This window comes from Ptychodera flava, chromosome 8, assembly GCF_041260155.1.
Source record: "Ptychodera flava strain L36383 chromosome 8, AS_Pfla_20210202, whole genome shotgun sequence".
Lineage (NCBI taxonomy): Eukaryota > Metazoa > Hemichordata > Enteropneusta > Ptychoderidae > Ptychodera > Ptychodera flava.
The window spans coordinates 41,680,256-41,752,344 of record NC_091935.1 but is presented as its reverse complement, the minus strand read 5'-3'; the positions used below and the strand labels follow the sequence as shown (position 1 = coordinate 41,752,344).

General features: G+C 37.1%; 2 protein-coding genes across 2 annotated transcripts; one reads left to right on the top strand and one right to left on the bottom strand.

Annotated features, from left to right (window-relative positions):
- The first annotated feature begins 20,113 nt into the window (after positions 1-20,113).
- On the top strand, positions 20,114-59,431 carry LOC139139376 (myosin heavy chain, clone 203-like). The gene is made up of 9 exons (XM_070708278.1): positions 20,114-20,548; positions 28,152-28,224; positions 29,312-29,457; positions 30,580-30,854; positions 38,235-38,379; positions 41,729-41,829; positions 51,113-51,225; positions 53,881-54,021; positions 56,746-59,431. Exons 1-9 carry the CDS (start codon positions 20,477-20,479, stop codon positions 56,847-56,849), a joined length of 1,170 nt encoding a protein of 389 aa, XP_070564379.1. The 5' UTR covers positions 20,114-20,476; the 3' UTR covers positions 56,850-59,431.
- A 1,100-nt stretch (positions 59,432-60,531) lies between these two features.
- LOC139138108 (A-kinase anchor protein 5-like) lies at positions 60,532-61,227 on the bottom strand. Its single transcript, XM_070706331.1, has one exon. The coding sequence runs from the start codon at positions 61,225-61,227 to the stop codon at positions 60,532-60,534; it is 696 nt and encodes a 231-aa protein (XP_070562432.1).
- Positions 61,228-72,089: the final 10,862 nt, after the last annotated feature.

Below are 72,089 nucleotides of genomic sequence, written 5' to 3'. Positions count from 1 at the left end.
GCTACCCCTGTCAAAATTTTAAGAGATACCGGGGCGTCCCAGTCTCTTTGTTGGCAGATACCCTGCCGTTTTCTGAAAAGTCATTTTCAGGTTCTAAAGTTCTTATTAAGGGGGTAGATTGTAATGACTACATTCCTGTTCCTCTCCATAATGTCTATTTGTCTTCGGACTTTGTTTCTGGACCTGTGACTTTAGGTATTAGGCCTTTTTGCCTTTTGAAGGGATTCACCTTCTTCTTGGAAACGACCTTGCCGGGGACAAGGTCATTACTAATCCACTTGTGACTGATAATCCTAGTTTAGATCAAGATCCAGAGCCAATTGAACAAGAGATACCCGATTTATTTCCTTCATGTGCCATTACTCGAGCCATGTCAAAAAACTTCCGAGAATCAAAATACTCTCAAAAATAATGTCACAGATGTTGACTTAAATGACACCTTTCTCAGTCAGGTGTTTGACACGGATCATTCCGTTATCCCTCGTGGATTTGAAACTTCCAGTAAAACTTCTGCTGACCAAAGTCAGACATTTTCTAGATCAAATCTCATTGCAGAACACACAAAGACCCAGATATTTTGTCTTTGTTTGACAGGGTAGATGATGAAGGTAAAACTTCAGATAGCTCTGTTTCCTATTATACAAAATCTGGTATTCTCATGCGTAAATGGAGACCTCCAGATGTTTTGGTTGATGACGATTGGGCTATAAAACATCAAATTGTGAGTTCCAAAGCCCTACCGTGCTGAAATATTGCGCCTGGCCCATGAAACGCCCTGGGCTGGTCACTTAGGAGTCAGGAAAACTTATCATAAAATTCTCAGTCACTTTTATTGGCCTAATCTCAGGCAGGATGTAGCACATTTCTGTAAAACTTGTCACACATGTCAATGGTAGGAAGCCAAATCAGACCATTCCAAAGGCCCCTTTACAGCCAATTCCTGCATTTCAAGAACCATTTAGTAGGATACTAATAGACTGTGTTGGGCCCCTACCAAAAACAAGATCAGGAAATGAGTACATGTTGACAATTATGTGTACATCAACTCGGTTCCCAGAAGCCATACCACTGAGAAACATAAAGACAAAGACTATAGTGAGAGCTTTAGTCAAATTTTCACTTTATTTGGCCTCCCTAAATGTGTCCAGTCCGATCAAGGCTCCAACTTTATGTCTGGAATTTTTCAACAAGTAATGGATCAGCTAGGCATTAAACAGTATAGGTCATCCGCCTATCATCCAGAAAGTCAGGGTGCTCTTGAGCGATTTCATCAAACTTTGAAAAACATGATTAGGACCTACTGTTTTGACACAGAGAAGCAGTGGGATGAAGGAATTCATTTTTGCTCTTTGCTGTTAGAGAGTCAATTCAGAGTCTCTTGGTTTTAGCCCATTTGAGCTTGTATTTGGACATACAGTCCGTGGCCCACTTAAGCTCGTTAAAGAGAAATTCCTATCAGACGATGATGATTGTCTGAATATTTTGCAATATGTGTCAGATTTCGTACGAAACTCTCTAAAGCATGTGAATTAGCCAGAGAAAATCTTGAGTCATCTCAGCAGTCAATGAAAACCAAATATGATAAAAGCACCTCAAAACGGAAGTTTGAACCAGGTCAAAAAGTTCTTGTTCTACTTCCAATTCCTGGCAAACCACTCCATGCTCGTTACTTTGGGCCATACCTAATTGATAAGAAATTGAGTGATTTAAATTACATCATAATAACACCTGACAGGCGAAAACAAAAACAGCTATGTCACATAAATATGCTTAAGCCATATTTGGATAGGGATAATCCTACTATAACTCAGCCTGTCAGTGCAGTCAGTTCAAACCATTATGAAGATAGTGATACTGAAACTGACTTGAGTGAAAATACTCTAAACTCAAAGCTGGGCTCGGTCAAGCTTCAGAACTCAGAAATCCTGGAGAAGCTGGAGTCTACAAAGTTGGCACACCTCCAGCCAGAACAACAACAACAGCTGAAAGAACCAATCCATGAACATTTGTTCCAAGATATTTCAACGAGGACAAACATCATCTACCACACGAAGATGTCTGCGACAGTAATCCAGTGGAACAACATCCAGACGGACTGAATCCTGCGAAAGCGGAATATCTCCAGGAGGAAGCCAAGTATTTGCCGAACAATGACTTTATCGAACTCAATAAAAATAACCGGACTTTGCCATGCATACTTTATGCCAAGTTCAGTGCCATTTCAAGTTTTCCAACAACAAATTGCAAGAAGATAGTCATGGGACATCCTGTTTGCTATTTTTCACGCAAATTTAACAAATCCCAGAGAAACTACTCTACAATTGAAAAAGAGTGTTTATCTTTGATATTAGCTTTACAGCATTTTGAAGTTTATGTTACTTCTTCAAATCAGCCATAGTGGTTTATATTGATCACAACCCTCTTGTTTTTCTGCAGAAATTTAAAGGCAAAATCAGAGATTGCTAAGATGGAGTTTAATGTTACAGGAGTTTAATCTTGACATTAGACATATCAAAGGCAGAGACAATTTAATTGCAGACTGTCTCTCTCGTATTTAGAGTTTATTGTTGTTCACTTTCAAGAAATTTTACTTTAGAGTAAAACAAAATTTGAGTACTTAAATCCTTTTCAAGATTACATTTGTAAAAGAAAGATTTTTCTTTGAAAAATTTTCTTTTTTGAAGAGGGGTGTGTTATGTAGGTCATTTCCCCCCACACTCATCATGACCTGAGTTCAATTAGTCTAGAACATTCTCAAGGTCACTGCCCTTGATGACCTCACAACCTTGAATTCAATTAGTCATGTTTGGAATGTTCTGGAAAGTTGATTAGTTGTGTAAGGGAGATAATTTTAGAACAGTAATTAGCATGTCAATAAAAGTTCTAGATTGTTCTTATATGCCTTTATAAAAGGGACGTGCACAGCTTCCAGTCAGACTTTTGGGATCGTGTCTCTTGTGTGTTACTAAACTCCAGCAGTAGTCATTCTCTAGACTTTTCAAGACCTTCACTGTCAACGCTGGATTTATACTGTGGACTTTGTGCAGCTTCAAGCCTGCAAGGACTGTTCATTCATCCGACTGACTGTTACAACTCTGAGACTGGAGCTTTGCCGTCCCAGCTGAGATAAGTAGTCTGTACACTTTTAAAGCTTGTACTCTATCCCTGACTTAGCAATTAGTTTTATTTTCGTAATAAATTTTGTTTAAACGTTAACTGCTGAGTTCACCCTTTTGTTCGTTTTCTCTGCACGTAACAATATCCACCTTTTGTTTTACCTATGTCGCGCACCGGGGGGGGGGGGGTCACCCTGTTTTCGAAATTTGGAATAGGGGGGGTCACCCTGTTTTCAAAATTTGGAATAGGGGGGGTCAGCCACTTTTTGACGTCGGCAAAAAATAATCCACCGGCCCCCCCCCAGGCCGAAGAAACTGACCAGTCCCTTAGGTCAAATAATGATAGTGTCCTTTTTTGACATCTTATTACTTTTGAAACAACAACAACACAATAGTTATGTTCGTTAAATTTTATTTGTTAAAAATCAAAACACGACTACTGTAAATAAACAACAACACAATCAACAACAACAACCAGATCCCTCGGTCCTCTGTGTTTTATAATAAAATAAACTTGGTGAAAGACTTTACACAACTACCGTTTTGAAGCAGGTTTCACTAGTAGAAACGACAGCTCAGAGACAAATCATTCAGAGACAATTTTATTTTTTTATTTATTTATTTATTAAACTTCACCACTGGCATACAAAGACAAAGAAAACACAAAGACAAACAACGTACTCACCAGGAGTGACACTAGACATTAGAATAAAATGGCCGCCAGTGAAAGGTTGAGACAACAAGGTGACGAGCACCTCAATAACTGCCCCACCACGCATTAAAAATTGAAAAAATAAAAACAACGAGGCACATAACATAATGCACAATAAAAAACAATTTAACATACAGTAAAAAACAAAGTCGGCAGCTGTGGAACAGTAAATAGACCGGAAATAATTAAATTGGACGACAATTATGACAGCGACATGCTGAAACCCATATAGAAGTATCAGTACAATTGAAAATATTTACAAATTTCTGCTGATAAAATAAAGTTACTCTTGATTTAAAAAGAGAGACACTCCCCGACATTCTAATATCTGAGTGTAAATAATTCCATTGCGGTACAATTCTATTAAAGTAAGAACTTGTAAATGATTCTGTGTGGCAAGACTGTGGTTTAAGTTTTAAATAGTCATCAATTGATCTCGTATTGGGATATCTCGAATTGGCTGAGTAAAAGTGAACAAAGTCATTTAAATTTACATCATAATATCCATGAATACACTTAATGAAAAATATCAAATCTGACATTTCTCTTCTGTATGTGAGAGGCAGAATATTAAGTTCTGTAAGCCTGTCTTTGTAATCAGAATCGGGATAATGAAGTATAAACTATGTAGCCCTTCTTTGCACCCCTTCCAAAGCCTTAATGTTTTGTTTGGTAGTACCCGCCCACAAACTACAGCAATATTCCAAGCCACTCCTAACCAAGACAGTGTACAAGGTCGTACTTACATTTTGTGGAGCATCGAAACCTAAAGTCCGCTTTATCAAACCAAGTTTAATATTGGACTTCTTTATAAGTCTTTGTATATGATTGTTCCAAACCAAAGTGGAAGAAATATCCACTCCTAGGTCTGTAATTGAAGGATCGTGCTTGACATGTTGTAATTGTAGATAAGTGGATGTTTACTGCGAGAAATTGTAATAACTTGACATTTAATTGGATGAAAACGGAGATACCATGCTTCACTCCACCTTAGGAAAGAATTGATATCGTTCTGAAGACACTCACAGTCATCAATATTATTGATTATTTTGTAACACTTTGAGTCGTCAGCAAAAGCAACAGTCGAGTGTTGGACAATGCTGGGCATGTCGTTGATGTACAAGAGAAATAGCAGCGGTCCTGATGGAACCTTGTGGAACCCCCGAAATTACCGGGAGCCACTCAGAGTGTAGTACTTCGACAACAACTCTTTGCTCCCTCCCAGTCCGGTAAGCCTCTAACCAAGTTAATAACTGAGAATGGATGCCAAAGGACTTTAGTTTATGAATTAACAAGTTATGGGGAACACTGTCGAAAGCTTTGGAAAAATCCAAATACACCATATCAACCTGTCCAGCTTTGTCCAAAATGGAACCAATGTCATGGAAAATTTGCAAAAGTTGAGTCAACGACAAACGCCCTTTAACAAAGCCGTGTTGCAATTGATGGATGCGGTCTTTTATATTCTGAAAGATAACATTAAATATAGATCTCTCTAATACTTCACTACAAACACATAACAGGGAAACCGGTCTGTAGTTTTCAACTTGTTGTTTATCGGATTTCTTGTGTATCGGAACTATATTTGCCGTCAGCCAATCATCGGGCAATATACCTGTTGAAAGTGATAAGGGAGCGTTCAGTTTTTACGGCCTGGGGGGCCGGGGAGCCGGCAAAATCTTGTCGCCGGTGTTCAAAAAAATATAGAACCCCCCCTGCATTTTTTGTGAAAAAAAGATGACCCCCCCTTTGTCAGACGAAAAAATTTGATGACCCCCGCCCCCCCCCCCCCTGAAAAATAACCAAAACCCATATGTCAAATTTACCCGCATGGTTTGGATTTGAACTACGGTACGCGGCGCACTTTATTCGTGTAGCAGAGATGCCAGTGCACAAACTTCTCAGCCACATCCATTGAAACGTCTGTTAATTAGGACGACTGTAAGGCAATTTTTAACTTCATTTCCAATAAAGTAAACATTTTTGGAGTGGTTCGCCAAAGGCAGCCATCCGGTTAAGAGGGTCATGGGCCATTACGTAAAGTCAACTTTATTCTAGTGGGCCACCAAAGGTGGCCCGCCGGTAAAGAGGGTCGATCATTACAGTTGCGTAAAGTAAACTTTACTGGACAGGGCTGCTGAAGGCGTGCGGCCATTAAGATTGCCATGGGGTATTACATTAAGTCAATTTATCGTAGTGGGCCGCCACAGGCGGCCCGCCGGTAAAGAGGGTCGATCATGGCCATCGCATGAAGTAAACCTAATTGGAGTGGGCCGCCAAAGGCGTCTGCCTGTTAAGAGGGTCATGGGTAATACATAATGTATATTTATTGTAGTGGGCCGCCGAAGGCGGCCCGCCGGTAAAGAGGGTCGATCATGGCAATGGCATAAAGTGAACTTTATTGTTGGTATTATGTTTTTGAAAATGTGGTGACCCCCCCTTTCCTACCAGTGAAAAAGCGATGACCCCCCCTTTGCGGATTCCAAAATTATGATGACCCCCCCCCCCCTGGATTTTGCCGGTGCCCCCCCGGCCGTAAAAACTGAACGGTCCCTAAGTTAAAAGTATGACACAATGGTTCAACTAGTTGCCTGGCACATTGTTTAAGAAAATGTGGGGAAATACCATCCGGGCCAATTGCTTTAGAAGCGTCGAGATCAATGAGAATATTCAAAATTTCGTCCTGAGTGACCGAAATATTTCCTAAAGAGTAATTATTGAAAAGAGTAGCTTTATCTTTAGCGGTAGTAACTGAACCCTTCTGACCGAAAAGCACCTTGGGAACGTGTCTTTTGCCTAATAATGGACCAAAAACGCTTCGGATTTTCTATGATAGTATTACCAAGTCCATCAATATACTGGCGAAATTTCAAGGTAAGCAGTTTTTTAAGTTTATTACGGAGTTTGCGAAATTTTGCCCAGTGACTCGAAGAGTTAGATTTCTTAGGCCAAAATAAAAAATATGTGCTGTTCCGATTACCCGACCTACCCCAATTTTAACCACCCGACCCTAGACTTTTTAGAGCCTCGTAAACCCGGAAGTAAAAATAACGATACGAAAAAACGTGAAACGCATGAAATCATGCGAGAACTATGACAAATCGCGCGAATCACGCGAGAACTAATAGTCGCGCCAGCGGCTTACTGACTACGCATGCGCGTATTCATAATATACTATGCGAGTAACCGGAAGTGTACCCTTCTTTTGTGGGCGCCGCCATGTTTTTTTGAGCGCTCGTAAATAAACAAATTCGAAACGTGCTCTCTATTATTTTATAACATGCCATTAATAAAATATATCTTTTTTATAAGCGAGTAATTATTATTATCCACACTGTCGCTGATACAAAATTTCTTATCACGCCTAAAAATTAAAAGAAGAGAGAAAACTGTCGTGCATATGAACGAGAACATTCGCAAAGAATGCTAGGATGGAATCTTAGAAAGGCGCCCTCTGTGTCAATAATTATGTGCAAAATTTACCCGTTTTTAGAAGTAACGCTGGTTTTCAGCTTACAATATCGGAAGTTGGGCGGTACAGTTACTATTGCAAAGTTAATGATGGTACAATATGTCTCTTGTTACACACAATAGATAGTAATCATGGTAAAAATTGCAAATTTATGTAAAACTTTTTTACACATAACAGAAAATCTATACCTACAGGGTTTGACATCGTGTACGTGAACTGTCATCAGAGGGTAAACCGGTAATACTTGTACAAACGTATAAAGAAAGTAACAATTAATTCTATTTTATCCTTTATGATTACTAATCATGAATCGATACAAATAACATGTTTAATCTCAACGCCTGGCGCGACACCAAGGGCTGAGCCCTATATAATATTACGTCATTCTTAAAGAAGTGATGCCAGACGCTCATATCACGAAAACTTGCGACATGACACATGGGCTTCATCATGGCACAATAAAGTGAATTTAGCAGTACGCCCTCAGCGACCAAATTTGCGTTATACATTCGTTTTATCCCGTGAACCCTGACTTCCGTCGAGAAGGAAGATTCCGGAACGCAGACGTCTTTCCTAAAGAAACCCAAAATAAAGTTAGCATAATAATCTCTTCTTTAGTCAGTACGTAAACACGATCCTTGCTTGAGTACATCCGCACAAGCATGCATTTGCCCACGTACGTCTCTGCCGGGGTCGATCGATTACATCCGAGCTGAAATGACGTAATTTAAACCACAAAACTGAACGCACACCGCCGCCGCCGCACGCGACGGGCACGCGACGGATCGGACCAGCAGACGATCTCTGGTTACTAGGGCCAAGACGCGTTTGTACACTGTATGTATTAGGATGGGTATGCAACCGCTCATATGAGTTCCCAGGACGTGCGTTACCAAAAAGGGGGGACAGGGGGGACACTTTTTTCCACGGCAGTCACCGTCACCAAAAGGTTAGTAAAACTCCATTTTTTAATTTAACAAATGTTTTGAACACTGTAAGCTAAAACAAGGAAAAAAAATTGAAAAAGATTAAAAATTCGATGGCACACTCATTTGCATATACATTTACGTCATCACAAGAGCAAGACTACTAAACATGATTCACCTTTAGTTTTTTATTGTCTTGTTTATGTACAGTTAGGATATACCTTGTGCATTTTTAGGCTTAAAAAAATCATAGTGTAACACTTGCAGTTCATGCATAAAGTCTTCTTATGTACAGTCATTTTTAATTATCAAGGAAAAAAAATTGTAACTGATCCTGATTTTTTTTGGCAGTGAAACCAAGGACTGATTTTTTTTCCTTCCAACATACTTGGAATACCAAATAATTTTATTATAAAGGACTCAAAACTCTTAGAACAGGCTATAGGCAAGCACAATATTTTGAGGCTTTTATAAATTTGGTAATGCAAAACCACTGAACCACTATTGAAGCAAAGTAATAGTTTAAACATTTAGTTTGAAGGAAAACCTAAAGAACAGTTTTAACAATATCTAGTTTAAAGGGACAAAGTCACTCATTTTTGACATTATTTTAGTTTAGTTTCTCTTGAAACATCATTTATTCCATTCTTTGACTGAAATATGCCCAATCACCAGATGATACAAGTAAACTCTCACCCTGTACATGGTTACAACACATGAATTCTTCTATGATACATTTTTTTATTACAAACCAAAAATTAAATGATGGAAGAAATCATGCATTATGTCAATGTACAGGGTTGAGCTGTGACAACCAGTGATTGAGCCCATTTCACTGTTCTGAACAAGAAAAGCAATATTTAAAAATCAACTAAAACTTGGAAATGAGCAACTTTGTCTCTTTAATTTCAAGAAAATGTACTGTAAAATTCTATATCAGATAAGGGAGGGAGAAGGGGTGGATCTGAGGAACAGGTTATTTTTTCCTAATGGAAATTTTTAATACAGCTTCCATATGTTGGTGTGAGTGTTTGTGGAGACAAAAAATATTGCTATGACAAATTACATGTATTGACTTTATTTTCATCTCAGATTTCATCAAACATTTGCAGTAGTGTCAGGTAAAATGGTCACAGTATCAGAGGCATACAACGTCTACTGCTGCAGCCATAATCATGACATCACAAAAGATCAGTTTGGCAGGTGCATAATGTCTACCTTCCCACAAGTGCAAAGGATACAAAGAAGATTTGATGGTTCACGACGGTATCCTGTTTTGTTCATAAAACAATTTTGAGCGAGTCCTTGTCACATGGCATAATGACAATTTGATGAACATACACAGGACATATTAAGGATGTACAAGCGATAAAACTGATAGTATTGTCATTTCCCTAAATTGTCGATTTTTGGATTCTTTACTGTATCAAATGTGTAATTTTAAAATCTGGGGGTCACTGTGCTCTGTTGTGAGAGACAAGACCATGAATTTTTCACCAATGCCTTTTCTATGGGTGAAATCTTCCAATGCCATTTATCTCCACATTAACCATTGTGACCATTTAATATCATTATATCACTATTATGTTTCTTTTGACTTAGCAATGTGCAAATTTTCATGAAAATGGCAATAGGAACTGCTTTTCAAGCAATTCTCAATGTAAACCTATGGGAAAGGATAAATTCCACCCGTATAATGCTTGTACATGCTTAACTGATCTTTTTTTCTGTTTTTGTTGCAAACATACTGAATTAATGGTGTCCAACGCAAATACGAATGACTGAATTCTGTAGCTACCAGTCTATACATTACACTAGGTCACAAGAAGACAATCAGTTTGATTACATTCATAACAATTTTTGTCAGGCTATATGCAATTGAAAATTATTTATCAAACAGAGAAAATCAATTATTTAAATACTCATTTTTGTGAAGCTTCACAGGCAGTAAAATCTCCAGACAATTGCATAGAGCGAATATTATGCCACTTGTGTTGACAGGATGAAAGAGAATGTAAAATTAAACAATTATGACATGAGATGAATATTTCAGGAAATCAAAGAAACAGTTATATAAGTAAAAACTTGTACATTGTGTTCATTGTCAGTTCCAGAACCAGACATAGAAATCTGACATTCACAGAGGCCATGTTATGAATAACAGGAACAGAAAAATCCTATTTCCTTACATGTTATATCAGTGTTAAAATATATCAATAAATGATGTAGCAAGGAATTGTCTGTATAACCAGTACCTCCCCCATTATTTGCAGTTATCTTGATAACGTGAACTCTCTAATGGCATAAAGGTATAACACACACATGTGCAGTATTCGAGTTGTAGATAATCTGTGAAACATGTTTAACATTAAGAGTATTGAAAAAATTCAAACAAAAAAGTCATAAAAGCAAGAGTCAAACCCTAGTAACAATCAATTTGTTCAACTTAACCCAGTCTTGGGTTGTTCTTTTGAAAATACAGGCTTATTAAAGGTACAAAAGTTCTACATTTTTTGTTTTTCATGGTATTGTGATGATTTTCATTTGAATCAAAATACATTTTCATGGTGATTAGCTCACCAAAGGTCCACAAGGTGTAATTTTGGCAAAGTCTAGATTCTAACGTGTTTTTGAATCTGAATTAAGTTTTGGTCCCAAAAAATACCCTTTACAATACCTTAAAATATGTACAGTGAAGTATTCCCGTCTAATGCTAAATTTTGCAAGGTGAGTTGAGCTGACCCAGCTAATGACTGCACATCTCACTAAACTTGCAACATGAACTCCTTCTCAAGTAAAGCAATTAAAAGATTTTCCCCAAGATTGTCTTTATTTAAAATGAAGGATTTATGTTTATAAAAGTGTCAGTGCAGTGCAGTGCAGTGCAGTGCAGGTGAAGGACTTTCATAGAGCATGAATTCTCCTATAGCACCATTTTTGTTGTGAACCAAAAGCTGGATGGAACCAATCATGAATTTTCTCTATGTACATGGTGCAAGGTTCAGCTGTGTCGGAGATTTTGCCCATATTAGTGTGCAGAAGTTATGCTAAATTTTGCTTGGTGTCAATTATCTGTTCTAGCTAATGACTGCAAATTTCAATATCAACTCTGTATACTACTTTTTAAGTAGAGCATAACATCTTTCAAGATTTTCTTCATCAAAAATGAAACAATAATTTATGTTTACATTATCTCTCAGGTCACTGTGCAGGAATTGTGTAAACAAAGTTCACAGCTGGCCACCTGGTTAAATATTACCGGTAGCGGTAACTATTGTTTTAACAGCATGTACATGTAAATAGTAATTTTAAATTTTACTTGGTAAAATGAGAATACCCGAAGGACCTCCCCCTAAAATGAAAGTTATTAGATTAACTCTTAGATTAACATATTTTGTAAAGCAAAATTTAACCAACAATGGAAAAATTTCTACAAAATACATGATGAATTTCAAGGTGGCCTAGTCATTTTAAAGGTGGCCTAGTCATAGCCGCACTATGACATTGACAATACTATTTGATGATCTAATTATCGTAAAATGTGTGTAAATAAATCACATAGCTTGTGCCTTTCAATGGACACTATACATGTATATAGCTGCTTCACTTACCTACAGATTGCTGAATACAGATCAATTTTACTACATGTCTACAACAGACTTTGATAATGTTTGTAACAGTGTGCCTTCTATGTTAATAAAACCTGGTGATCCATATATAACACACAATAGTATTACTGTTGAATAGAAAATTCTCTACTTCTTAAATTGATACAAAAACTCACAATTCATACACGTTAAAGGGTAAAACTGGTATACATCAGAAAGTTGTACAGTTACCTTACTTATATCACATACTGTTACCTCAATCTGTCACTTAGAGAAAGTGATGAAATCACATCGAATGGTGAGGAAGACTCAGAGACCTTGATTCACAACCCTGTAAAGGGATATTTGGAGAATCGTGTACTGCTATACAATTGAGAAATGATGCAATATGCAAGGCTGAAAAACACGACATAGACGACTGTCACATACACTCAAAAAGTTGTTGCAGTATGGTCCAAAATTTCTCGAACAGATGCGAGGCTTGCAGAACACTGTACAGCTGTCTGAAGTCTGCACGGAATAGGAGACGTTTCAACTGCGAGACAGATGCATCTGGCCACACAACAACATCCAGTGTCCGGTGGACCTACATGACCAGAAAACAGTTGATGCAGGCATTGAAGGAGAAAAACCAGCTGATAGAAAATGGACAGACCAAATACTATGCAACGTGTGTTGACAGGATGAAAGAAAATATAAAAATCCAGAAGCTTAGATACAATGGAAACCCTAACGAATAAGGTTACCCGGCATTAAAAAAAGTGCGCGGCTACAATACCAAAGGGAAAATGACACATCGACACTGTACAGCAGTCAGCAGAACCATGCCATCGCATGAGACTGTTCATCACCAAACTAATCGAAGTTGAAAAATGCGATAAAAATGACTGAAAAACCTAATCCACCTACCAGAAACTTGATAAATAACAACGGTACATTATCTAATAGACTAACAATAAATCTACTTAGCTGTATATTCCGAGTACCGGACGAAAACGGTAGACGATCCGACACCCCTGTGCTGTGTGTCACGCTGCAACCATGCCACATACTGATGAAGTCGCGCGAAATTGAACGACGCCGTTCTTCGCCTTCGGGGCAAAATTTGATGACGTTTTGCGGTTAATTTTGCGACAGTCCGATTTACCGTAAAACGAAGTTTGGTAACGCACGTACCGAGAAAAAGTGACACACATTATTTCACCATTCTCTCGAATGTTCGCCTAACTAGTGAAAAATAAACAGCTGCACGTTAGTTTTCTTTGTGTTATAAAACGTAAACTGTGATTGGGGTGGCGTATTTCGAGGTCTATATAGTCTATATGGGGGAAGGCTGAAAATGTGTTTCATACCCTGGTATATCTAAAGCCTTCTCACTCGCCTACGTGAGACAAGTCGAACGAACGCGCGCGCGCGCGACCATAGTTACACCTAAAGACGAAACGTACACTTCAGTCTCAGATCTTCGTTGAACGAACGCGCGCGCGTCCATAGTTACACCTAAAGACGAAACGTACACTTCAGATGGTCGTTGAGGGCGTCGCATATGCCATCTTTTGCTTTTATTGTTCCAGGACGCCCGTGCATGACACTGACAGTTGTTGCACACTGAACGATTTCCGGTTTTCAAACTGCTGTATCTCAAAAAGTATTAGGTCTAATTCAATAGAATTTTCGATGAAAAAAATTCCAATTCAACTGCTCGTTCTACCATGGGATTTTTTTTGAAAATAAAGAAAAAAATATCGTGTCATTTTAGCGCTCAAAATCAAGCATTATTTTTCGCCATACAGCGTGCCGTACTGCGGCACGCACATTTCTCAGGCCACTACTTCCTATGTTAGAATGGAATGGCTCGTTACAGTATGTTGTTCAGCGCCTTAACGGCGTTTTGTAGGTAGGTTTTCGCTAAAATGCAGGGACAATTTTCAGTGATCGGAGTTAGTATACCAAACAGCAACTGTTATATTAAATTTGTGGAAAGTTTGAAGCATTTTCATGGCCGTTTTTTATGTAATCTTTCATTTACATTCTTGTTGTCATTTCCGAACCGCGCCATGCACAGCGCGGCCATATTATGCAGGCCAAGTGAAAACCCAGAAGTGTTTTGTGATAGTGAATCGACTTTTCGAGCAAAATTTTGGTCAATTTTACTTTTTATAGTCATTCTATCACTAAAATATAAACCCGTACACCAAAAAATGTGTGTTAAGGTCAGTTCTGAGTAGTTTCAAAATCTGTGCGTTCGGAATTTACCGTGAATTTTGCCGTACGTACGTACTTCGTTGAACAGCCCATAATAACTGCCAACGCTACAATCAGCTATTTTCAAACGTTAACCCTGGTAGTTTTGCGAACATTAAACTGTGTTCATTTTTCATCTGTTGATGTTACACAACATTTACAAAATGATATTTGACAACAGAAATGAATACTCTTTCAATGATGTATGGGAATAAAGTCAGCTTATCACATGCACAAGCCAAGTTTGTCGTCTCCGAACAAAAAATACGGGATTTATTCTCTGGTCGTTCTACGTCACGACAACCCGCGTCTATATGTCATCAATTTTGGTGCGTCGGACTGCAAACAGGCGCGACCTTTACAGTGTTCGCGCCGTCGAGATTCAGTCGATATTTGTTCCCGAAAAATAGCGTATCTTCGTCTGTGATAAATTTCTAGGACTATGCTATCTTTGAAATAGATTATAACTGTGCGGAAGATAGCCTACGTGTAGACCGAGAGCTGTCATTTGCTCCACACACGAACGAACGTGAGCGCTCACGCACACGACGGACGACTGGAAATTAGAGAGGTTTAGTTACACGTAATTACCTGTACGTCTGACGGCGCGCAGTGGCGTACGCGTATCCGTGCTCACGTGTGAATAGAGAGGTTTAGTTGTGCGTTCCCGATTATTTTGCTGCATATTTTTCTCAGAAACATGCAAAATTCGTGTAATTTTTAAGAAACATGAATTTCGATAAGTGAGGACCGCTCTTATAGTAGCTCGTTGTACCCTCGAACTACCTTAAATCATCCGATTTTCTTTGATACAGTTATTTATGTGGTTTAGAGAATTCTTTTAGAAGGCGTCAGACAAAAAGTGGAATGCGACTGCAACATTTCGTTCATGTAAGGAAATTATGGCAAGTACTCCTTGTACAGTTGCAAACTCTACGAAATATTCTGATATCAAAGATGTTTGCTAATTTACAATGATACCTTTTGAGTTTGCTTGTCTAAATTCGTCGAAATCATTGAGAAAATCTCAAAAATACTACACGTAATTATGACTACGTGTAGAAGTGTTGTTTCACGTTCGGAACGTCTGTGCTACACGTACGCGACGTATGGTTATCACGTGACAAAGACGCTACGCGTACTGATCGAACGTAATTACGTGTAACTAAACCTCTCTATTATTGACAACTTGTGCACGGCGTACTGATATTTATTCCTAAAGTAGTTCAAAGTTTAAACGCGGAATCGTCATGGAAAACTTATTTTATTTTGCAAAAAACAACGAATTCTTGGCTTGTGCATGTGATAAGTATATTATTCCCAAATATTTTCTTCGTTCAGCGAAGGAAAATACGAGTGACGTAATGACCGTGTCACCACGAGTCGAAGACGAGTGGTGACACGGTCATTACGTCACTAGTATTTTCCTTCGCTGAACGAAGAAAAATATTAGGGAATAATATCTAAATGCCATGGTTATTATTATAATAAATGTATGTAAACAACCTTTATTTTTAACCAGCATTAACGTAACTGGCGAAAATGACAGACATGGGGTAGTGCAGGAATTGGGAATTGATAAACAAGACAAGTTGAAAGACGGGCAAATGAAGAGAGGGCAAATGAAGAGAGAATGAAAAATCTAAGGAAAGGAAGGGGAAAAATCATAACCCTTACTCTAGATTTCAATGCTAAAGGAAAATTGAGTACAACAAGATGACAGCTTTTTAGGGGAGTAATATTCTTGTGTAAAAAAGGACAGCTTCAGGGGGATTATTCTGTACTGTAAGTTAGTCAGTTGAACAATGACTTATTTTATTCATATTCCTATGATTTTTGGTTTTTTGAATATCAGAATTTCTCAAATGTAACATTCAAGAAATTTTACAGATCTAAAATATATTTATTCTTTTTTGTTATTACTCAAGTTTAACTGTCCAAAATTTGACAGAGCTAGCTTAAAAACTCTGAAAGTTACAGTAGTTTGAAAATGGCGAAAAATAGCTTTCTGACTGGTATAGTATACACGGTGCCGTCCAATTTTCAACTCTGCCTCACAAAATTTTTGGCATTTTCAAGTCTGTGTAAAGAAAACAAAAGCTCCTTAGGCCTATACCGTACTCTTACAATATATTGCACAAAAAGTGTTTAAAAGCAGATTAGTTAGAGAATTAATGTTATTATACAACTATATTTTTTCATAGGGATACCCACAAAATGACTCTTAGCCATATGTTGAAATTTTTTGACCATTTGTCCAAAAAATCGAGCATATTTTAATTCTAAAAAAAATCATAACCCTGGAAGTAGACAAGATAGAACCATCATTCAAACAGTTTTTTGAATCCTGAGAAATCTTCAAGAAAACATACAATTCAAGTAAGTTTAACCAAGAACAAAAAAGGGCCTGGTATCCCTACTTATAGCAGGCCTCGTCTCAAACAAAATGGTGACTCGCGATGGACGTACTCAATTTTGTTTTGCAAATGTGATCATGGTGAAGAAAGGTCGATTTTGTCTTCTGTTAAACAGAACCGAACATTCGAAGAAATTTTGGAGGAACATCATCCAGGTTTTTCTTAATGTAAAATGTACTCTATTCGAGTCGAATGTGCCAGTGATGCTGCTGGGCCGTGGTTGGAAGTACAGCAGACAAATATACAGGTTGGCGAGGCTACAAACAACTTCAACGTAAAGTATGTGCGTTTTTCTAGCGAGTGACTGCAAAAAGCTTGGGATTTACCTTTGGATAAACAGTTCACTTTCCTGTCAAAGAATTGTTATTCAGCCATATCAATTTCCGTGGCAGTCTAATAAACCACACAATTCAATTCTACTGATGAATATTTTATTTAATATATTGGTATTCAATTTGAGTGCGTTTCATGAGGAAATTGTTCACTTGTAGTTTGTTTGAACGCGTACAAAATGCTCATTGAGAAATTAAAAAAAATGAAAAAAAAAAAATTTCCCTACCTACCTACCCTATTTTTGAAAACCATGTAATCGGAACAGCACATATTTTTTTTTTTTGGCCTTAGCTTGTCTCCAGGCAGATGTTTTTTTGTTTTGCATATGCCTAACATCAGCATCAATCCAAGCAGGTGCAGACATAGCTCAGGTCAGTAGCTCGAGGTTTTGCCTGGGTATTTGGGTCGGACGGCAAAACCAGAATTTGCCGTCCGACCTGAATACCCAGGCAAAACCTCGAGCTACTGTACTGCAGCTAGTGCAGACATATCCTTGATCTTTACTTTCGGAATATGTGCATCCATAACTTTAGAAATATGTTTCTTAAACAATGAACAGGCTGAATTGACATCATTTGCAGATGAAATATCATCAAAATTTGTATTCGACAAAATAGATCTAATAAGATCGAAATTCGCCTTTTTGTAATTGTACATAAAACAGGGTTTGCGTTTGACATAATCAAACTTGGTAAGTACGTGGAATTCCAATAGCCTGTGATCAGTTTGAAAAAATTCAGGAGAGACGGTTACCGCATCTCCGAATTTGTCGGGCATCGAAGTAAAAATGAGATCAAGAATGTTTAAGCAATTTTCGCGTGATGGAATATTATTCATTTGCATCAAGAAAAATTTGTGAATAACATTGCAGAAAGCTTGTTCACGTTTCGAAACACCGCGTAGTACTGGTTCCTGACAACCTTTGATGTTAGGGAAATTGAAGTCACCAATAACTTGAAAATGATTATAATAATTGACAACTTTCTGCAGTGTATCATTGAGCTCGGAAACAAAAATCTCCGCATTACTCTGAGGTGAACGGTAACACAAAACAATTGCCATTTTATGGCTTTTAGCTGGCGAAATTTCGATTACCATAATTTCACTGTCAGGTTCAAGGTCTGTTCTACGCAATGAAGTAATACATGATTTTACCAAACACATAATGCCCCCCCCCCCCTTTTCCTTGTGAACATGCTTTCTATCCTTACGGAATAAATTATAACCTGACCCCTGTAATTCTGAATCCTTGACTGATTCATTTAAGGGGAGAACCATTTGATTTCTGGGGGGGAAGGAGAATCTTGGGGGAAAAAAATTGTCGGCAGGTGGACAGAAAAAAAAATTTGATCCAACAATGGCTTGAGAAAAAAAAATTGTTCCAACAGACAGGAGAGAAAAAAAAATTTGTCGCCATGTGCTAAAATCACCAAAGTTTGGGACTGATTTAAAAAAAACGCTGGAGGGCGGCCGCCTACAGCGGCACTAATATTTTCAATATTTTCTAGTAGAGTGAATCCTGATGTAAAAAATCTGGCATATAAATTGTGATGACAGTGTTTTAAATATGTTGCAATAAAGCATTGACACAGTCAGTATTAAAAGGGGAACCATTGGACTTGCTGTGATCTGTATCTACTGAAAATTTAAAACAAACGACACGATTCAATGAACTACTTTTAAAAGCAATATATTATTCTCAAAATATATGTCTTTCCTTGCAATGAAAATACAATAACAAATAATGAAATACAAACACAACTTTTGTAAAACATGACTTCTTTCCTGAGAAGTTGACAGTACTGATTTTATATAAAACACAGCTATAGTACTGACTTTCACAACTGTATGATCACTACACTTCTATACTAGTCACTATCAGCCTGGTTTAACCAGACGGCTGATCTGTTCAGTGGATGGAACAGATCAGCCGTCTGGTTTAACCAGGCTACTATTACTCTACTGGAGACTATGGCAGTGGCTTCATGGATGACAGTAGGCAGATCCCATATCTTTTTGGTTCGGTACATGCAGGTACCTGCTGAGCACCTGTAAGAAAGGAAAATTGAAAGAATGGAAAATTGTTATTTTTATTAAAAATTGTCTGCAGTAGTTTTGTGTTTGATTAAAAGGTTTCTCACTTTGGAAAGGGACAAAAGCGTTAATATTGGTGATTTTTATATGCATTTTTATATTACTCCGACATAAACAAAGTCATCACTCAAAATAATCTGCTGATATGACTACCTTTGTCTCCCCTTTCTTGTCTGTTGAATAAAGTGACAATGTCAGTTGAGTGGATGTCCTTTGCCATCTCTCTTCGGCTCTTTGCCTTGACATGTGGATTGGTATTGAGTGATGCTGATATCGCAGCTCTTTTCTTCCTCTTTCTTTTTTTTGTTAGCAGCTCTCCTGTTATTGGCTGCTGCCTGCTGGCTAGCTCCGTACAGTTCTTTGTATTTCTCATGCACAGCTGATATGGTGGCCATTTTCTCATTTACCATTTGCACAACTGCCTTGACCTTGGCTTGTAGAGAGTGGTAGAAAACCATACTTTCTTGGTATGACGCAGATTTCTTGTTGAGTTTTTCCACGTCTGCTACACAGCTTGAGTACAGCTGGTCAAGTTTGTCAGTCTGGTTTTTTACTAGTTATTTGTTGTACATAAAATTTTAATAGCAGAACCATGAACACAACAAGTTATTAAAACATCCGGTTGTGAACCAATAACGTGTATGTATAGCATATTGTATTAAAAATTGGCAAGCGAGAAAAAAAAAATTTTGCTTTGCCACTGCATACAGAAAAAATAATTTGATGCAGGACTGACAATAGAAAAAAAAATTTGCTGTCACAGTCATGGGAAAAAAAAATTTGTTGCCCCACCCATTTCCTCCATCCCCCCCAGAAATCAAATGGTTCACCCCTAACCATGTTTCTGTGACACAGATACAATCGTGCCGATCACCGATTCATTCAGAAAGCGACAACGTGACACCAACAACATTCAGGTACTCGACCTGCTCGACTCAATACAAGCGAAACCGTCACTGATGCAACTAGTAATAACTGGTTGCATCAGTCACAGGTGTCCGGAGTTGCCGGTGTACATGCATAGAGAGAATGGGCCCATTCTCTCTATGCATGTACACCGGCAACTCCGGACACCTGTGGCATCAGTGACGGTTTCGCTTGCCTGTGAGAATATCGAATAATCATACCAGGCATTTGGATGATATATGAGAAGTTTGTGGTGAAGTCACGTATTATCTCGCGTTACGGTACGAGAATTGGCTTGATTTCAAAATAACACAGGCATGAGACAATGTGAGACAAGGTGAGAGAGACTACCTGACAAGTTCAGACCGGCAGCTTGTATGTAAATTGGACCTGGGTTTTATGTCCGAAACTATATGTAGCGTCTGCCAAGTTGAAAACGAGTGACAACAAAGTTCGAAAGCGACACCGTGACACCAACTACGGACTCTGCTGGTGACAGTTCAGTCATTACCTGCTCGAGAATCGGTTGGAAATCTACTCTGCCTCTGTACTTCTTCAGCCTACCTAACCTGTACTATACAGTGGCACAGTGTCGAGCGCGTCGCTGACTACGGTAGATCGCACAATCACTCACCGTCCATAGTTACGATGTCGCTTAACTGGGAAAGTAAATTTTCATCCATAGTGAGAGAGACTGAAGCTAATCTTGCAAAAGTGCGGGTAAGTGTCAGCTTCCAATATTATATAATAGGATAAACAAGGGAATCATTGCTTTCATTTGGGTTATGACAGTGTACACAGAACTCTGTGAGTTAGCCCTGCGTACCGTCCTGTGTGTGGGAGGCCGTACAACGCCGGGAACACACAGCAAAATACGCAGGGCTATGATCTGCGAGTGTGCCCATTGGCAGCTCGGTTGTGAGATCGTATACGGCATGCAACGATATGCAGTGTTAGAGAAACCTGCGAGAGTGCATGGAAAGTCTTCCAACACGGCACAAGTAAACTGACAGTTGAGTCGCCAATAAACAGAACAATAAATGAAGAAACATAACCACCGTCGTAAACCCCGTATAGGCCTCTTTGCAGCCTACACTCGCACCGAGGGGTTGAGAGGTACCACTTGATTTTTGCGGAAGTCCGTGGAGCAAGAAACCTCTGACTCGCGAGGATACCTGCCTCACTGCACTACAAATTGCTATGGCCGTGCCGATGAAGTGAATGCAGATGGACACCGGGATACAATTGCATTTTGTTTGGGAAGTTTATCGGCATACCTTATCTGCATAGGTGTAGCAGTCCAGCACAACTGCTTGGCATGGAAGCCTGCTTTGTTAAAGGGAACGAGCGAAACCGGGGAAGGATATATGGGTGTCCTTGTTATACGTAATAATGAAACAAAAAAGTTATTTCAATTATGTTCTCTCTATATATATGTATGATTTTCGATAACTTTTGGGGACTTGGAAAAGTTGGAATGGTGCAATGTTATCAAATGCCAGTTCCTTATAAACACAGCTGCACAGCATCCCCCACTGTGGTATTATGGTTACCTAGCAACTTAAATGACGCCATGATTAAATGCATGCGTTGTGGAATGGGTTGCTATAGCGACTGATTCCACACTATCAGCGTTTCCTGCATGACATAAGGATGCATTCACAAGTAATCCGGAGATTACATCTTAGTGGGTATTGAGATAGTTGGTGGGGAGAGGGGAGAAATAGCTACATCATTTTAGGGGGAACACAATATAATATTGTTACTGGCAATGTGAAGATGGCTTTACATATGGAACATCAGGGTCTGGTAAGATTTTTGCTTTGCTGTTTGACAACTTTATTAATTAAGTGCTATTGAGTAAAAATAACCGACAAGAGAAAGTTACAGAACTTATGTTTGTACAATATTTTGCTATGCTGTTCTATTTGAGTCATGAGATAGCCATTTCAATGTTTTTCTTCATATAACCCAACCATGCATATATATCTGTAAATATCAAAAAAACAATTCTTATACTTCTATTCTTCTATTCTTCTTTGTTGAAATAGTTTGCTTCCCTACAGCTCAATTTGAAGATATTATCTGGTATCACAGGCTTCTCCTTGTCTGTGCTGGTACCTAGCAACATAACAGTGTACTTTATAAAATAATAACACTATCCTATGGTAGTCCTAATCCATGTCAGCTCTGTAACAGTTCAAAACAATGCCGGGCTTCTTTCTGAATGATTCACATACACTCACCAGTCGACCACAGTAGTAGTTGTTACATTCATGGATGATCATGACCATGATGTACTGTAAAGGAAAATATTTGGTAAAAAATGGTATTTAGTGCTGTGCTTTATGCTCTGCAAAATTGCTTCATCTGGTACCACAAAGAACTAAGCAGCGTACAATTTCAGTCATGTATATACCGTTTTCTTGAGACTGAGTATGTTTTAGGACCATGCTGTTGTAGGCAAATGTACCCACTGGAACTGACCTATATTTGTTGGATAAGGCCAAGTTTACAGCAAAAACAGAGTCAGCGCGGACTCTCTTTTGTGCGGCGCAATGAAATAAATGCAGCCACAGACTTTTTTTCAGACAGTACACCCAAACTAAATGTCATTAAAGGCACACTGCCTATTCAATTCCACAAAGCAAACGAAAGATTTCATTTGTATTCTTATTGTTACAAAAAGTTCCTCATGACAAGTTGAGAATAAAACCAAAAATACGGTAAATTATGCACATGGCGTGTAATCCATGCCAAAATTAACACCTTACATTTTGAGCCAACCTCCATCCAACTCTCATGGACTTCCATCCAACTCTCACGCACCTTCCTTCAACTCTCGCCGACTTCCATCCAACTCTCACGCACCTTCATTCAACTCTCGCCGACTTCCATTCAACTCTTGCCGACTTCCATCCAACTCTCAGGGACTCCACCCAACTCTCAATTGTCGTTTTCGTCCATGGTAATCGAGTGACACGATACATCGTACAAACGAGGCAATGCGACAGGCAACTCAAGTCGATCGTTGCACTGCATATACTATATGTCGGGTCATTTTTTCAGATCCCTGGCTCACTGACAGAAAACACCTGAATACATCATATGATGTTGGTATGACGCGTTGTGACGTCTCATAAGCTTCCATGTTGTCGGGGCAAAGTTAGTCACTTTGATGATGGGTGGGTTTATTGTAAACCACATTGTGGCACAATCTACTTGAAGTAAAATGATAGTCAAATAAAATACGATAGAATCCCATTCACACACATTAACCAATTGCAGTGAACTCCAATTCACGTATGGTTTTCTCAACCCAGAAGTGCCTTTATTTAAATCGAAAGCAGCATGCAGTGGACCCAATTCAAAAATGGTTTACCACAACCAAGTCCCCCTTCACACGGACTGTCCACCGACACGAATGCGTTCAGCTCAAAAATGAGCTTCAAGCAGTATAGTTAAAATGAGTTGAGCTTCAAAGGTAATCTAGGGAGTCTGATTCAAACGAGTCGCGGCGCAAAGCGAATGCATTTCACGAGTTGCATTGAGTTTCGTGAGAGTTGGATGGAAAACCGTGAGAGTTGGGTGGAGTCCCTGAAGTTGGATGGAAGTCGGTGAGAGTTGAATGAAGGTGCGTGAGAGTTGGATGGAAGTCCGTGAGAGTTAGATGGAGGTTGGCGCAAAATGTAAGGTGTTAATTTTGGCATGGATTACGCACCATAATGTACAGAAAGAGCTTGAACTGCACGGTATCATGTTTCCTGCGTCTGCATCTACGCAAACTTCCTTGGTCAATCTGGGTGGTAGCTTCAGCGGAACTGGGACAGCATCAACCGAACAAACACCACATTAAGCAGCTCAATATAGATTGTTGCCATCGAAATGCCAGTATTATACACCTTATCAGACTATATTATTTGATGCCACCTTCATCACCGTACATGTATTATAAACATCCAGTGAGCACACTGTCAACTGTTTTACCAACACCTCTACCCCCACCCCATAAGCGACTATCAGTACTACTAGGGTCTGTAGTGTGTTTTTCCATAGACGCTATACGTTTATAGCGTCAGTTGTTCTTCCTAAAGACGGAAAACCCTCGCTTCAGTTTGTGAGTTGGATAAAATCATCGATAATATTGAAATTTAGATTTCTTCAATTTTTAGCTACTATAGACTATATTCTATAGAAGCTATTGGGATGGGTATCCGTCCGGCGTCCGTCGTCAGTCTGTATGTATGTATGTGTATGTATGTATGTATATATGTATGTATGTATGTATGTCCGTTTGTGAGGCGTCCGTCCACTCAAATATCTTGAGAACCGCAGTACTTAGGGACGAACCATTAGATCTTGGGAGGGGGGTGGTCAAAAACAGAAAAAAAAATTTTCAGAGCAGAAAGTTAGGGAAAAAAAAATCTTCAGACTAGTTTGCAAAATAAAAAAAAAATAAATAAGAAGACAAAGGCGTAAAAAAAAAATCTGCAAAAGTCTTTGAAATTTTGAATTTTTTTAGATTTTACCGACAGAAAGCAACTTTCAGTATTTTTTAGTACATCCTCCAGGCACATATTTAATTTTAATTTATACATTTAGAGTGACTGTATCCCTTATACTGGAAGTTGTGATTATCTTATCTTTTCAGGACTTTTGTATTCTGATCACTTGAAAATTATGAAATTATAGAGCCTGTTTTCTACTTGTTTCCTGCGTACAAACCAAGCAGGTACACTAGGTAAAACATTGAAACTATGGTATGGTTGTCAAGACAGGAAGTTGTATTTGCCTTTTAAGATCAAGGTAAACAGATGTAGGCCACATCAGTTTCATTTTTTCACGGCATTTTATTGCAATGATGAATGCAAGAATGGGTGAACAAGTAGAAACACGTCAATGATAAAACAACATATCAAGTCATTATGTATTATTTTGCTTTTAAAAAGGCATTTTCAATTCTTTTTTCTCAAAAAAACAGCCTCAAAAAACAACAGCAACACATGTTTTAACATTCACAATACGCTACGTAGAATGCCATCTATCCAACAAATCCCAACACAAAAACACACAAAAGGCTTGAACTTTGAAAGTTTCTCGATAGCAAATACTGAATAAATCTGCATGAATAATCGTTTTTGTGTAGCAAATTTCAAAGAAATTGGACAAGCCCTTTCAGAGAATACAGATTTTTTGACCATGAATGGCATAAATTGCCCTAAAAAGACAAATATTGAAATTTAAACACATCTATACACATCCAATCAATTTGGACATGCTGCTACAGAGAAATAGATGTTTTGATCAAAAAAGGGCAACAATTGCTCTAAAAACACAAATATGCAAATTTAACTTTATTATTTAGCTTATTTTAGCTTCTCAGCTTGTCAAAATCAATTGTAAATATGCATGATGTTTGGTGGGGTGAATGTAGGCATTTCACCACGCAGTAGAAAGGGAAGCCAGGAAACCAAATTAGTCAATTTTCAAAACTATTGGAAGCTACTGAGGAGCAAGAAGACCATGTTTCAGAGGAAGATGTGTAATCCGAAAAAATGCTCCCCAAGTGCCACCAAATAACACCATTTTAATCTCTATTTTTCAAAAGCTCCAACAGCAGGAGGGGGGCACCCCCTCCTGACCACCCCCTGCAAAAATACTCCCCAAGTGCCACCAAATAACACCATTTTAATCTCTATTTTTCAAAAGCTCCAACGGCAGGAGGGGACACCCCCTCCTGACCACCCCCTGCAAAAATACTCCCCAAGTGCCACCAAATAACACCATTTTAAACTCTATTTTTCAAAAGCTCCAACGGCAGGAGGGGGACACCCCCTCCTGACCACCCCCCGCAAAAATACTCCCCAAGTGCCACCAAATAACACCATTTTGATCTCTATTTTTCAAAAGCTCCAACAGCAGCAGGGGGACACCCCTCTCCTGACCTCCCCCCCCCCCCCCCCCCCCCCGTGACCGCTTGCGTGGCCGCTTGTGGTGCTTGGCACCACATCTTTGCCCTCTTTATCTTCAGACAGCGACGAACTAAAGAAAAATTATACATCTAAAAATTTACTCTGAAAAAAAAAATTGCACAGCTAATCTCAATTGGAAAAAAAAAATTTCAGAAATTTACAATAGTAAAAAAAAAATTTCACAATTTCATTGTGACCACCCCCCTCCCAAGGTCTAATGGTCCATCCCTTACTGATTTGATATTTGTTGTGTAGATGAAAAATATGATTTTGAGAAACTCTTTTTTAAATTTTTTGATATTGTTGAAAATAGGCAAATTAATGCCAAAAAAGGTGTTTTTGGTAAAAAATCTTCTTCTTCATAACCGCTGGTCAGACAGCTTTGTTATTTGGTATACAGGTCCCTAGGGATAACCCAACTTAGATTTGTTCAAATTGTGATGAAATATGCAAATGTGTATTTTTATGGAATTTTTTTGTCATTTTTGGTCAAAGTTTGACTTACATTGTATGTAATTCTTGTACTGTATAAACCCTATCAATTCACCCAGAAAAAAATAATTAATATGATTTTAAATAATTGAATTAATTAGGAAATCATCAAAGCCAAAATAATTTTAGTGTGGAATTATCAGAAAGTTCAACTTTTTTGGTAGTTCATTGTGAATTGAGGATTAAAACATGTAAAGTCAACTTTCCTGAATCCCAACTTTGATATATTCTGAACCACCATTTATGTTATCTAAAAGAAATTGCTCATAATAGTTTGTCATGATAGGGTGGTCAAATAAATAGAGATAGAGAAAGTTCTAATTTCAATTTATGGTTGACTTGGTAAGGATAAAGTAAGATTACTTTTTGAGGAAAAAATAGAGTGGTCAATTAAAAGAGTGGTCAAAGTGATAGGGTTTTTATGGTAAAGCTGGGCTGTAAGATTCCTCATGTGCTATTTATAGCAATTATGCAATCTGTGTAAACAGTGCAATGAAAGTGTAACATGATTCCTTATAATGCTTTTGATGACCTTGAACTTCTTAAGTTTCAAACATTTGTCTCTTCAGTTTGCTTTCTCTGAGTATGTACAGTCTCAACTTATTCAACAGAACTTACTTACAATGTTAATTTGAAAGTTAAAATGTGCTTGGTTAATAGGATGAAAATACTGATATTAAAAGATAAGCAGCTTAAGATTCTTTATAACCTGACAGATATGCTGTTTTTTTATGACGTAAATCTTGATTTAAGCAAGTCTTGTGTACTTTAATTAGAATGTAATTGACTCTCGTTTATTTGCTGTTATAGACTAATATAGTCTGATGAAATATGCAGATCTGTATTTTTACAGAATTTTTTTCTATTTTTGGTCAGGCCATGCTGAAATGAGCTATCAAAGATATCCACCTTCTCCATCAATACATGTGTCACAAAAGGTTATTCTCTACATAACACAGCAGAGCTCTGTCAACTGTTGAGTCGCTTGTTTTTTCAAAACCGCTGGTCAGACAGCTTTAATATTTGGTTTACATGTCCCTAGGATGACCTTAGTGAGATAATTTCATACAGTCAGGAAATACTTAATTTTGTATCCATGTCTATAGTAGCTTCAGGGACTTTGGCCCTATGTTTTTGTTCAAGACATGGATATATTTGTCTAACACATCCATGATGAAATCAACACGTTCAAAAAAGTAAGTCCTGGTAACGCCAGCACGCTTTTTCAATGGAAAAAGATTTCATGACATCTGATACATTGTCGGTGTTTTTGTCTGTAAAAAACATCAGTGGCTGCGTTTATTTTGTCGCACGGCACAAGAGAGAGTCAATGCTGACTCCGTTTTCGCTGTAATAACATTGGTTAAAAATATGTCTTCACTGATGACACAGTGTGCTTTTTTCTAAGTTTGTGAGAGTTTTATTTCAACAAAGGAAGAGTCCTATCTTTCAGCATCCAGCCTTCACTACAGATTCTTTATGATGATATTTTGTTTATGCCTCCACTCCGGATAAGGATTTGTTACTTGTTATACATACCGGTATATATCAACATCAACAAACACTAAATTTAATAAATTTAATAAGAGGCATTCACTTCTTGCCGAAGCTACTCAGTTAAAGGGGCTTGTGAATCTCCAGTACATTTGCTCACCTCTGCTCAACACATACCAATATGATATATCCATTATTCTTTAGTGTGTAACGTAAACATGACAACCACTCAATCATTTACATCTGATCAACTGACAGACACACAATTTGACTATCTTGGGACTGTATCATCAATGATGACTTGTTAAAATTATATTGTATGACAAATATAACATGAGGAATTTCTTTTCTATTTCTCTATACAGCAACGACTTGGTAATACAAGGTCAAGTTCATATGACAATGGAGCAACTTACACACCAAAGGTCAACTTCTCAGGTAAAGACACATCATTTATTTCATAACATACTGTATGTTATCAGTCACCACTACATTCTTTGATTAGCAAAGCAATATCAATCTATCATGTGACCTGAGAATCAAAACAAATATTATTATAATGGTTTTCTTGTTCATGACATTTTCTCTCACAGGGTCAATAATTGTAAGTAGCATTTTCTTTTTCTCACAAAATTACAAACACAAATACACACACAGCACATTGTGCCCCACAGCAATGTTACTGTTGAAAAATGATTTCTTGTCCAAAACAGGATTCAGTTTGCTATGTGCTTTTTGATCATTGACATCACCTTTACATCAACACGAGGGAAAAGAAGGGAAGATTTTACATATTTTACAAAAAATATACATAAAAACATTCAGTACTTCATGCCACATGCACTGCACTTAGCGGGTTGATGTTTCGTTCCCTGCCTTTAGTGGACGTAATGAACACCTTCCCTGTTTGTGACTTAGTGCACGATGGGCATCCTCAAAGAGCTTTAATTTCGACTTTTTCCGGTATAATTAGAATAAAAAGATGCATAATAAAAAGTTTATTTAAAAAATACGGGGATTTATGTACTTATGTATACATCATACGCTTCAGCATAGTCCTTGACTCTATGATTCTCCGACAAATCTCTGCTATACGTTGTACTCGGACATAAATCCCAGTATTTTATATGATCATACAATTGGAATATATTGATAGTGCAAATACTGCGATCTGATTGGTTCAGATGTGAAAATAACTCTGCTATATTGGTTATACAGCACTGTTGGAACAGGCACCAAGCTCTAAGCTAGAGAAAATTTCCCATTTTACCGTTTTACGACAGAAAAATGATATAAGTAACAATAAACCACCTCAGCAATAGATATACTACTCAATTTGACCAGTTTACTTCATATATTGCTTGTGAATATCTTGTGAACTGGTTAAAATCTTGTGGTACACCATGGCTTGGTGTGGTGTATTGCTCAAACTGAAACATACTCTTAAGTGTATGCTTAACTTATCAAAGAGGAAAAGAAGAATGTTCATTTGTCATGAGTTATGCATATTTGTATTGTATTTCAGGGAGCTACATGACAAGCTACGTTTCACCTACCTCTTTTAACTCACCTCTATCCCAAACAAAGTCTGAGTCTCAGATTGTGTCTTCAAATGAACCAACTCCAGGATTAGTAGTATTGCTCAATGAGAAAATAGACCAACAAACAAATGTGAGTTTATGATTATTTATTTCTTTTTTGTATTTGTTGTTTTTTTGCCTTTTTATAAAGAAAACAGTTCTTACAAAGTCAGTTTTAAGTTGTAAAATATGCTATGAACCCATCCCATAAAAAAAAACTTAATAAGATAATCTTTGGTACATTCAAAAGAAAATGTATTCAACACTTACACAAGTCTGAACACAGGGATATATTCAGGGACAATTAATGCTAATATGATAAAAACCAAATAAGTTTCGTTGTCTACAAGTTTTTTCTGTCTGCCTTTCTCTTACCTATACACTCTGTTCACTTTAGACAAGACGTACTGCACTGTTTGTGTGTGTGTAAGTGCATGTGTAGTAAGATGTGCCCTCCTTTGGTGAACTCTTGCTTCCGCGCGTGACCTGAATATTTTGCATGATTATCGAGTCTGCAGGATTATAGAGTCTGATTCCCCAAGGGGAGACAGTTGGCTGACTCGCCGTATGATGTGTAACTCAAAGTAGTCGGTTATTTGCTATTCATCATGAATATTCAGATGTTTAGGTGGGCATGTTCCTGCATAAATAAGCGTTTGTGTCAATAAGGGTAAGCTGGTCGAGTGGAGAGCTATGTGTCACACCTCTAGCCACAATCTGTAGCAACACGATGATGAATGAGTATGGCGTTGCAGTAACTTGGTCTAGGCAGTACAAAACATGTGTTGGCCAATAATTGTATCATGGATACGACTTTTTGTCGCTTCTCAGCTCAAAACATAAAAAAATTACCGATATGAAAGGGTAAATCAGAACGATTGACCACTGAGGGGTAATTAACGTAAACACCAAATGAATTTTTGACATGTACACTTTGGCTGAATTTCAGCTTGCAGAAGGTTTGTAAAAGTCTCCTATAAAGTTAAGTGAAAATAGCCTGAAAGTGGTATATTTACACATCAATTTAATGATGGTAACTGTTGGTAAAACATGCATTAGTTATATTGGCCATTATTGACAGTGTTTAATTAGACTTGAAAGAAAAACAGTGTTATGATGAGTTGTAGAATTTCTGTTGAAATTATTTCACTTCTCATTTAGCAACTTGTGCAACTTTTAAAGCATCATTCAAGTAAAAACGTGTTTCTTTCAGCTTATTGAAAACCTGACTAAACAAATCCTGTCACTTGAAAAGGATCAAGATCAACTCAGAAACAGAATGCAAAACTATGAAGTCCACATCAGAACACTTGAAAAGAGACTTAACGAAAAAGGTGTTGATTTAGAGACAGAACGCAAAATTGATATTTGGAAGAAAGAGGTGAAGACAGAGCTACGAGATCTGCAGACTCAACTACGATTTAATAAATCAGGTGATAATCGTTACAGTGAACAGGTTGAATTTCTCAGCAGAGAAATGAGAGACAGGTGGGTGGCATAGTGTACATGTCATATTTTTCATCTTGAAAAATGTAGCATGATACAGTCATAAAACGATTGGAAGGTACAAAATGCAAAGACTTCTTAAATTCAATGCAATACCTTATATGACCAGTAAATTACATAAATTATAGAATACAATAAACATAATAATATGGTTTTCTGAATCGTGATCTCCATGGATATCAGTCTTTGTACTCAGGGCACAAAGTTGGTGTATGTATTATAACTCAATATAAAATATACAATATGCACTCACACTATTTGTCAGGCAATGCCTAAGGAAATAGTCAGTATACAGGGATGTAGAAAATAGCCAGCAGCCGGCAAAAACAACTGGCTGTCAGCTGAAATTTGCCGGCTGTGAAAATTTAGTTTTCGGTAAAAAATCAGGACATTTTGCACAACACATACACTACTTGTAACCACCTGTGCTTTTATTTTTGCCACCTGTAACCAAAATTTTCTACATCCCCGAGTATATGTAAGATCACAGTTGCTCAAATCAGTTTTTATGGTCTTACAATTTTCAAGTCACCTCGTCAATTGATGACCCTCCAAATGAATTACGTCATTTGACTGACTCTTTGAATTAGCCAGTTAGTGATCTTTATTCAGTGTGTGTACTATGATAAATAGGTACAATGTCTATGACACTGTGACCATGCAAACAATATTGTACCAAACTCCCGCCATGACAGATGGGTCTTCAAGTTTTTGGTTTAAGTTTACTTTACTATTAAAAAAATGTGACTGTTAATGTCAATACGACATAGGGCTATATACCGGTATGTACATGTACTCATCAATGATGCTGTCAGCATGTTTGAATATAATAGAAAGATTGTTGACTGAGCATCAGAGTGTATTAATCTCAGTGATCATGATTCAGATACACACTTCTGTAGGACTACATTTGGCAATTCCAACACTGTGTACATGATGTACTTCCGAAGTCTGAGCCAAGTACGGTACATTTACATTTTGTACAAGATTTGTCTCTTGTTTAGTTTCTAGTCGCCATATCAAAATATGGCAAAAGAAGCTGTCCAGTGTCTGTTGTCTGTGTGTACATATGTATGTGTGTCATTCTTTTTGTTCGCTGGGTGATCTCGGAAATGGAGGCTCCTATCAGCTTGAAATTTGTTGTGAACATGCATGTACTTTGGGTCTAGGATGATCTTAATGTCGTTTCTCCAAAAATTTGCAAATGAACTAAATGCAGAATGATAACACTTTAAACACTGAAAGTACCAAACCTAGACTTTTGAAATTATGCAATAATTGACCTACTGGGTTGCAGATCTAAAGGTGGGTTTACACATGTATTTTTTTAAACCTGAGGGAATCTGATTAGTCGTTCTGTAAATATTCCTTATCAGCGATCTAAGCGATCTCACGTTTACACGTCATATACAAGGTATGAATTTAGTTCGGGTCAAGCGCCCTCAGCAATATCTGGGCTAGAGAACAATCGCTTGCTTGCAATGGCGGACCCACACATCATGTAGCTGCTGTCTACGCTCTTTTTGTGTTGTGTCAACCAATCGAGATGCCTTCGGCGAAGAAATTTACTAGGAGAGAATATTGTTGGCCTCGCCCCGTCTGATGTCATTATCTATTTCATGTTAAGATGAAACACCTAGACAGACACCTACAATACAGACTCTTATACGGAAAATTGAGACAATCAAAGTTCCGGCCAATGCGACACTAGTAACACTGGATTTCCATGAACACGAATACACCACATTATGAGGCAATTGAATCAGTTGGCAGAGCATTAAATCAGGAAAGATCATCAAACAATTACATAATCAAGTAACCAACAACGAAATACATGATAGCTCTGCTAGAAATAATTTTGAATTCAACGATGAATTCTACCGGCAAATATGGGGATGCTCTTATACGGAAATAATCTCGATGGGTTGTTCGCCAGAAATAGCAGATATTAGGCCTTCATTTCACGAGACAGAAATGAGAATAATACTGAAACGCAAACAACAAATACCGACCTGGCTGAGGTTCAGGGACTATGTTTTTCTGATTTTCATCGGAACACAACACGAACTCAATGAATTCATATCAAACATCAACAAAATGCATCCTACTTTCAAATTTTCGTTTGAAAGCTCCTCTCAAGAAATCACATATTTATACCTGACTATCTACAAAGGTCGTCGGTACAACAACAGATATTTTCCAGTTCTTACAAAGAAACTCATGCCATCTGGCAGCAACATTCAACGGTCTGATCAAAGGTGAAACATTACCATACATCAGAACACGTAACAAAGAAACCGATTTTACACAGAAAGTCACACAATTTAGTGAAAAAAAATTAGTGAAAAATTACAAGATCGACAATATAAAAAAAATGAAATAGAACGCATTATCAGAGAGACAGATCATAAAAGCAGGAAAAGACTGCTTGAACAACAAAAAGAAACCAATAACGCCACCAACAATACAATAGTCTTCATAACAACGTATAGCCCGTACATCGACACCACAAAAATCAAGAAGGCCCTGACATAAAACTGGAGTGAACTTGAAAAAGACGAAACACTAAAAAAACTGTTCCAAAACCAACCAATAATCGCATATAGATGGAACAGAAATATAGGCGACACACTTATAAGCGCCAGACTTCATCGGATACTTTCTGTAACCATACTACCGTATACAGGCGACGTACGGTTTCTATTCCCACTATATCGTACCCGCCATGGCTAAGCGACATTTTACATAAAACAGCCAAACATGATGTACACTTATATTATACACAATATCATACACAAAACGCAAACAACCCAAATATGAACGATGTGTGGAGTTGCTTTCCCTTTACTATCAGTTGCTTTCCCTTTACTAACAACTCATCGTAAAATGGCATCGTTTTTCTAGCTCTGCCACTATGACGGTTGTTGTCGGTCACGGACTTGAACTGAGCTCGCAACCGTTTGATTTTGTTGTGGCATTGTTCCGCTGTCCTCTCGAGTCCCTTCTCCCTGGCCTTGGCAGCGACGTCTTCATACACTTGCCGATCCCTCGACGTGCCGTCCATCATACGGATGACGTTTTCGTCTCTCCAGATTGAAATTAGTAGCCTGATCTCTTCCTGTGACCAATTGTTGCCGCGATCGCGAGAGCTTCTTACTTGAACACCGTCCATTGTGGTAATGACCGAACCGAAGACAGGATATAGTTCGGCGTTTAGTTCGGTGTTCTGGTCACACGTGTAAATAGGCCATCGTTTAGTACGGAGCACCGAACCTGGACCAGCCCTCTGACACCGAATTAATTTAGTTCTTTGTTAGTTCGGTGTTGTCTGTTCACACGTCCAACTGACACAGGTTTATATTTATTCCGGTGTCTACTCCGGACTTAACTCCCACGTGTAAACCCCCCTTAAGTGTCTTCAAGCTAAGTTGATCACATGACTTACATGCAAATGTTAAAATTACAAAATATTATAAGAATGTTTTACTAGTAAAGTGAATGCATTGTCAGTGAGATAAAAAGTGAAAAATCATGTAAAATCTGCTCAATTTCTGTCGTACATTTATATGTTGTTAAACTGGAAGCACATTGCCTTTTAATGGTGGTATTTTACTTTTGTGGAGGGACCGTGCTTGAGACCTTACTTCAGCCAGTTACGAAATGCACTATCATGAACATTTTCCTCCAAAGTTGATTTTTGAAAATCCTTGACAAACATAGGGCTCACACAGTATCACCAGTGGAAAGTAGACTGTAGCCACATGTGCCATTGTGGCCCGTGCTTCACTTGAAAGTCAGTACAGCTGAAATGTTCTGCAAGGCACATGCCTAGTAGACACCCTAGTACTAGTGGTAGTAGTGCCCTAGGTACTCACAGAAGTAGTACCAAGTAGTAGCTTAAACAGGAAGTTTCAGGACTGTGGGCACCCATAATAGGGGAATTACTGATGATGCAGCCATTTGCATACACTGAGTTTTTGAATTCTCATAGCATCACTTTGAATCGTACAAGAAATTTGAATAATCATGATGGCCACTTTCGTAACATATGCAAAGAGGGGTCAAATGGTTGTACAGGGAACACATTATGAAACATATGCATTCTCTGACAAAAAACGGAACATATTTTTCAGTTTAAGTAGTAGTACAATAGTACCTTAGGCACTCATATTACTTGTACCAGTATTACCTAAATACCTTCAACACATGCAGTAGTGTTACCAGTGGTGCCCAAGGTACTCAGAGTAGTAGTACTAAGAAGTAGCTTCAAGTACGTACTTGCAGTAGTAATATTGGTAGTGCCCTAGACTCTTGTAGTAGTAGTACCAATAGTACCTTAGGCACTCATATTACTTGTACCAGTAATACCTTAAACACTTGCAGTAGTGTTACCAATAGAACACATATCTTAGGTACTCACAGTAGTAGTGCTAGTAGTAGTATATAAATGAGAGTTTAGAGCTACAGTATGAATACTTTTAGTTCTGTCTAAAGAGTGCAGAATTCATGAAACTTTAGGTGATACCGAAGGATTCAACGCGTGCACAATCATTAAGGCTGGTAGTGTTCCAAATGCGCTCTATTGGACGTGAAATTGTTAGCGTTTACATAGTTTTCTAGGCACTATCACCTTCTGCTGTTGTTCAAATGTTTAAAAGCTTTCAAGTTGGCCAATCTTCCATCTGTTGAAATGAATTTCAGCAGAATTGCAGATGCCGCCAAGATAAATAAGGCTAAGCATGCGTTTTAGAACATTCTCAATAATTTTTGAGATCTGGCAGGAATAGGTTTAAAAATTGTACGAAATTACAAAGTAGATATTTGCCATTTTAAAACATAGTGTTTGTTCCATGGCCGAACAAATCCATGCATGGGAGTGTGAAGGAATATGTCAAGCGTCACTGTGTAAAATTTCAGGGGATTTTCAGCAAATTTGGAGTCACTGTGGCTTAATCTTTTTAAAAACATGTTGTGCTTCTGCATATCTGTGACGTCATGCATTCCATGACTGGCATCCTTGCGTCTGCTTGGTTTTGGTGTCATTGTTTTGCATCTTCAGGTCAAAAAATGCACAAAAACTCGTATTCTCGTGGATTCGACAAATTTTCCAGAGCAACCGTTGCCTAGATACTTGAATCCTTCAGTATCGCCTTAAGTATCAGATATTATTACTTTATACTTGAAGTAATTTGTGTTATTTTGTGTGTGTGTCTGTGTGTCTCTGTGTGTCTGTGTGTGTGTGTGTCTGTGTGTATATATATATATATATATATATATATATATATATATATATATATATATATATATATATATATATATATATATATATATATATATATATATATATATATATATATATTTATCACATGAAATGGCCCGTATCTCCACCTGTGTGACGTACACCAGCACAGATAAGAAATCCATATTACCCCTGTTGTACATCATCAACCGGAAATTTTTTCCTGCAATGGTAACGTACGTACATGCACTCTGTGACACAGACCAATATGTCGTGATCGATGCCATGCTCGCTTGGCATTTTGACAGAAAGGTGACCCGATAAATCCAGATATGGAAACATAGAAGGCAACGTAATGCCCAACGTAATTTTGAGTCGCTAAAGCTTTAGCCATTCCCAAGAATCGAATGAGGATACTGTCGATCATTTTAATGTCTCAGTAACATCACAGCTCCACCTGTAAGGCTCAATATGGACGTTGTTGTACCTGGCAATCACCAAGCAACGTTGTACCTGGCGATCCTGGTTGGCAATTATTCGAAAAATACACCTCAATGAAAGTTCAACTTAATGAATGAGTACCGTATAATCTTCGGAGAAAGCGACATAGAAGGCACAAGCATAAAGTCTTTTGACGAACAATGATAAATTTCCTTCATCACACAAATTATTCAGTTGTTTCTCGATCGGAATCAAACCTGCAGCGTAAGGCTGTAGTGAAGACATAAGCAGTGCAGCGCTGTAGAATCCGATGTATTTCGAAAGTTGACTCGGACAACACTCATTAAACAGAACAGGGTTCCGGCAAGTAACAAAATTGGGATGTACCTACGGTCGATATATGTGTCACAGCAAACATCAAAGTCCGTAAGACGAAAACATTGACGACTGAGATGGCCACCGGTGGAGACCGGTGACGGCAGTGCCCACTACAAGCGTACACTCTGTGTGTCATTGATCTGAATCTTTTGGGCTTGCCAGGGTTGTAAACTTGTGATATTTTAAAAGCCACAGCATCTCTAAGAATGATAACTACTGTTTCGATCATGTTGTTGCATTAACTTCATAAATATAATTGTAAATATTCTAAATAACTTAAAACATTATGGTTATCCGTCAGTAGCGCGGTGAAAGCTATGTCTGCCGATGGCAGACTTTCCTTGGCATTGGTCCAGCATGAGATAATGATTGAGATGCGCACATGACCGAATCTTTATGTCTGATTGATGGAGATACCATTCGATGTATCAAAATTTCAGCTTTATCGGATTTATGAATGAAAGTATACATGTAAAAATTTGCATATCTCCTGGGTAATGGGCCACTTTACTCATTAAATGAAAGTAATCCGCATAAATAAAACACAAAATTGTGATACAAATCATGCTATTTGTTACAATAATTTTGATCCATCCACATCAGAGAAAAATAAGAAGACTGTTCATGTGATAAATATATAATCCCATGGAATTTTTCTCTGTTTGACGTCATGGTATACTTGTGTTTTTCGCGGAGCCGCACAACTTCTCACTGAATAGAAAAGAACTCTATGTTAAAGGGATCTCTTAAAACCAAAGACCTCTCCAAACCGAACAATTTTCTCAGTCCCTGAACGATTCAGTTTAGACAGGTTTTACTGTATAGCATGTGTATATTATATATATATATATATATATATATATATATATATATATATATATATATATATATATATATATATATATATATATTTCAATATTTTTCACCTTTGTTGCGGGGTGAGGTTGGGGTGTTCACCGTTTTCCAAAGTTGGAATGAGAGGGGTCACCCTGTTTTCAGAAGTTAGGGGGTGTCAGCCACTTTTTGATGTCAGAAAAAATAATCCCACCCCCATCGCCGCCCAAAGAAAATGACCATCCCCCCAATTCAAAATTAAGTACAACAAAACCACATGCCAGAGATGAATTAAACTGGATTCTAAATTACACCAATCACAAACAGGAAGTGTTACAATCCAAACAGATCAATAGCTCCCAGAAACATACAAGACATTCCAGTGAGGACTATAGCCTGTCATCCTCAATAACTTGTTTCAGGTATAATACAAATGCATATATATTAACTGTAAACTGTTCTAATTACAGCAAGAGAGTGATGCAAGACGAGAATGATTCATTAAGAAGAGATGTTGAAAGTCTGAAAACAAAACTGTTAAGCCATGATGAAGATTTGTCAAGTCAATTGATGGAGACCAAGGACCTTGGAAGAAGAATAGAAAGACTGGACAGGGTGAGATAATATTGCTTCTTTTAGCTCCACTCTCTGTAATACACCACTCTCTCTGATACACCACTCTCTCTGATACACCACTCTCTCTGATACACCACTCTCTCTGATACACAGCTTATCAGATCCACTCTCTCTGATACACAGCTTATCAGATAGATGGTTATCCACTATTGTCCATCATCCTTCGTCTGGTGGCAGTGGCAGCCGTCCACCTTTCACATTCCAAGCTACTTCTCCAAAATCCTTGTGAATTCGTATTTTGGGGAGGCAACTTTTCCTGGTTTTGGTCTAAATATTTTCCACTCTTGAAACCTCACTTGTCTGATTGAAATTGGGCATGTAGGTCTTTTAGTTTAGTAAATAAATGAAAATACAACAACAACAACAACAACAAAATACTATACATTCAGTTAAAACTGCAATAAACAGCAAAGTATGTGGGTAAGAGGTTGGAAAATACTTTTGATCCAACTAGTCAAGTCCAACGTCGCCAGTAATAGTTTCCATGAAATAGAAATTTACAGCTGCTGACAAACTTGGTGTTGTCAACAAATTAAATTCTGACAAATCAGAGAAATTGAACAAAATACATTGAAGGCCCATATGTAATATGAGGCAAAACGAATTAATTATATAACATCAGTTGAACTCTAGTTGAATGACAGTAAAACAGAAGCAATACTTATATCTTTACCCAGACAAGCTGCAAAATCATCTCTCCCTTCATCCATAATTCTGGGCGATTTTGATATAATTTTCGCCTCTACATAGTGTCAAAAACTTAGAAGTCACACTCGACTCTAACATGAATATGTGTGAACATGTGCAGAATATTTGTAAAGCTGCATACAATGTATATTCAAATTCGACAAATTAGCTCTATTCGTCACTTCCTCTCTTTACAGTCTACTCAAACATTGGTTTCTGCACTTGTTCTATGGTATCTCGCTTAGACTATTGTAACTGTCTCCTTTCTGGTTGCCCTAAACAGTTTCTAGACAAGTTGCCAATAGTGCAAAATGGTGCCGCTTGTCTCGTCTGTATTGCTAAAAAGTACGATCATGTCCAAACCCTGTTGCAAAAATTACACTGGCTTCCTATTAGTTCTTGTATCTGCTACAAAGTTGTATCTACTTGCTTCAATTCAGTTATAGGTACAGGACCGCAATATCTCTCTGAACTTCTACATCAACACACTCCAAAAAAGACAACTCTGCTCTTCCTCAGATTCTCGACTTCTCAGTATTCGAAGAGTTTCCATAAAGACTTTGGCGAGAGATCTTTCTCTTACATTGGCCCTGCATTACGGAACAAACTTCCTTCTGACCTTCGCCAATCCAACCCTACCCTTTCTTTCCATTGTTCCCTCAAGACTTTTCTCTTAAAAGAGTAGTTTAACCTTCTACATTCACCCAGTCCCAGTTCTTCAGTCCCAGTGATTCAACATTTCCTCTGATACAGTGTACTTTGTCATCATTGTGCCTTGACTTCTGTTCTCAGAGATTAGGCACATTACAAATGTACTTTGTTATTATATTATTATTAAAACAAAACGCCAAATATCTCATTCTTGAATTCACTGTCCACTTGCAAAAACTTGAGAGCCACTGCACGTTTCAGCTTTGTATCTGGTTTGTGTATGCATGCTCAACTTTAAATGGACATTTGTTCTAAAGAAGTTGTAATTTACCAAAATTACGCTACTTGGCAGCACAAGTATAAACTTGGTGCAAATCTCAATGACTGAAAGTCAGAATTTTACATATTTGTGACAATTTGTACAGAAAAACAACCAAAGACCTACTACAAACCAATAATAAGTTGTTTTCTTAAATATTACTATGAGATGAATTACCAAATATTGTTTACATTAATTCCATGTACTACAATATTACAAGAGGATGCCTTTACTTTGGTATATGGTAGATTGCATCACTAATTGGATGTACCAGGCTGCATAGTGTTGTATATCTGTGTGTCCATTGCAACAGTTGCCAATCATTACATACTTCATCTTGGTATTTGATGGACTGTGCATCAAAATATGTTCAAATGCATTGGATATTATAAATATTACAAACTAAGGCCTCTAGAAGCTATTAAATATCGCACGTATACAAGTACTTACTTGGGCCTTCCACCAATCTGATTAAAATCAGATGTAGAGTACGGCGACGTCTTCTTATGCGTACGCGGTATTCTCTCGCTGTCGCCTCTCACTACATCTGACCAACTTCCATTTAAGGTCACGTTCAAATCTCGCGCTATGGCCAGAACAGCCAACCTATCAGAAGACGCCTTACAGAGAACAATAGGTATAACTCGCAAGCATGCATATGCACGAAGAGGACGCACGAAAATCAAAAGTGTGTAACCAAGCTATCCACCCAGTTGTAAACAAAGGCGCAAAGGCGCATGGCAAATTTTAAAATCGCCTGTCTGTAATTTTAATGTTGAAACATGCCTTTTATTAATAACTGAGCAAACGGAAATCATACGGACAGACTTTGAGACCAGCCCTGCGTATGATGCTGTGTGTTCCTGGCGTAATACGGCCTCCCATTATTACAGCCCTGCAGACAGGAATACACGGTGACTTATCAGTCCTGATTTGGACAGCGCATGAAAAGCTACCTTTTCTAACTACTTTCGGCCGAGTAACTCATTAGATAACGCCATTAGATACATTCTTGCAAGATATGGCCGGTTCCTGGACACCTGACTGACCCTGAATTGCTGGTAAACTATTACAAACGGTTTGGAAATAGAAGAGAGGTCGGCCAGTTACGAGCTTGGCCCTGACCAGTGGGAGAACTCGGCGAGTTGCGAGCTCGGCCAGCTGGAGAAGTCAGCCAGTAGGCGAACTCAGCCAGTAGGAGTACATGGTTATATGATGAGACAACATTTATTTGTATATTTTGCCATGTCTATTCATGATTATATTCATTTGTTTCTGTCTTCTAACAGAATATAATAGGGTGCTATATAGAGTATTATTAAAGGTGTTTTAAGCCTTTAGTATGTTGAGATTTTGGCCAATTTGGAGAGTATGTCATATGATAACAATTATAATTAACATTATTTATTTTTTTCATTATCAGATAATACAATTCACCAACTTAGTGTTGAAGTATGTTTTTGTTTGTTAATAAAGTCCAACATAGTGATGTTCACCATTTATGGCTTTTTCCAGACAGAAATTTTGCTGAAATTTGAGATGCATGAGATTGTATAAAAGTGTAAATTCATTACCTGAAGTTATGGAGCATACAAAAAATGTGGTATTTTAAACTCTTTCTTAATTCTCAAGAGACACATGAAATTTACAGATTTTGTTCAATTTTTACAGAATGTTGGCAATGTCAACGATAGTCAAAGACGTCATAATCGAGAAATGAGTGACACACTGCAAAGTAATCAAAGTACTCAACTACAAATAACACAGATAAGGTAAGAGGATATTTTTAATGGACTAATATTATTCAGTGGATGAATATAATATCACCATTAACTGTATCTGTTTGTTTGTAGGAACGCATATTTCTCGTTATCAAGAATAGGTAAAATTCGTAAATTCCTAGACAAACAAGCCCACTACTGAGAAACTCATCCATGCATTCGTTACCTCTAGACTCGACTATTGTAACAGTCTGTTCTATGGCATTTCAAATGACCAACTGAAGCATCTGTAGTCTGTTCAGAATGCAGCAGCCTGTCTCATCACAGGTACACACAAATATGACCGCATCACTCCTGTTTGCGTATCCAGTCATTTCATGAATGAATTTTCACTCACATTGATGTTATATTACATACCAAATAAATACCTTGGGATAAAAATCCCTAGTCTTTCATATTTCCCATTGATTTGTATAGAAAACCTGAGATGTAAGATCAGTGTAGGTGTGAAGGGTCATGCCAGCTGAGACATAGGTCACTGCTGTAACCTCCACAAATGTAATAATCTCCACAAATGTAATATCAACCACAATTGTAATAAAATCAACCACAAATGTAATAAAATAGTCAACCATTAATGTAACAACCTGCAACCACAAATGTAATAAAAAATTAACCATAAATGTAATAAAACTCAACCATAAATGTAATGAACTTGCGTATGTGATCATTTGTTTATCAATGCCCTGAGTAAATAATAACTTTAATAAGACTAGTGTAATGTTATTGCATACTTTCCTGAAACTAGGTTTCCTTTCTGAAACACAGAATAGAATACTTTGAGAACGCTATCAGAAAACGGCGAGGTATGAAAGTGGAACAGCAGTTCTAGAAACAGATAATTACATAATAAGGAAGCGTCAAAATAACTCGTCAACCAGTGATACCACACAAAGTTTATGACAGATGACTCAGAACAAATAAGAGAGAAATATAAAACCTTATAACAGAAACTTACGACACAAAACATGTTGACGAGAACATATATTTCAATCTAGTAAAAAACAATACGAACACTACTTTGAACGCAGTAGAACAAAATTAGACATCCTGGCATCCCTAGTGCAGGAATAAACTTCAAGTGGGACAACATAGGAATACAGACAATCTATCGATTATTCCACACAATTTATCCACTGAAGACGAATTTGAGGAGATTGATTAAGAAAGTACGGCAATTTTCGAAAAAACGGCTCGTAGTGTTATACAGTCTTCCCCACTGTGGAGTAGAGACTGCACTGACACTCAGATTACAGCTGTGTCTAGCCATGGCCAGTCAGTTCTGTACACAAAACAGGGAAATGTAAAATACACTTTCAAATATGCAAAACACACTAAACGCAAACAATTAAGAAATGAATAATGTGTGGAGTTGCTTTCCTTATTACATAGATCAATATTTAAGGGCTAATTCTTCAATTGCAACGACAAAATAGATTTATTACATTTATGGTTGACAAGTATTACATATATAGGTTATTTTTAGCGGTGTCCGTGGGGATTTATAGGTTTGGTCATGTCCGTGCGTCCGTCCGTGCGTCCGTCCGTCCGTTCATGCAGATATCTCAGAGATGCCTGGAGCGATTTCATTCAAACTTTGGTACAAGGATTACTTCATATGTCATACAGATGCACGTCGATTTGTTTTCTGATACGATCCAATATGGCCGCCAGGCAGCCATTTTATTACAATTTTTTCATGTACAGAGCCATAACTCAGACATGTTTCAACCGATTTTATTCAAAGTTGGTACAAGGACATTGACCAATGTCATAGATATGCATGTCAATTTGTTTTGTGATACGATCGAATATGGCCGCCAGACGGCCATATTGTTACGATTTTTTCATGTACAGAGCCATAACTCAGGCATTTCTCAACCCATTTTATTCAAAGTTGGTACAAGGACATTGATCAATGTCATACACATGCACATTGATTTGTTTTGTGATATGATCCAATATGGCCGCCAGGTGGCCATTTTGTTTCGATTTTTTCATGTACAGAGCCATAACTCAGGCATTTCTTAACCGATTGTATTCAAAGTTGGTACAAGGACATTGACCAATGTCATAGATATGCACGTCAATTTGTTTTGTGATATGATCCAGTATGGCCGCCAGGCGGCCATTTTATTACAATTTTTTCATGTACAAAGCCATAACTCAGGCATATCTCAACCGATTTTATTCAAACTTGGTACAAGGACATTGACCTATGTCATATATATGCATGTTGATTTGTTTTGTGATACGATCCAATATGGCCACCAGGCGGCCATTTTATTACAATTTTTTCATGTACAAAGCCATAACTCAGGCATATCTCAACCGATTTTATTCAAACTTGGTACAAGGACATTGACCTATGTCATATATATGCATGTTGATTTGTTTTGTGATACGATCCAATATGGCCACCAGACGGCCATTTTATTACAATTTTTTCATGTACGACGCCATAACTCAGACATATTTCAACCAATTTTATTCAAAGTTGGTACAAGGACATTGACCAATGTCATATATATGCATGTCAATTCGTTTTGTGATATGATCCAATATGGCTGCTGTGCGGCCATTTTGTTACGAAATTATTGTGTACAGAGCCATAATTCGGGCATATCTCAACTGATTTTATTCAAAGTTGGTATAAGGACATTGACCTATGTTATACATATGCACATTGATTTGTTTTGTGATACGATCAAATATGGCCGCCGTGTTGCCATTTTTTTTACAAGTTTCCATGTCCTGAACCATAACTCAGACATGTATCAAGCAAATTTGTTCAAAGTTGGTACAAGGACATTGACTTATAGTATACATATGTACTTCGATTTGTTTCTTGATATGGTCCGATATGGCCACAGGGTGGCAATTTTGTCATGGTTTTTTTCATGTCGAGAGCCATAACTCTGGCAAGTCTCAACTGATTTTATTTAAAGTTTGTACCTGGACATTGACTTAGGTCATACATATGCGTGTTGATTTTTTAAACAGTAAGATCAAATATCGCTGCTTGGCGGCGATTTTGTTACGATTTTCTCATGTACTGAGCCATAATTCAGACATATTTCCACCAGTATCATTCAAAGTTGGTACAAGGACATTGACCTATTTCATACATGCTCGTCAAGTTGTTTCACATCATGTAAGCAGTATCATGTCAATTATTGACCTTTCATAATTAGGCTGATACGTCAAGAAATACTGCATCAAATTTCATGACACTTTGTACAGATGTTAAGCTCACATTGCTTTAACAATGAAAAAGATATTTATCAGTGTCATTTTAATTAATTTGTAATTGCATATGTAATGAACTTTCCTAATTAGACTTAGAGTGATATATCCACAAATACAATGTCAAATTTGATGAAACTTGATACAGATGTTGATCTCATAGTGTTGTAAATACTGCATTAAACTTTATGAAATATGGTACCGGTGATAATCTATTAGTGTCAGGATAGTATGAAAAAATGTTTTGCAACATCCTGTCAACTAATTCCCAGTTGACTCATTTAATGACCTTTAGGATAGTGGCCTACATTGATTTTATGTTTTCATCACCATGGAACTCATTCTTGGCCATTGAGTGCCATCTGTATCAAAGTATTTTTATCACAGACCTAATGAAGAGGACTCTATCCTCTCTGAGGACCTGTAATCAAAGTACCCATTAACAAGTGGGGACTGTGTCATCAACGATGACTTGTTTTATTACATTTATGGTTACCAATTATTACATTTGTGTTTGGTGTTTTTATTACATTTATGGTTGATTTTTCTTACATTTACGGGCGATATTACATTTATGGGTGCATTTTATTACAATTGTGGTTGATATTACATTTGTGGAAATTATTACATTTGTGAAGGTTACAACTGCACAACACAATTAAGTGCATGAATACTTCTCAAATGTCTCCATTGTTCTTTCGCAGCATCTGTATGAAATATCATGCCTAAAAGGTTTACTCATGAAAAACTGGGTTTATACATGCAATATGTATACCGGTATACAGCCCCCACCCCATCCCCGTTTTTCTGTCTCACTGGCTGTGTTGCGGACTTTGATTCCACTGGTAGTAGCCATATCCTCCTTGCCTACAGCTCAGAGAGATACTTGCAACCACATGGGGAATCACTCATTTTTGCGACACAGCCAAATTCGGTCAGAATACATGAGCATTTATATAATAATTCAATGTATGAATATTATTATATAATTCAGTCCATGAATATCATGTAATGTATTAATATTATTATATTATTGTATTATGAATACTATTCAGTATATATTATTCAGTTTATAAATATCATTATTGTATTCAGTATATGAATATTTAGATATTATTTCCTTATATTTTTCTTCATTCAGCGAAGGAATATACAAGTGAGGTAATGACCATGTCCCAACCATCAAAGTGAGTGGAGACACGGTTATTATGTTACAAGTATTTTCCGAGCTGAACGAAGAAAAATATGAGGGAATAATGTACTTATCACATGCACAAACCAAGAATTCATTATTTTTGTAAAGTAAACAGAGTTTTGCTCAACATTTCTTTATTTAAACTTCTAACTACTTTTGGAAAAATATTAATATGCCGTGGGCGAGGTGTCAATCATTTCTAGTCTTCGGTGATGTGAGCAATGAGCATGGAATACGGGGGCTTATGTCTGAGTGTGAACATATATGGAGTAAATGCCAGACGACCTCACAAAACACGTACCTTCCACAAAGCTATACACAATTTGAAAGATAGCATAGGCCTAGAAATTTAACTCTGTTAAAGATATGGTATTTTTCAAGAACAAAAATCTCAGCATGAATACTGTGTAGCGTCACGCCCAACTAAGTGTACCCTGGTTGCAATGCGAAACCCATGGTAATGTGACCAGCTTTGAGTTTGTTGTTTCCAAAAAGTATTCAAATAATTCCTTATCCATATAAAAGTGTTATACTCTTACGTTTCCGTAGTTCGATTTATTATTGTCGTAGATTATGAAAATACCATATCATTACACAGCTTTTTCTATAGGCTAAGCATGTGGCCTGGATGAGCACTTGACAACCCTTGTTGCAGCAGTAGGCTAAGCGTGTGGCCTGGATGAGCACTTGACAACCCTTGTTGCAGCAGTAGGCTAAGCGTGTGGCCTGGATGAGCACTTGACAACCCTTGTTGCAGCAGTAGCTAAGCGTGTGGCCTGGATTAGCACTTGACAACCCTTGTTGCAGCAGTAGGCTAAGCGTGTGGCCTGGATGAGCACTTGACAACCCTTGTTGCAGCAGTAGGCTAAGCGTGTGGCCTGGATGAGCACTTGACAACCCTTGTTGCAGCAGTAGGCTAAGCGTGTGGCCTGGATGAGCACTTGACAACCCTTGTTGCAGCAGTAGGCTAAGCGTGTGGCCTGGATGAGCACTTGACAACCCTTGTTGCAGCTGTAGGCTAAGCGTGTGGCCTGGATGAGCACTTGACAACCCTTGTTGCAGCAGTAGGCTAAGCGTGTGGCCTGGATGAGCACTTGACAACCCTTGTTGCAGCAGTAGGCTAAGCGTGTGGCCTGGATGAGCACTTGACAACCCTTGTTGCAGCAGTAGGCTAAGCGTGTGGCCTGGATGAGCACTTTACAACCCTTGTTGCAGCAGTAGGCTATTCGATATACTCTGTGTGCGTCAAAAGTTCAGGAGGGTCGGGATATACGGATAGCAAGTTTGAATCCCCCATATTGACTACAAAACCTAAACAGAAAGACTCAAAATTTGCGAAGTGGATATATTTTGTCTGACTTTGAAAAATACGACTAATTTTCTCAAATTTTTACGTCAGATGAATTTTTATCGTAGGAGATATATGGGCATTTTGTTTGTTTACATTATGAGCACATCGAAGATCAATGCAAAAAAAGTTCCAACGCTCTAAAATCGATGACACAGATGTGGGTTGTCATGACATAGAATGATCAGAGAATTAATCCTGGTATTTTCTGTTCAGAGACGACGAACTTGGCTTGTGTATGTGATAATATCATAATATTCAATGAATGAATACTATTCAATATATAAATGCTATTATATATTGTATATGAATATTATTATATTATCAGTGTATGAATATTATACTATTCAATGTATGAATATTATACTATTCAATGTATGAATATTATAGTATTCAGTCTATTTATATTATTATATTATTCAGTGTATGAATATTATATTACTCAGTGTATGAATATAATTATGTTTTTAGCTCACATTTGGTATAGGTGTATATATACCAAAGAGAGCTTATATGGTAGGTTGGCGGCGTCTGTATGTCTGGTATGTGCGGGTGTATGTCCGTCCACATCAAAAACTCCTAAACCACAGCACCTACCATCTTAGTATTTGGCGTACAGGTGCACCCAAGGGTTTAGATGTGAATTTGTTCAAATGAACATGTCAGTGTCAAAAATGCAAATGAGGTGAAGAAAGGGAAAACCCTGCTAACTGCTAAAAACTCTGTAACCACTGACCAGATTTGGTTGAAACTTGGTTTGCAGGTTCTTTATTGGTTACTTTAGTTTAATTTGTTCAAATTGTGGTGAAATTTTGATAGTTGAATTTTTGGGGCTCATCCCATTGCCTTGAAATTTGGTATACGTGGTCCTTAGGTTGACCTCTGTCAAATTTGTTCAAATTGTGGTGAAATTTTTGTATTTGTGTTTTTGAGGCAATTTTTTGCATTTTTGGTCAGAAAATCATTTTCTCAAAATTTACTATTCTGATCGCATTGAAACTTGGTATGCATGTACTTACAGACATACTTAGTTGAGTGTCGTTAAATTGTGGTGAAATTTTCATATTTATGGTTTTTTGGGCATTTTTGGTCAAAAAATCATTTTCTCTGAAATCACTCTTTCGATTGCTTTGAAACTTGGTATGCATGTTCACAGGGGTAAACTTAGTTAAGTATACTCACTGTGGCCTGCCACATCAAAACAAATGTGAGCCCAGTGTCATTGACGGTATTTTTCAGTGTATGAATATCATTATATTACGGTATTAGCTACTATAGACTATAGACTATAGAAGCTATTAGGATGGGTATCCATCTGATGTCACTCTGTATGTATGTATACATGTGTGTATGTAGGTATGTATGTTGGTTTGTGAGGATGTCTATCCACTCAAATATTTTGAGAATTGCAGTACTTATGGATTTGATATTTCTTGTGTAAATTCAAAATGTGATTATGACATAATGTCTTTTTTCATTTTTTTGATATTGTCGAAAATATGCAAATTAGCTCAATAAAGGCATTTTTAGTAAAAATCTTCTTCATAACCATTGGTCAGACAGCTTTGATATTTGGTGTACAGGTCCCTTGGGATGACTTAATTAAGTTAGATTTGTTCAAATTGTGATGAAATATGCAAATTTGAATTTTCAAGGCAATTTTGCCATTTTTGGTCAATTTTTTTTCCCCCCCCACAAAAACCACTCGTCTTATGGCTTTGATATTTGGTATACAGGTTCATAGGGATGATCAAAATATGATGTATTCATATTATGATGAAATCTGCAATTTTGTATTTTAGGGGCAATTTTTGCCATTTTTGGACAAAAACTTTGTTTCTCAAAAACTACTCATCTAATAGCTTTAAGAGGTTCCTAGGGTTTATCTTAATGTCATATATTGATGAAATCTTCAATTTTGTATGTTAGACGTGGTTCAAGTCTGTCATGTATAAATGTTTGAGTTGGGTTTAACACAATGATTTGTGTTGTTTTCATGTGAAATGTGTGAGTTGGGTGAACGCTATACAGGGGAATTTCTCCCGGAATCACAGACTTGGCTTTCTTGCACAATCTGCATTGCTCTAAATTATGGATGAGATGACGTTTGTATTTACTGATCTATTATTCATAAAATGACATCATCGTATTTAGCATATTGGGAGGAGTTACCTCTCGATCCCCCAAGATATGTGCATTAAACTCACATGGCATTGTTGATAAAATGTCAAGTGCGATCACTCCCACCAAAGTCAGCACGACCTCTGTTCATGACCCAAAACATAACTGAACCAGCCTTCCATGAAGCAGGTCATATCGACTTTCTGGTCGCTGATGCACACAGCTTTCAGTCTTCTTTCATTCAACTTCTAGGCTTGCTCCTTCATTAGAGCAATATGTGGAGGAGATTTCAATTAGTACAGGTTTAGCCTATTCTCTTACATGTCTGAAGCGATGAAAATCAGAACAATGTGGGTCAACGTCATACGTCAGTGACTTACCACTGCCAGTTGCAGACAAACACGCAATTTTCCTGAATATGACTTTCAACAACTTTTCTCTTGTGATCTCGCATGATATGCAATGGTCACCCAATCAGTCTTAAAAATGCAGTCGATGTGTGAACTTTATGCCATATTTGCTTAGTGTGTAACATACTCGATGTTAAAGTGGAGGTGTTCTTCTTATCAGCCAGAATACCCAGGGGAGGGCTGTCAATCATTTTTGTACGTCACTGTGTACACAGTCCTTCTAGCTGTATTGTGCAAGAGGTCCAAGTCGGTGAATCCGGCAGAAACTAACTCAATATTGCGCAGACTCAAAGGTAACATGTTCAATTGCCAGGAAAACCTGGCCTGCCAAATTCCAAATAGATTTGAATGTAATAGGAGAGACACAAGAGAAAATAGTACAAGTGATTTTAATTTTTAGAAATTCACCGACTTGAACCAAGTCTAGGGCTATGTTTTCCATTATAATGATAGAATCATCACAGAAACCACTTGTCTAATAGGTCTTTAATGTTTAAAGATTTTTTGTCAAACTTCCTGTATAAGCCACCTACTGTGAAAGACAGATGGCAAAGACACCATAGGCATAGATGGCTGTTTGCTATGCTGGCTACTGATGAATATCTGTGTATGTAGGGGGTCTGTAAGTGTGAGCCATAGTGAAACAATTCTTCTGCCATAAGAATACACTGTATTGCCAAAGGACCTTTGCACTCACTATATCTGATATTATGCTATGTACGTCCTCTACACCTGCCACGTCTATAGTAGCTTCAGGGAGGGATATTTGTACTATGTTTCAGTGTATGAATGTTATTCAATGTATTGATACCTTTCTCTAAACAAGGAGAGAGACACTGTGTATGTTGCTCTTCAGTAAATGTGTGGTTTGTAAAACTAAAAAGGACATTGTGACTTTATAATTTGTTGCTATATATTTGTTACATTTCCTTTTTTTTTATCTTGATCTTTTAGAGCTGAAATGGCTAAGTTGCTTGACACAGTTACAAAGATTGAAAACAAAGAAACCATGGTATCTGCTCAGGGGAATGGAAACAAACTAAGTTTGGACAAGTTGCATCATAATGGTTGGTTTCTGTTTCTTTCTATTGAATAGGTCATTTCCATGACAAACCTATACCAACTTTGTAATTTATAATATCAAGGGATTATGAAGATATTTCCAGAAGGCAGACATACCTTCCCCATCTTCAACAGTTTTGACTGTTTTAAGACTAAGACCTTGCTGTACCAGAGATTCACTGTGACAGTCTTAGATGTTGTCTGCATCACTACCGAAATCAAATGAAGAGGATTCTCATCATGCTCCTAACAAAAAGAGGATTTATCCTTTTAAATTCAGCCATGAACTCCTATATTATTGATGTATAATGTCACTCACACCAGGAGTTGCATCCATTTCTGACAGCTGAAATCTCACTAGCATATTATGAGGTAGATACAAGAAAATGTTAGTCTGGTCCCCTGCACCATTTCTACTGCTGGCTGTGCTGCTCAAGAAAGTAGTGTCAGGCATGGCTATTAAACATTGCTGTCATTGGTCAATAGTATGAGTGCAGTGATTGCATTGAATTTATTTCCAACTTGGAGTTACTTTAGAATTTAGATTTTGTTGCCTATAAAGTAATTTTACCTACACAGTTTCCCAAACCAAGCGTCCTATGTTAACATTGAATGAAAAATGAAAAATCATTTATTTTTGAGTCACTGCCTTAGATGTGAAAGGAGGGATAGTCTGTCATGTCTGAGGAAAACCCATAGACAATAATCGTCATTTCACCACTAAATACCATCGTAGAAGTATAACAGTTGGAATTTAAAAGTGAAGCCGTGCAAATAATTTCAATGTTCAATGTTTCGTTGAAATGTCCAAGCTTCCACTCTATACAGATATGCTTATCACATGATCTTATTAGGTGAATGTGCTCATTAATGAGCAATCAAAATTCTGACAAAAATGGCGTCCCATACCTGACCCTATTTTCCTGAGCACTGCAGCCAGTACTCAGAATTCTCTTTGATTTGTGTCATTGAAGGTTACTTTTTCAGTTCTGCATATAAGCAACAATGTGCAGCATCAGAATACTTGGTAAATAACATCTAGTAACAGTACGTTTAGATATTTTATTGAAAGCTTCCAAATAAGCATTAAAGCCCAATTATCTGCAAATGTGTAATAAACCGATCTCAAAATATCCTGAGTTTTCCAAGAGTTTCCTTTGAATAAGACCCATTAAAGACTAAAAAAGTGTATAACACTGTCATAAGTGTCGAAAGTAGCATGTAAATTCAAAGATTTTAACATCATTTTAGATTTCCAACCATTTTCAAAAACTAATCATGTGATAGAGAAAATAAAGATTACAACAACAAAATGTTGGCAATCGTGTGTTGTGCATTCAAGTAAATGGCATCATGCGTGTTTCTTTTATGATCACGATGTGTATGTGCAGGAAATACTGCATTTTTGTACTTTTCCATGAGGGTGCCAATTTATGAATGCAGCACCCGTTTATTATTCAGCCTGGTAAAACATGTAGGCATGGTCCAAATCAGTGAGCAGTGTTACTTCTACACACGTCCTTCAGTTGGCACGTTTTGATACACGAACCAACTTTGGTTTGAAAACAAAACCATGAATATAATCCATAAAATTTGCAGCTGTTAAGGCTTTAAACAACATGATTGTCCCATTCTGTAGGTACTACAAATGCCATACTTTAAGGCAGCAAGTGATGACGAACTGAAGGGGTCATTCTCTGAGTGCAAATTTCTTTAGTCATTTCCATTGGGAAAAATCAATATCCTTTTGTTTCATAAAACAGATGCAACTAGTCTCCCTACTTTCCATCACATTATTCTGTATGGCCGAAGACACAATCAGTGGAAAATTTTACAAAAATGCTATCTCCTCTCTCAGTCAAGCATTTAAAATGGGAATTAAGAAAAATGGTGTGCTTAAAAGTACATTTTCAGAATTTTTACAACTAGTCTAGGAATTTGTCTACATATAGGAGCCATGGTAGACTTCAAGGAGGAATCTCCAAGGATACAATCATAATGAATTATGGGAAATCTACCGTACTGTGCCAGTGGTTGAAATGGGGCAGGGGACCAGACTAAGAAAATGACTTTCAGAGTTGCTCAGGTTACAAGTCCCCTAATGTTGCTGTGATGGCTAGATCAAACCCATTGGCATAGTATGCATGCCGTAATGGTTCGCACTTAAGGCATATTAAATATTTAATTGCATCATTTGATTTAATACTGTATCCTTGATGTTAGCAATTCTGTTTCCTGCGTTTCATTATTCACTTTCTATATTGTAAAACATTTCAGAAGTGATGTCGTATGCCGATGGCATTGGTGACATTGAGCCTTAGTGACCACTACCTATCTGATTTACAGATTGATATATGGCGGGTGCCACATGCAGGGCAGGATGCACTTACTATTTTCGAAACACCTGACATCACTTCTTGGTCTTCTGGCCAGATGTCCATATATCTTTCTTTCATGAATTTGACTTTGTTGTGTGTACCGATGCTTTACTATCTGCCCTGTGCTGTTTTGTCTATGTTTATAACTATTGTATTATGAATTTTGACCTAGTGTATTCGGATTATGGATGGGTATGATTGCAATTATTTCACATGGCACTCTACCTATTAGGATCTTTAGTTAAGGCTAAATTTTGACATTGTCACTTTTCATATTTATAGATTTTGAGATGAAAAAGCCTTCAGAAGTTGACATGTCTGAGTTGTCATTGAGTGATTTTGACATAAGCAGCGTAAGTCTGGCAGATTACCATATCTCAGGTCCATCATTCAGACTTAAAAACAAAGTGGCAGACTTTGAAGGTAAGTGTTTCAGTTACACCTAGATGGCAGCCTTTTTTGTTGAACTGCAGTATCAGAACTGCGCAATAAAAATTAGTAGTATGTATTAAATTTGTTTTTGAGTAATACACACAGTTAGATTATGATATGATATGCCAAACATCTGAATGAATCTCCTTGTGTGAAAAAGTGCTCATTTCAAGCATATCAGTTTTCCAAATCTTTATACTGACTTATAGTGACTTTTTTTGTGAATGACCACGGGGAAAGATTTTTAGTTCGTAACCACAATGCACATCTGTCATTAACAAACTTTGATTTTGAAAACATATCTCTAAGAGTTTTTAGTCCCCACAGACGAAGTCCGGGGGGACATAGATTGGGTCATGTCCGTCCGTGTGTCCGTCCGTCCGTCCGTTCACGCAGATATCTCAGACATGCCCACGTCAATTTCTTTCAAACTTTGCACAGGGATAGTACCCTACCCCATACAGATGCACGTCGATTTGTTTCACAATGCGATCAAATTTGGCCGTGTTAGAGGACTTTTTAGTTTCCACCTCCATAGACTCTCATGTATAAGGCAGCTGTCCATAGACTCCCATGTATAAGGCAGTCCATAGACTCCCATGTATAAGGCAGTCCATAGACTCCCATGTATAAGTCAGCTCTGCATAGAATCCAATGTATAAGGCCAAGTAAAATAAAAATTTAGTTTCTCATCGTATTCATATAGCAAAAAGGATGCGGTGACACAGTTTTAAGCCCCACGGATGAAGTCCAGGGGGCTTATAGATTGGGTCATGTCCGTCCATTCACGATGATATCTCAGATATTTTGACAAAATGTCACGTGACCTCGGTGACCTTTGACCTCAAATATACATATTTGTCCATAACTCAGTAACCACAAGTGCTACACCCTTCATATATGGTATGATGGGACACCTTATGACGCCACATATTGTACCTCATTAATTATGTGCATATCTAATTTTGAGCAAGCCAATAGAGCTAGAGGTCTGATTTTTGGTATATAGGGATAACTTAGCAATACAATTTTTTTGACAAGCAGTCACGTGACCTCGGTGACCTTTCACCTCAAATATACATATTTGTCCATGACTCAGTAACCACAAGTACTACAACCTTCATAAATGGTATGATGGGACACCTTATGACGCCACATATTGTACCTCATTAATTATGCACATATCTAATTTTGAGCAAGCCAATAGAGCTAGAGGTCTGATTTTTGGTATATAGGGATAACTTAGCAATACAATTTTTTTGACAAGCAGTCATGTGACCTCAATGACCTTTGACCTGAAACATACATATTAGTCCATAACTCAGTAACCACAATTGCTACACCCTTCATATTTGGTATAATGGAAGACCTTATGATGCCTCATACTGTACCTCATTAATTATGCACATATCTAATTCTGAGCAAGCCAATAGAGCTGGATGTCTGATTTTTCGTATATAGGCATAACTATAGAATAGAAATTTTTTGATCAAATGTCATGTGACCTCTATGACCTTTTCCCTAAAATATACGTTTTTGTCAATAAATAAGTAACCACAAGTGCTATGTCCTTTATATTTAGTAGGATGGGCGACCTTATGACAACACACGCTTTACCTCATTGATTATGCACATCTAATTCTGGGCAAGCGAATCGAGCTAGATGTCTGATTTTTGGCATGTAGGGATTAATTAGCAATATATTTTTTTTTTCAAAATGTCACGTGACCTCGATGACTTTTTACCTTGATTATACATATATATGCATAACTCAGTAACCACAAGTTCTATACCCTCCAATTTTGATAGGATATTAGACCTTAAGATGTCACATCTTGGACATCATTTATTATCCACATATGTATTTCTTGGCTGGCCAATACAGCTAGAGGTCTGATCTATTTTCCCGATTTAGAACCATAACTTAGACATGCCTCATGTGTTTCAAATTGGGAAAAACAACATAGACCTATGTGCCCATAGATCTTAACATATACACTCCAGTGATACTTCTTAAAGACCACATTTACCTGCCCCATCAAGACTGATACTCCCCTATTTCAAGTGGGGACTATGTCATTGTCAATGACTTGATTGAAATCGTTTCTTGAATGATTGGCAGTAAATGTAGGTTGCATCCAATTTTTAGTGTCATAATTGCATTATCAAGGGTGAACTTGCTTTTGAACAGAGTTTACAAGTACACAAATTTATATGCATTTATACATCTACCATTGAGAACAAGAGATTTTTACATGTGCTTAAAAAGCCGTACAGAAAGCACATTTCATACCATTAACTGTTTCCAGGTGCCAAAATGCTGAGCATCCTCAGCGCATTCACTTTTGGACAGTCTCAACAAACCTGTTTGCCAGAATGTGTGGCCAAGATAACATTCCATACTTGCGGTATAAGTTGAAAGAAATACTGCTGACAGTGCATGAAAACAGTCACTTCTTGGTTTATTTGACATTCCAATCATGAATATAAGATGTATAACAATAAGATTATTATTGAAATATCAGTAAGGATATACTGGGACATAAGCATCATACATGACCTTTATCTCTATGTCAGGTGTTTTGCTATGCTAATGTCCTTGTGCATCCTATGTAGTATTCTGGTAATAACCTAATAATCTGTACCACATGATACACACCTAGAGCATTCCCTTTATATCAAGATAAATATTTTCTTTCACACATTCTTTTGCAGTGAGTCCAATATCTGATTTAGATATGACCATTGATATCAATGATTTGGACCTTAGTGCGACAGCATCCCTCAGCTCAGTAGAACTACAATCCGATTTGCTGTGATTTCTTCCAACTTCAGATAGAGAGATCTTTCATCACTATTACTTTGTGTAACAAGTGCAACTAGCAATATTTGCATAACACCAGTCTACAGAGCTAACCACGCAGGTTGACATTGTTTCAAAGCTTTGATGTTCTTGTCAGAGTGAGTTGTAGTGAAGCAGCCGTTCGATACATCTGTAAACTTTTGCAACGAATTGTACATAGCTTTAGTATGAATCATTGATTCATTTTTCATCGTAGTTCATGTATTTTTGATGCAGAATTATAAATTAAATATCTAAATGCTAATGTGATTTCTATATAATCTTCGCCATCTCAGTGATTTTTTTTTGTGAGGCAGTTTTTGCATCTTAAAAATGATATGATCAAATCAAGTAGGCAAAAGCTCATACTATTTTATAATTTTCAACATTTTTTTTTGCAAATCTGAAATAAATATGTACTTTTATATCTTAGATTTTTTGATACGTAAACCAAATTTACACGGTTGATGTTTTGTTACATCAGGGCAAAGGAGAAAATGTCATCCTTAATGGACACAACCAAAGCAAATTCTTTGCTAACTTCCTGTTTTTTGAAAATATTTTAAACAACTCAAGATGTTATAAATCATAGGTTTTAAAGGTAACACCATAGTGTTTGAAAAAATAAAAAAATGTGTTTTCTTTAAAATAAGTAAAAGGGTTTCTCAGACCAACTATATACAGTATTATAAATCAAACACCAATTTCTTCATGAAATTACATCGATAATTTGTAAGCATTCTTACCTGTTGTGCCTATATATCATAGTCATTTTGGCAATTGCTTTCATGCAACAAGAAGTCAAAGTTACATTAAAGAATTAGCATGACTTATTCATTTTTGAGAAACCAAGTCAATGAGTTGACTCCGATACATTGCCAGCCTTTTTGAATGGTTTTTGTGACATATAAAATGTATTATTTTGTCAACTTTACATTCCTTTCAGAATTATGTTAGTCAACTGGAAACTTGCTGAGGGAGTGGCTGACAAAGTTACTTTAACTTCCTTCACTCTCGGAACAGATAATAAAAAAACAATGATATAATTTATGATATCTGCAAGAACTATATGCTAATAGTCCACAGACAAACCACAAAGCTCTGTCTACAGTCTATGTAGAGTTTATTTGATGCTCATCTTGCATATGATCAACGTTGATTATTAAAGGATATTTTTATTCTATTGAAATACACCAAAAACAGCAACTGTGTTTCTTTACATCTAAGTAGAACAAGACCTTGCAGCTGTAAAATCTGGGGATTACTCAGTACTCATAAAGTAATAAAAGTTAATGTGCATGTATGATTATATTATTATAATTAATATATTTATGACATTATTAGATAAACTTAATGATAACATTAAGGCAAAGAAAATCAGGATGTGTTTGTAAAATGTGTGTCACCATATTCAGATAAAACTTTGTGATTTCAGTCACCAATTTGACATACTCCACAAACAAATCTCAACCGATGATGGTTTCTAAACATTTAAATACTGTTATTACAATGTTATTAATATCTTTTCACCATCTGTATTTGAAAGACAAGATTGATGAACTTTGTATGGAGATATCATAGACCACTTTTGACAAATTGACAATCACCTTGGTATATCTGCAAAAGATGAACCTCAAATCTGATAATTCATATAGTGCAACTGTCACTGACAGCATCAATCAGCATTTATGCAACAATATTAATTGGAAGCAAAGTACTCAAATATTAAGATAACATTTGGTTTTGTTTTGTGAGTGATTACTCGTGTTTTATTTGTGTGTTTTTATAATTTGTAAAAAGTGATGTACTTACACAGGATTCCGCCCATGTCGTGTATTGCTATTTCTAAGTCATTGAATGGATAAATTCCGCCCATGTCATTTATTGCTGTCATTTAATTGATACATTTTCCAAAATATTTTTCAGATTATTCTATAGCAACTAAGCAAAAAAAATAGAACCCAATTATTGTGACACAGGTCATTCATAAAAAAATCTATTTTTTCATGTGTTTATTTTCTAGATTGTTAATGCTTTTTCTTGCTAACATTAAGTATCACAGTTTATCAGCTTTAAGCTTTGAGTTTATTGTTAAATTTTATTTTAAAGGGCCAGTAATGCTAACTTTTAATGGTTTTTCACTGTAATTTTTGTTTTTAATGTTATAATCATAATTTTTATTTCCCAAGGCATGTTCATATACACAGTATCCAGCTTGTCTACTCACCCTGTACATGTGTAGACTGCATTGTTATTGTTGACAAATGACTTCTGGTCCAGACTAGAATTCAAATGTAAACAATAAGTGTGTTTTGCATGTATAGATATCTTAATAGCCTGAATAGTGGAGGTTTCAACATACTTTGGGGAGTAGAATAAGAACTTGCAATTGATATTCCAAATATAATGAAAAATCATCAAAAGTTCACATTACTTGCCTTTTAATCATGACTTTAAATTAGATAACTTTTGTATTTATTTGCCATGAGTCTTTTGCTCTAGAAACCTATTTACTTGTATGTTATTTATCAAATTGACAAATATATTGTTTCAGCATAATTTGGAATATTCTTCTGGTATTGGAATATCTGTTATTGTATCCTGTTTTTGATATCTGTGCACACTATTCACTTCGTCATATCTGGCTGTTAAAATCCAATCACTTGATACCAAGGTGCTGATATCCTCTCAGTGACAACAGCCATATATCTTTATAAACCTCATGTATTATTTAATGATTGTGATTGGCCAAGACTTGGTCATATGTAATCACAACAAAACTGATGTAGTTAAGAGATTTGCCAGCTGGACTAGGTGATCTTACCCTCTGGGGATTCATGTTATGCTCTAGTCCAATCTAGAACCCTCTAGTACAATCTAGTACCTTCTAGTACAATCTAGTTCCCTCTAGTACAATTAAACTGTAAGTACACAGGAGTATGTGCTACAAACAACACTATTTCTGTCTTTAGAAATCATTTGACCAGCAATTTTAGGTAAAGCTACCAGAAAAATGGAGTGTTTTAGAGTTACATCTATGGAGCATTTCACAGTGGCAACTATAGAGCGATTCACAGTTGCATCTATGGAGTGTTTCACAGTGGCATCTATGGAACATTTCACTGTGGCATCTATGGAATGTTTTACAGTGGCATCTATGGAATGTTTCACAGTGGCATCTATGGAACATTTCACTGTGGCATGTATGGAGTGTTTCGCAGTGGCATCTATGGAGTGTTTCACAGTGGCATCTATGGAGTGTTTCACAGTGGCATCTATGGAACATTTCACTGTGGCATCTATGGAGCATTTTACAGTGGCATCTATGGAGTGTTTCACAGTGGCATCTATGGAATGTTTCACAGTGGCATCTATGGAACATTTCACTGTGGCATCTATGGAGCATTTTACAGTGGCATCTATGGAGTGTTTCACAGTGGCATCTATGGAATGTTTCACAGTGGCATCTATGGAGCATTTCACTGTGGCATCTATGGAGTATTTCACAGTGGCATCTATGGAGTGTTTCACAGTGGCATCTATGGAACGTTTTACAGTGGCATCTATTGAATGTTTCATAGTGGCATCTATGGAGTGTTTCACAGTGGCATCTATGGAGTGTTTCACAGTGGCATCTATGGAATGTTTCACGGTGGCATCTATGGAGGGAGTATTTCACAGTGGCATCTGGGAAGTGTTTCACAGTGGCATCTATGGAATGTTTCACAGTGGCATCTATGGAGGGAGTATTTCACAGTGGCATCTGGGGAGTGTTTCACAGTGGCATCTATGGAACGTTTCACTGTGGCATCTATGGAACCTTTCACTGTGGCATCTATGGAGCATTTTACAGTGGCATCTATGGAGTGTTTCACAGTGGCATCTATGGAGCATTTCACTGTGGCATCTATGGAGTATTTCACAGTGGCATCTATGGAGTGTTTCACAGTGGCATCTATGGAACATTTCACTGTGGCATCTATGGAGTATTTCACAGTGGCATCTGTGGAGTGTTTCACAGTGGCATCTATGGAACATTTCACTGTGGCATCTATGGAGTGTTTCACAGTGGCATCTATGGAACCTTTCACTGTGGCATCTATGGAGCATTTTACAGTGGCATCTATGGAGTGTTTCACAGTGGCATCTATGGAACATTTCACTGTGGCATCTATGGAGCATTTTACAGTGGCATCTATGGAGTGTTTCACAGTGGCATCTATGGAATGTTTCACAGTGGCATCTATGGAGCATTTCACTGTGGCATCTATGGAGTATTTCACAGTGGCATCTATGGAGTGTTTCACAGTGGCATCTTTGGAACGTTTTACAGTGGCATCTATTGAATGTTTCATAGTGGCATCTATGGAGTGTTTCACAGTGGCATCTATGGAACATTTTACAGTGGCATCTATGGAATGTTTCACAGTGGCATCTATGGAGGGAGTATTTCACAGTGGCATCTGGGGAGTGTTTCACAGTGGCATCTATGGAGGGAGTATTTCACAGTGGCATCTGGGAAGTGTTTCACAGTGGCATCTATTGAATGTTTCACAGTGGCATCTATGGAGGGAGTATTTCACAGTGGCATCTGGGGAGTGTTTCACAGTGGCATCTATGGAACGTTTCACTGTGGCATCTATGGAGCATTTTACAGTGGCATCTATTGAATGTTTCACAGTGGCATCTATGGAGTGTTTCACAGTGGCATGTATGGAGTGTTTCACAGTGGCATGTATGGAGTGTTTCACAGTGGCATCTATGGAACATTTCACATGGCGTCTATGGGTGTTTTACAGTGGCAACTATGGAAAAGTTCGCAGAGATATGTATGGAGTGTTTCACAGTAGCAAATATCTGCTTGGACGACATGCTATAATGTGACTACTTCCTACAAAGTTTTGGCATGGTGCAGATGACCGTTTGTTACTAGGCCTGGGCACATGTTCATGACAGTAATATTGATGAAGCCGTTGCTGCATCATCAATACCAGTATAACTGTCACGAGCACACAAATCTTGATCTTGCTACAATGTATTGTGTAATCCACCTGTTGATATTGGATTAGTGATAACAGTCCATATCTAGATAAAGATATCCACATATTGATATCCTGTCAATGATAATAGTCCATATCTAGATGTAGATATAATCCACTTCTTGATACTCTGTCAATGATAACAGTCCATATCTAGATATAGATATCCACTTCTTGATACCCTGTCAGTGATAACAGTCCATATCTAGATATAGATATCCACTTCTTTATATCCTGCCAGTGATAACAGTCCATATCTAGATATAGATATCCACTTCTTGATATCCTGTCAGTGATAACAGTCCACATCTAGATACAGATATCCACTTCTTGATATCCTGTCAGTGATAACAGTCCATATCTAGATATAGATATCCACATCTTGATATCCTGTCAGTGATAACAGTCCATATCTAGATATAGATATCCTCTTCTTGATATCCTGTCAGTGATAACAGTCCATATCTAGATATAGATATCCACTTCTTTATATCCTGTCAGTGATAACAGTCCATATCTAGATATAGATATCTACCTCCTGATAACCTGTCAGTGATGACAGTATGCACATATTGACTGGCCATGAGGGCAACAGCATACATTTGTACCCCGAGGTACTGTGAGTCACCCCCAAAAACAGACTGTTTCCCGAGGTCGAAGGCCGCCGGAAACAGTCTGTTTTTGGGATGACTCACAGGCCCGAGGGGTTAAAGACGTATGCTGTTGCCCTCATGGCCAGTCAATATGTGTTTTATAACACACCTTATCCGTAGTTATGCATAAGAACGTACCATATACAAAATTGTCGCATGTATGATGTAATATGTTGGAGTGGTTCGGCAAGAAAAAGTTTTTCTCAACAGGGTCGCAATACTTCTGCAAAACGTTCAATGCACCTTTGAATATCGTTTTCGTTCATTTTGAGTCCTTTTTGGAAACCAGACCATTCAGTTCTTCTTCAGGAAGTAGGATAAAGTGAGAAATTTCTCAACTATTGTTTCGCTCAGCCGCAGACGACATCTTTGTTTACAGTCCATTTCGCACATGCACCAATGGGGTTTTTTTTGACGTCAGCGGGCATCATTTTTTGGAACTGATGCCTGGCAGGCAACAGTTCCGACAAATGATGCCTGATGACGTCGTTTACGTGGATCAGTACAAAAAGAACGCATCAAACATGACTATCAATTGACAAATTAGAACACAGACTGCGGATGAGGTGTGTTATAATCCATATTGATATCTTGTCATTGATAACAGTCCATATCTAGATGGAGATATTGGCCTCTTTATATCCTATCGGTGATAACAGTCCCTATCTAGATAGAGATATCCACCTGTTGATATCTAGATATTTGTATTTATAATTTTTTGCTCATGTGTTTACACACGTGAGCATATGTCGCAGCGATGTCTGTCTGTCTGTCTGTCTGTCTGTCTGTCTGTCTGTCTGTGGGCTCAATATCTCAAAAACGGCTCATCAGATCAGAGTCAAATCTGGTACATAGATTCAGTTAGCAAATGGCAGGAACTGATTAGTTTTTGTTGGGTGTGGCTTGCTTACTTTTTGCTCATTTGCATAATTAATGATTTTAGAAAAAACGGATATACATTGAGAACGACTGCACACAATTTGATGAGATTTGCTACAAATGTTGATCACATCAAGATATATCAGCTGTGAAAGTTATTAAAGGGGTGACGTGAAAGATAGTTACTAATTTGCATATTTCATGAAATTTCCTAATTAGGGGTATATATCTGAATTTACTGGATCAAAATTGACAAAACTTGGTATGCATATTGAAGATACTATGATTTAACATTATTGAAAGTCATTAAGCATTTTTACTTCATCCAAATCCTAATTTGCATATTTAATGACCTTTTGAAATTAAGGATATATATTTGAATTTACATGATCAAAATTGATGAAACTTGCTATGTACATTAAAGATACTATGATAGAACATTATTAAATATCATTAAGCATTTTTACTTCAGCCAATTCCTAATTTGCATATTTTATGAACTTTCCTAATTAGGGGTATGTATCTGAATTGACGAGACCAAAGTTGACGAAACTGGCTATGTACATTAAAGATACTATGATAGAACATCATTGAAAGTCATTAAGCATTTGAACTTTAGCCAATTCCTTATTTGCATATTTAATGAACTTTCATAATCAGGGATATTTATCTGTATTGACTAGACCAAAGTTGACGAAACTTGCTATGTACATTAAAGATACTATGATACAACGTTACTGAAAGTAAATAAGCATTTTTACTTCATCCAAATCCTAATTTGCATATTTAATGAATTTTTGAAATTAGGGATATATATTTGAATTTACATGACCAAAATTGATGAAACCTGCTATGTACATTAAAGATACTATTATGTAGTCTAACATTATTGCAAGGCATTAGCATTTTTCTTTCAGCCAGTTCCTAATTTGTGTATTTAATGAACTTTCCTAATTAGAGATATATACTCGGATTTATTTGATTAAACTTGGCATAACATGCTATGTATATTGATGATTATACCAGGTTATACCAATATTGAAAGTCATTTCGCACTTAAGTTTTCATGTCAGCTAATTTATAGTTTGCATATCTAATGAGCTTTCAAAGTTTGGAATATATAGTTTGAAGGACTTAACCAAAGGCAATTACACTTGCTATATAAAGTGGTGATACAATGACAGCAGTCAAACAAATTAATTATTTCTATTTCAGCTAATTGCGTATTTGAATACTTAATGACCTATAGAGTTTAATCATTATGTTGATCATAATACTTTCAACGAAGTTGCAAACATGTGGCAAAGGTTCAAATTTACACATAACTGCAATGTATAATGAGACACATGAGCATTTACAGTTCATGTCTGGTGAAATTTGAGGTTGTAGGCACACAGTATAGAAATAAACTACCCACAAGTCTGCTTGACTTGTGCAATAGATGCTGCCATTCAAGCTATTTCTACTTCATAGAATTACTGTTTAACTCATGTTTTAGCATCAACAGATAATCTTTAAAAGTAAATTCTTGAAAAAATAGTGATCTCAGATTCCTATTAATTAAGTTCATTGATCATCAGGGTTTACAGGTACTATTATGATTTATGTTAATAAGGCACCAACCAAGACTACAAAATATAATTCTAGTTGATATTACAATGTTTAATACAATACAAAACACCTGAACAGTGAATAAGAAAGAACATTTGATGAAACTTACATTATGGATAGGATAGTAAATGTGCCAAAATACTTCAAATTCTATAGTCCTGAACTTGAGATCAACACCAAATACACCAAATACTATAGATCCTATGACACTTTTTCAAGACATTGCAATGAATGTGTGTGTGTATATATAAATATATATATATATATATATATATATATATATATATATATATATATATATATATATATACATACATATATATATACATATATATATATATAATTGTATGTATATATGTTTGTGTATGTATGCATGTATGTAGATTGTCTATGTTGCTAGTCGAGCAGAAACATGTACAGAAATATGACAAACTTATACTGATACTGATAGACAAACAAAAATTGTGAAATACTAAATGACTCTCCTTGCAAAATGTGGGAGCAAATTACACTCAATGATAAAAAACCTACAGACCCATGAACAAAGAAAATCTCAGGATAAAATTGAAGTAAATTATTCTCTTATGCCAGCACAACTTATATGAACAAAGTAGGATTATGAGAAATATTTACAGATTAAAAGCCAGGGACCATCAGAAACATTCAAGTATGTTTTAGGACAAGCAGAAAAACATTCCAAGAGAAACTTGTTGACAATAATCTGTTGTATTTAATCTTGGCATAGAAATCAATCTGAAAACATCCTTTGAGCTGTATGAATTGATTTCTGCTGTCCAAATTTTTGTTTTCATTTCTACGATTTTATTGAACTCAGTGATTTATATGTACTTTTTTGTCATTTAATAAAATGTGACTGAATTTAGGAATGTAACGTGCAAATTAGAATGTCAAGTGAGTTACACAGGCACAATATCAGATATCTTGTTCATTAACCCTGCTGAGCGCCAAAGTCTGTTTTTGTCCCCTTTATAAAATAAACTGCACTCAATTTTTCTTAGATTTTTGCCAAAATTTTGAGAAAAAACTGTAGGCAATGAAATGTGATGTCCATTTGGTCTAAAATTATCAAAAAAGTACAGAAAAATTAGTAAAATGTTGCACTAAAATTTTGGCGGGAAAAAAATTACGGCACTCAAAGGGTTAATGAGGCCATAGGGACTGGGATGTAAAATTATAGTAACTCTATTAGGTGAAAGAGACCCCAGTGTTTTCAGAGAGCCTCCCCCCCTTTTTTTTTTCATTTATTTTGATCAAGGATGATTACCCTGACAAAAATCTGCTCTGGTCATTTTAAATGCATGTCCTGGGCTAAGAATATTTCGCAGCAATTTACTGTTACAATGCAATGTATACAACATCTATGAGAATACAAATAAAGCTATATGAATTTACATCGGGCACACTCATCTTGTGATGCTCAGTCAGAGTTCTGTATTATGGAGGGATTGCAGATAACTGCACATTTTGTCACAAATTCCAACAATGCAATGGCGACTAGAAAACAAACATGTTTCAACGCAGGTACTTTTTCATTCACTATAATTTATAACAAGACAACATCCCATAAACTTCCATGGTGATGAACAGTGGATTTGACTTCAGCACAGACTGTGGAGCAGTCTTCCGCTCAACTGTCCATGTTTGGACCAAATATTTGGAATGAGACAAAACAATTTCAAACCATCTCAGCGGGTAATCTGGGTTACCTTTCCAGGCTTTAAATACTTCCAGGACAGCAGAATGTGGAAGTTTTGTGTTTTCTGGTATTCTAAGCTTAATTAACGATGCATCGAAATTTCAAGTCTCTTCCTTCCCGAGGTATTTTTAAACGTCACTCCATAATCCTGCCTAACGTGTATGTAACACCTGGGCATACAACGTCCAAATACGCGACATACTTTGTCATTCACTCAAAGGTTTTTTACGAAGACGAAAAGTTACAGCAAGGCACACTAGACCAAAAGGGGGCTTTCCTCTCGATTGGTAGAAAAATTGATCATCTGATCAGGAGAATTTCTCCCGATATGGAGACCTCTCTTTACAGAATAGTTCAATTTAATAGACATTTTTTAAGTTTTAGGCTTCGTTCACAAATAATGATTAGGGGGCCTGGAGAAATCGTGTTTGAAATCTTATTTTTTTCAAATCCCCCCTCTATATGATCAAAAGTTTTTAAGTCCCCCCCCCCCCAATATCAAAAGTATCAGTAAAGGATGTGTGCGCAGAAAAAATAAACATGTACCGCACTGTTCGCAGATGCTCGCAGATGTTCAACACTACCAGTTATTAACAGTTTGTAAAGTCATATTCCGAAGGCAAGTTCGTAAATTGATTCATTTTTAAACGCATCAGTGAACTTTTTGGATTTATCAATCTAAGCCAACTTAAGTTAATCCAACTCTGGCCAGATCAATCGCTCCCGCTGAAGAGCACACAAAATGATGATCATGAGAGAATGGGCAAATCATGAATTCTGGCTAATTGTCATATTGTAAAAAACTGAGCACAGTGACCTACCAAAAATTTGCTTCAAAAGTACAAGACATATATGAATTAGATGCTACTAAAAATTGACAATACTGGAAGGTTAAAATATTCCATCAAATACATTTTTTCATCTCTAGAACTTTGGGTGCAATAATGGCAAATTTGGTTAAAAAATAATTTTTTCCATCTAGTCACATCTTTTTCCATTTAGTCTTTACTGTTCAAAGTTTTGCTTTAGTATTATTTTATGATGAGAATGTGGAAATTTAGAAAATCATCTCTTTTCTTTATCTTTTTTCTTAAAGTGGCACTCCCACTTGGTAACATTTTTAAAACATTTTTTTAATGCCAACGGTTGATGTTTGACGTGGAGACTGCGATCGCGAGATATCGATAAAAACATGTCCTCAAAAAAGAAAAAGTTTGAATTCTGGTGGCTCACCTAAATTCAGCTTCCGAACATCGAACGTTCGGCACTGGAGCCATTGTCAACTAAGCTATGGAGTACGTGTCTACGCTGACACTGCTGTACGCCATAGTACCACTTGCGTCAGTGAAAGCCGAGTCTTACTGACTCATCGAAAAAACGAAGAACATTTGCTGATTTCACCAGAATTCTCATAGGTGACCAGCAGAGTTACGTGTGGCTGATCAAATATCAACCGTTGGCATTAAAAAGACGTGTTTTAGAATGTTACAAACGCCCTGATAACTGTTAAAGTCTCCTGGTCTTCCATGTGTTGCTCTCTGCCCGGATCTTGTGTTCAACTATGTTTCACTGTCATGAGTGTCATTTGACCCAAACTCTTCTTCAACTACCATGTACATCAGAGTCAGAGCTATCTCTATCAATGCTCAGGCATGCGGTGTGACAGTGACACTCCAGTAGTACACGGCAGTACCTGATAGTGACACTGCCCGCAGGGAGTAGCTTTATTAACTTTGATAATTTTGACAATTTTATTTTTGTTTAGTTTATACAACTGAGTTCTTGTTCTACTCCCTGCAGCATGTTGAACTGTCCAGTATTCTACTTGCAAACACAGCCTGTGTATATGTACCATGCATTTGTATCACTGACAACTGACTGTCAGTCTGGACTCTAATTAAAGTATCACCTAATTTTGTATCACTGACAACTGACTGTCAGTCTGGACTCTAATTAAAGTATCACCTAATACATATTTGTATATACAGGCTTTGTGGCCATTGTAGCTCTATGTAAATACAGTCAATACCAAGGGGTGGACAATTTGATATCTTGGGAGGGGGGTGTGTGTAGAAGATTGATGAGGTAGAATTAATTGTTTTTACCTGATCCTTTTTACATTATTTTTCCCCACTCTCCAACCTTTTCTTTTTGTCAAGCCTTCTCTAGCTGATTTTTTTATTGACATTTGCTAACCTATGTAGGATCTGCTAGTCCCATTGCTAAAGAAGTTGATATGCATGTTTCTAAAGTTGACCTCCAGTACCTTAATTGCAGTTCTTATTTGCTTTTGTCATTCTGTTTTTCTGGTTCTACTGTGCAGAAGTCATTTTCATAACATCAACGTAGAATTTTGCTGCACAGAGCAGATAGAAACTACATTCATTGTTGATCTTTGGTACCCATACTAGTATGTACCAATTCCGATCAAATGTGAGTGACACCGTATCATTGGCGGTATTTTTTACAACAAATCATGCATGTTTAGATTTTTTCAAGATAAAAGTCAAGAAAAATGACAAAAATGGTTCTAGATTTTGTTAAACTATTACAAACATTACAACAATTAGATGACATAAAAATGGTATTCATTTTTTATTGAATTACCTACAAAAAATGCTTTTTCTGAGTGGACTCCCGTCCTTTCGGGCGTTCCTCAGGGTTCTCACCTTGGTCCACTTTTATTTATTCTTTTCATTAATGACATCTCTGATAATCTTGTGTCGGATTCGTTACTTTTTGCCGATGACATGAAGATTTATCGTATCATTGATTCGGATAATGACTCTTTATTGCTGCAATCTGATATCGATAGAATTGTCAGCTGGTCCGACACTTGGTTATTGAATCTTAATCCTACTAAATGTAAAGTTCTCACTGTTTCATTGAAAAGAAATGTTCATATTTTCCCTTACAAACTTGACACTCATGCATTGAGTAGAGTCAGTAGCATGAGAGATCTCGGTGTTATTATTGACCAAAGATTAAATTTTTGTGACCATGTAAATAACATGATTCAAGGTGCTAGAAAAGCTCTCGGTTTTATTATGAGGAATAGCCATTGTATTAACAGTGTGCACGTTTTAAAATTATTGTACTTTACCTTGATAAGGTCTAAGCTTGAATATGCTTCTGTTATTTGGAACAGTATTAGTAAACACCAGTCTGATAGAATTGAAAGAGTACAGAATAAATTTTTAACATTTCTTCATAAAAGAATTACTGGTTTTTACAGCGATGACATTGACTCGTTGTGCAATATTTACAATTTACAGTCATTAAAATCAAGGAGGACTATTTTTGATTATATATTTTTATACAAATGCATAAATGCAAAGTTTAATGTTAATGCTTTAGCTTCATTTTTTAGTCTTCATGTACCAAGGTTTTCAACTCGGCGTACTACTTTGTTTCATGTGCCATTTGGTAGAGTTAATTGTGTTCGTGACTCCCTTTTTAGTAGAATTCCGAGACAATTTAATTTACTTTTAAACGAATACAATGACATTGATCCTTTTTCTGTAAATTTAAATGGTTTTAAAAATGTTTTAAAACATTGTTTTCTCAGTATTTGTTAAAGTTTGTTCGTCTTGTCTTCATGCTTTAACTCTGTATCTGTATTTTACTAACAGTCTTCCATAAATGGCCTCGGCTGTGGAAGTCATTATTAATAAAAATAAAAAAACTTGGATTTGGAAAATGTAAAACGTAACAGAGAACCAACAAATTTTCAAGTCCCCCTCCCTACCGGCAGAGCAAAATTATCAAGCCCCCCTCTACTACCCCCAAAATTTTCGAATCCCCCCTGAAGTCCTGCAGCCCCCCTCCTAACCATTTTTGTGAACGCAGCATTAGTACTGCCACAACCCATTGTAAGGGAGCATTTGTTATTTACGGGGAGGGGGGCCGGTGGAATTTGAACGACAAATGAAACGTAAAAAGCGACCCCCCCCCCTCCAAATCAAATTTCTAAAATTTGACCCCCCTCAATTCATCAATTGTAAAATGTGACACCCCCCCCCCCCCCCCCCCCCCATGAAAAAAAAAAATTCATCAGATTTGATTCATTAACCCTTCGCACCCTGTGGCCCCGGGCTGAAAAAGTTTCCTCACATACTAGAGAATCAACATCTTTGGTGAAATGCCAAAATCAAATTTTTTGCACACACATGAACTTGTAATCGCTCTAGTCTAATCAAGTACACTAATATCAATAATCAAGTGTACATAAGTACACAGATTTACCTAGTTTTATATTGGAAAAAAATTATTCATAGTTTCTATATAGACAAGATAGTGAATCAACATTTCAGTGACATTCCAAAATCAAATTTCTTGCACAAACATCCACTTGTTACCACCCTAGTCTAATCAAGTAAATTAATATCAATAATCAAGCGTACATAAATACACAGATTTACCTAGTTTAGTAATGGAAAAAAATTATTCATAGTTTCCACTGACAAGATAGTGAATTAACAATTCTGTGAAATTCCAAATCAAATTTCTTGCTCACACATGCACTGGTAACTACCCTAGTCTTATCAAGTACATTAATATCAATAATCAAGAGTCTATAAATACACAGATTTAGCTAGTTTTGTATTTAAAAGAAATTATTCATAGCTTCTCATAGATTATGTATGGAGGACCTGTGTATTTTCTATTTTGCCTGGGAGTTCTTGTGTGATATCACTGTATACCTAGGGAGTCCAAGACGGGAACTTTCCAGAGAGTGTTTTACAGTGCATGCTACACTGGCACTGGAAGGTTTGAGTGTCAGCGTGTGCTTTTTAAGTCAGATATTTCTCTATTTTGAGTCTTACTCAAGTCAGCAGATATGTAAAGAAACTGGTGAGTGGCAGAGATCGAATTTTATGCGGATCAGACTGTTTATTTAAACCCTACGCCATCCTCTACTTTAGTCGATGGAACGAACATTGCTCACACAAGTGATTGCTGTATATTTGCAATATACACACTGCACGCTAAGATGATAATATCACCACAAGTTGAAAGCTGATCTTTCTGCAGCAAATTGTGTGTTAACTGTGAACTTTATTCCGTTTATGAGTTCTGTCAGATGTCTGAGATTGTCATGAGAACATTATTTATGATTGTTCCACTGAACTTTTGTCGATGCGCGGAGTTAGCAGAGGAATTAAGACTTCAGATTAGTTCGGCATGTAAGTAAACAAAGATCTAAGATGGCTGCTCCCGTGGTAGCTGAATTCACTGGACGCTGCTTAGCAGTGAATTGCGTGTGTTGTTGCCGACTTTCATGTGCAGACATTACACTGGACTTACAATGGTGCTCA

What these genes read in the sequence shown, in the direction of transcription:
- LOC139138108 (XM_070706331.1), bottom strand. Translation starts at nt 61,227, where the DNA reads ATGAAACATTCAATAGATGCCACTGTAAAACGTTCCAAAGATGCCACT.
- LOC139139376 (XM_070708278.1), top strand. Translation starts at nt 20,477, where the DNA reads ATGTCGCTTAACTGGGAAAGTAAATTTTCATCCATAGTGAGAGAGACT. An exon ending in ACCAAAGGTCAACTTCTCAG is followed by an intron (nt 28,225 to 29,311) that starts GTAAAGACACAT and finishes ATTGTATTTCAG; the next exon opens with GGAGCTACATGACAAGCTAC. An exon ending in GAATAGAAAGACTGGACAGG is followed by an intron (nt 38,380 to 41,728) that starts GTGAGATAATAT and finishes CAATTTTTACAG; the next exon opens with AATGTTGGCAATGTCAACGA.